This window comes from Callorhinchus milii, unplaced genomic scaffold (assembly GCF_018977255.1).
Source record: "Callorhinchus milii isolate IMCB2004 unplaced genomic scaffold, IMCB_Cmil_1.0 Scaffold8, whole genome shotgun sequence".
NCBI lineage: Eukaryota > Metazoa > Chordata > Chondrichthyes > Chimaeriformes > Callorhinchidae > Callorhinchus > Callorhinchus milii.
This window is the reverse complement of record NW_024704749.1, coordinates 20,640,798-20,712,886: the sequence shown is the minus strand read 5'-3', so window position 1 is coordinate 20,712,886 and position 72,089 is coordinate 20,640,798. Positions and strand designations below refer to the sequence as shown.

Here is a 72,089-nt window from a genome sequence, read left to right as displayed (position 1 = left end):
GCGCGAGATAAAAATGGAAGTTGTTGTCGTTGCTCATAGCTCAGCTCTCTTAATGCCTTGCTGTCCTCGCTTTTCTCCGTCTCTAAAGTTGGGAGTCAGTGTTTTCACTATCCTCTCCTCTCCTCTGCCTCCGACGCTGTGGAATCAGCCTCGCTGCTCTCCTCTGAGCTGCCTCTTTGATAAGATGAAACAACTGCATGCTTTACTCTGGAAGCAAGCGTCAATATAGTTTGTGCAACAATACAACTAACACGCCATTCATTGTCAACCATGTTGCACGCAAGCCATTTCCTCAGGTTTTATACATTGTGGAATTGTCTGTGTGATGCAATGCAGTCTCACACCCTGACGTCTCAACAGTAAACAACACACAGCACAATTTCTTTTGTCTTAATAATAATAATAATAATAATAATAACAATAATCCTGGCATTTGATACAGCGCCTCGTCACGTCTTCTAGAGGTCTCAAAGCGCTTCACAGAATATACTGCAAAGTGAATTGACTGTATATTTTGTGGATGAAACGCGGCAGCCAATTGCGCACAGCAGTGACCACAAACAGTCGTGGGTTGAAGTGACCAATTTATTGTTTTTTTTGTAGTTCTGTTCGGGTAACCATGTTGTGTTAACAACTACCAGAGCTACACACGGTACAGTCCAGCAATGGAGTTCAACAAATGGCTAGAAATTTAGATTCTTCCTCTTTGGATCATTTTAAATTTGTACGTCTTCACCTAAATTCTACTGCAATTATTTATTTATTGTTTAAAAAAGATACCTATAAACCTTGTACTTTCCCCACTGCTGTTTGTTCAAGAGCAAAAAAATAATAATGCTGGAACTAGGACCCAGCTGAGTAATTAACGTCAATAGTTGGCGAGCGAGAGGCCTTCACAGTGGCAGGAGGGGAGCCTTTCATCACGAAAACTATTTATCTGGTCCTTTTTCTAAAAGAAATACAACCACAAGTAACGTAGTATTTTTCCACTGCTGCAAAGCTAAGTTTTATGTTCGTTTGACAGAACATTACAAATGAAATGTAGCTTGAACTATATCCCAGCAGCCCCTTTAAAAAAAACCACCACCACAACAACAACTTGCATTTATATAGCGCCCTTCAAGTGGGGTTGCGTGCCGGTTTGCTCGAAAACAAAGTCTTTAAAAACAAATCTCAGTTCAATAGTGGTGTAATAATAATAATAATAATCCTTGATTATAGCTAGTGCCTTATCACGTTGTTGAGATGTCTTAAAGTGCTTCACAGGATACACTGTAAAGTGCAGTAACTGTGTATTTCGTTGGGCGAAACGCAGTAGCCAGTGTGCACTCAGCAATGTCCCACAAACAGCCGTGGAGCGAGTGACCAATTTTATTTGGGGGATTGTTGGCCAGGACACCGGGTGAGAGCGAAACTCCCTTACCTTTTTGAGAACTTTCACCTGAAAAGGCAGACGGGAGCTCAGTATAACGTCTCATCCGAATGACAGAAACCTCCAACAATGCAACAGCCCGCAGCGCTGCATTGGAGAGTCACCTTGGACTGTGTGATTCCAGGTCTCGACGTGGGGACTTGAACCCACAACCTTCCGGCTCAGAGGCGAAAGCTGCCCCAGGCTGACACGCGAGGAGCTAGACTAGAGAGTGAGGGAGGTCTGGGGTGGGGGTGTGGGGGCGGTGTGGGGGGGTGTTGGACAGAGCAGCGATGACGACATATGAGCCAGGGTTCCTGATCCAGGACCCCATTATTGGAAGTGTGTTTGTGTTGGGTGTCGCGTTGATGCGACAAGACTGGGTTTGGCTCCTCTATCCTGCCTCGACCCCCACTGTTACAGGAGGATAGAGGGGGAAGGGGAAAGCGATAGAAATAACTGAGTGCGATTGCAATGCTGCTGACTAGTTTCCTGTTTATGCTGGCGCAGAGGAAGTCAAGCGAATACCTTGTTTTCAAGAGTATGAAACCTGGCCTGTTCCCTTGATAAAAGCAAAGTGTAGAATAGGATTTGCCCAGCGACCGACCGATGAGTGTCCAAGCCTGGAACTCCACTGGTCCTGGCACAACTGCTGTTGATTTGCTGATCAGACTGAACGCTAATCCTAACCTAAATCAGAACTCCTCACTGCAAGCCCAGGGCTGGAACACAATAGGTAGTTGGTTTTCCTTCCTATCTTGTCTTTAGAATATCGTGCCAACCTTCTCTGTCGGGTAGGTCTTCTACCAGGGCAATGTTGAAGTGTGTGGGGTGTGGGGAGAGTGGTGGAGGGTGGGTGGGGGAGGGAAAGGAATTCATTGGTACATTCAGATTGGTAAGATATTCGCATCCAAACTCCTCTACCTCCCCACACTTGGGCCTTCCGCGTGTCCGTAGGACTCTCCGCTCCATCATCGGCGGCCGTGCCTTCAGCCACGATGGCCTGAAGCTCTGGGGCTCCCTGCTCAATCCCTCTGCTTTGTCCTTCTCTTTAACTGTCTTCAGATCGCATCTGAAGTCTCAACAACAACAACAGAAACAACTTGCATTTATATAGCGCCCTTCACTCTGGGTAGAGCGTCCCAGAGACTCTTTGACCCTACCTATGGTCACCTCTCCCCAGCTCGGCGTCAAATTACAACCGTTGTAGAGCGCTCCGAGACCCAGCCCTAAGTGAAGAGCGCTGGATGAATGCTTGATCTGTAGCTCAGTGGTTACCTAGCAGTAAAGACGTTGTTAGTCGATTGGCAGATCACTTTTCCGGGGGTAATAATCCCTTCAAAAAAATAATAATTAATTGGTCACTTGAATCCACGACTGTTTGTGGGGACGCCGCTGTGCGCAATTGGCTGCCGTGTTTCTCCCGCAAAATATACAGTCAATTCGCACCGAGATTATTATTTTCGTTGTTGTTGTTGTCGTGATAGTTGAGGCGAAGAGATATAAAGACAAGGGCTCGTGAGGGAGGGAGGGCAGGAGGGAGGGAAGGCAGGAGGGAGGGAGGGCGGCTTCAATTGTTGTTGTAAACTGTTTTCATCCCTTGAAAACCACAAGCCACGTATGCACATTTCGCCCACAACACACCAAGGATTGACATCAGCCTGTTGTTGAACTGAGCAAAGCCACACAACTCACAAGAGAGTGAGAGTCTTCACTTTAACCTCTTCTGCTATAGACAAAGCAGCACTACAGCCTTTTGTAACCTTTTGTATTTCTGACAGAAGAAAATTCTTTCTTCCCCACACAAGGGTGGGTTCAGATAAAGAAGAAACTGATCTGGTTTCTTCCAGAAACATCCTCCCTTCCCCTCCGATCACAGCAGAACCTCAGCAGAGGTGTTTTTCCTCATTTCATAGTATAATAATCCTTACACTTGATACAACGCCTTATCCCAGCCAGTTATGCATCCACGTTGGCACCGTCCCTTTGATATCATGGGCTTCTATTTTGCTTACAAGTCTCGTATTCCTTCCTAATAGTCTGCAACTATATTCCAACTTTCACTGAAAAGCCATCAGAAACCCCAGAACTGCGTAGATGCCCCAATGACCTAAGACCAGGAAGGGTTGGGGAAGGATTGGTATAATTGGTGTAGCCAAGTACATGAAAGTGCTGTAAATGTTTGATGGATGGGAGGCTCTGAATCTCCACCTATTACATTAAATTGAGTTACACGACTTTTTTATAATCTGATTTATTTCCAGTGGACAAATAAAAAATACTCCTGGACCTTCCATTCCATTGTGGAGTCCTGTAGCTCAGTGGTTAGAGCACTCGCCTTGCAAGTGAGAGACCTGGGTTCGATTCCCGTCAGGGTGAAACCTTGGGCGAGTTTCCTTACTCCACACACCTGACAATAAACCCCTCAAGAAATTTTTAAGAAAAAATAATCATTTGGTCGCTCAATCCACGACTGTTTGTGGGGACACTGCTGTACGCAATTGGCTGCCGCATTTCGCCCACAAATGTACAGTCAATTTATTTTACAGTATATTCTGTGAAGTGCTTTGAGACGTCTATAATAATAATAATATTATATATTGGGACGGCCTCCCAACATGAAAGGCGCTATACAAATGTAATCTTGTTGTATTATTATTATCACATCGTCGAGACGTCTCAAAGCGCTTCACAGAATATAATGTAAAGTGAATTGACTGTGTATTTTTGTGGGTGAAACACGGCAGCCAATTGCTATTTTTAAACAATAGTCTATTATACGACATTAAAACACCACATGCCCACACCCGATTGGAAATAAAAGGAAACATGTTGTTATGCGGGCAAACGAGCAATGAGACCAGGGTTCATTTAAAATACTTGCAGGTAAATTTAGATACGAAGCATTAGACCACGGGAAGTGAAGTGACTGTACTTTGTAGGCAAATGTTATCATTACCACTGTACAGAAACAGAAATAGAAGAAGGTCTGCAGCTTGTGGAAGTAAGAGTTGGGGAGGCCAACAAGCAGGACATTGGCCTATGAGGGTTTCGGTGGTCTGAGGGGTTGAGGCATTGGTGGAGCCGGGCGATGTTGCGGAGGTGGGGGAAGGCAGAGCGGGTCATGGCACGGATGTGGGGGGAAGAAAGGACAGTTGAGGGTCGAACAAGTGATTGAAACTTCAGTCGAAAACCCTTTGGGGTGCGGACAATATTTTGGGGGAGAGAGAGAGAGAGAAATCGTTGACGAGTTGGTTGGTTTTCTTGCAGGTTAACATCTGTGGGTCAAATCCCGAGACCGTTCGCAACCATGTCCATGAACGTGACGGGCATTTCCCAGGGGCCGGTCTGCGATCTGAGGGCCGGAGTCCTGGAGAAGGTCGTCCTCCCTTGTCTGTACACCGTCATCATCTTTGTGGGGGTCCCGGCCAACTTCTTGGCCACCTGGAAGTTCATGCAACAGTCCCACCGTCGACACGGTGTCCTCATCTACCTGATGAACCTGTCCATGGCTGACCTGATCAGCTGTCTGGCTCTGCCCTTCCGGGCGGCCCTGCTCCTCTGGGGGGACGGGTGGAACGAACGTTCGGTGGTCTGCACCACTTTCATGATCATCGTCAACTTCAGCTTCTACTACACGGTCAGCTGCAGCACCGTCTTCCTGGCGTTCACCAGCGTCAGTCGCTACGCCATGATCGTCAAGCCCAACAACCGCCGGCTCAACCGCTTCTATGAGACGGGCTTCGCCAAGTGGGGTTGCGGCCTGACCTGGGCGCTCACCGTCCTCCCCGTCCTCTCCCTCAACCTCAACTACTTCATCAGCGAGATGGCCAACACTCTGCCCGAGGAGCAGGAGGGGGACAGGGTATGCTACAGCATGCGGCTGCAGTACGGCAAGAGGGTGTCGGCCATGGGTTTCGCCACAGTGGCCGTCCTCTTCCTCCTGCTCTTAGCCGCCTTCGCCTTCTCCTACGCCTCCATTGCGCTGCACCTGTGCACCATCAGGAGGCGCTCCCTCAGCCAGCGCAACCGTGTGATTCACGTGCGGGCGCAGATGATCATCATCGCCGCCATGACGGGCTTCGTGGTGTGCCACCTGCCCTACCACGTCTACCAGCTGGTGACCAGCCTGCGGAGACTCAGTGACATCCACTGCCAATGGCTGCTGGACACCCATCACGTCAAGCTCATCACCCTGTGGTTCGTCTCGCTCAGCAGCTGCCTGAACCCCATTCTGTATTACCTCCTCTCCAAGTCCTTCGTGGAGGGCAGGAGGTGATTGGGATTGCGCGATGGAGAGAATGAGGAAGGAGGAGGAGGAGGAGGAGGAGGAAGAGAAAGAGAAGAGGAGAAGGAGAGATGGTTGGATGGTTGGCAGTGGAGGAGGGAATGGGGAAGTCACAAAACACACAGTCAACACACTTTACAGTCTATTCTGTGAAGCGCTTTCAGACGTCTCAACGACGTGGTATCAAATGCACGGATTATTATTATTATTAAGACTTTGAGGGGGAGGGGAGCAGGGCAGAGGGGAGGAGAGGAGACTCTCACTCCTTCCTTGTGGTTTTATGATTGATTGCTTGACACTTAAGACGTTAAAGATCATGTGAAGGGATTGCCGTTCGCCTACGCAAAGGGCTACATCCCACACAGATGTTTCCGTAGCCATCTGGTGTGACAGCATGGTGTCCAATTTACATCCTCCCCCTTCCTCTCCTCCCCCACCTCTGACGCACGCCTTTACATTTGAAAGTAAACGTAAATCGGCCGATCATCAGTTAGCAGACTCTCCTGTTTGCTCTCGGACACCCTCCCACCGCTCTCGACTCCAACCCACAGCTCGGGTGCAAACCCCTAACTGTCCAGCTCCTCGGGAAAGGCGCCGTGTAACTACAAGCTATTGTTGTTCTCCGCCACCCAGGTGTCTCAGCAGCAGGTTCGTGCTATGGGAACAAACCAGTTCTCCACCGTCTCGAAATCGCTCACGGCCCCCCACGGTGGGGGTGGGGGAAGAGCGGGGAAGGCAAGGGAGTGGGGTTAAATGGGAGAGATCTTGTGCGTGCATACGTACGATGGGTCGAATGGCCTCCTGCTCTGTGAAAATTGCATGATTCCAAATCTTTTCTGTCCCTCGACAACAACACCGACAACCTGCATTTACATAGCACCCGCCACGCAGAGTGGCACCTCGGAGCGCGAGCTGTGGGGTGGGGTGGGGGCTGCGGGGGGTGGTGGGGAGGTGACGGTAAGCACGGTTAAAAGGGAAGAAACCTGCTCCGATCTTAGGAGAAAATAAAACTCCTCGCTGACCACAAGCCAAGTCGGTTGGCGTCGAAACATTTACTGTAGAAGTATCTGCCCTTTGCACAAATGTAACCGGGCAATGAATGCCATGAAATGCAGTGAAAGAGCAGCCGGGCAGTTAACACAGAGGAGGGCATAAAATATAACCCACAAAGGCATCAAAAGTAGTCGGCTGCGGAGGCAGCTCAAGGACTCTGTGGGGGTGGGAGGGGGTGGGGGGAGAGATTAATATTTTATGCTGTGAGTTTGCTGAATTTTGTATTGGGAGTCCTGGAGCTCAGCGGTCAGAGCACTCACCTCACAAGAGAGACCCGGGTTCCATTCCCGGCAAAGCAAAATGCTGAGCAAGTTTCCTTACTCCACGCGCCTCTGCAGCAAGTAAGAACCCGGTTGTGAGTTGATTGGCGGATCATTTTTCCGGGGTTTAATAATTCCTTAAAAAAAATTAATAATAATAATCATTTGGTCACTCAATCCACGATTGTTTGTGGGACACTGCTGTGTGCAATTGGTTGCTGCGTCTCGCCCACAAAATATACAATGCAGACAATTTGCTTCACAGTATATCCTGGCATTTTTCTGTGACGCACTTTGAGACGTCTCGAAGACGTGATAAAGCGCTATATAAAATGCAAGGATTATTAAGGATTATTTTAGACTGTAGATTGCTGAATCTTCAATGCAGGGAGTTCACTGTGACTGAGTCTGAGGGACAAGGCAGTGAGCAATCTACTGGATCAAACGCCAGGATTATTACTGTACTGATTCGGCGGATTGTAGGGAGTTAGCAGTTATGCTTCAGAAGAAGAAACATCCCCCCATTGGACGGTTAACCTCTCTCGCAAACGCGGATCGAACGAAAGCGCTTTGTATTTCCAGCAGTTTCTCTCGCGGGGTGATAGAGGACCTGTGTGCGTGCTCGGATCCCCTCTGTAAACTAACGCGGTGCCATGTTGTGAGTTGTATTCCACGGAGAAAGAATCGCCTGCAGAATTCCCAACTGCGTGTTGTAAATAAACTTTGCTTCAATGACCAGGATGTCTTGCCATTAGTCTCGCTTTGTTAAACGTGCAATCCCAATAAGTCCTGGGTCTTTTGCGAGGAGGGTTAGACAAGAGAGGTTCATGTCCCTGATCTCACCATTCCAGCCTACCAACAACAACAACAACTTGCATTCACACCGCGCCCTTCGTACGGGATAGCATTCCAGAGCGCCAGAGCACCATCCCGAGCCGGCGGGGGGGGAGGGAGGGGGAAGGTGACCTTAGGCCCGGTCGATTGAAGTGGAAGGTCTTCGGGTGCAATCTGAAGATGGGGAAGGAAGGGGGCAAGGCGGAGGGATAGAGGAAGAGTGTTCGGGGCGCAGTGGCTGAAAGCGCGGCCACCGATGGTGGAATGAAGGGTACGAGGGACACGCAGGAGGCCGGAGCCAGTCGAGCAGCGGCAGCGGATAGTTGGTTGGGGATTGAGCTGCTTGGAAAAAGTGGGGAGCCAGGGCATGAAGGCATTTGGGAACGAGTGCGAGGTTCTTAAAATCAATCCGTTCCGTGATAGGGAGCCAGTGGAGCTTGGCTAGGACTGGTGTGATGGGATTACTGAGTTTAGTCCGGGTGAGTATGCGGGTGATGGAGTTTTGGATCAGCTGGATCCTGTGTATTGCGGAGCTTGGGAGACCGGCTAAGAGGTCAAATTGGGAGGAGCAGACAGAACATCGGTGGACCTGGAGTCACAGCTGGAGGAGGAGAACTGGTGTGATGGAGGTACTGAGGTTAGTGCGGGTGAGTGGAGTTTTGGATCAGATGGATTATCCACCTCGCCAATGAATACACTCACACTGTCTAAGATGACGTTCCATCACATTGCTGCGTGGAGTGAGTGAGGTGGGGGAGAGGAGAGCTGAGTTGACTGAGGAAACCCACGGTGAGACATTAAACCGAGCTCCCGTGTTTATTGGCTGCTGTGCTCACCTACAAAATACAGTCACTGCACCGTACGGTAAAACCCAGTGAAGCGCTTTGAGATGGACCTCACGACGTATCACGTGGAAGGATTTATTACTATTTTCTTTCACTGGGTTAAATCTTTTTAAACAACGCAGTGTGTTGACGAGCAGCCGAGTTTGTTGGCTGGTGAGCGACTTATTATTGCTCAGAATCTACAATCGACTCAGCTTGTAATCGCATGTGATGTGATCGCATTGATAAGCGCTCCGGGACCCTATCCTGCGTGGAGGGCGCAGTATAAATGCAAGTTGCCGTCGTCGTTGATCAAATGTGCACGTGTTGCATTTCTCATCCAAAACACGCAGTCACCACACTTATAAATATTATAATAATAATCCTTGGGTTTGATATAGGGCCTCATCACGTCGTTGAAGCACTTCCCAGGATATGCTGTAAAGTGAATTGACTGTATATTTTGAACCCACGAACAATGCTGTTTTCACGTCACAGTAAACGCTGTGAAAGGCTTTGAGACGCTCTCCCGATGTGAAAGGCACCTACATCAAAGGCAAGGAATATTATTATTAATAATGCTATACGGAGGGGGGAGAAAATCATAATGGATTCAGTTTAGTCACAAGGAAGAAGTGGCACACAAGATGGGACGAGTTATATCTTTCTCTGAGTCAAAGAATTGATCTGATAGTGGAGGAAGATAGATAAAAAATTTTAACAGTGGCAGTGAAAGTTATCTCTCATTCAAAGCCTCTGCTGACATTCCAATCTCAGACACTTACTCAGTGCTATATACGCGCATTTTGCCAACAAAATAGAAGGTCAATTGCTTGGTCTTTTCTGTGACGCACTTTGAGACGTCTCAAAGACGTGGTGAGGCGTTATATCAAATGCAAGGATTATTATTATTATTACTACCATGTCCGTCCCACCCCGTTTAGCGTCAAACTTCCTTCTGAATCAGAATGTTGTGCGTTCAAACCCCTCCACCCCATATTGGGTCTTTGAAAGCCAATAGCCAAGGCTGACACTGACAAGCTGAGTGGTTGGAGGTGCTGTCCTTTGACCGAGATGTTAATCAGCTGGTCCCATCGGCCCCTGTTCAGGTGGGTGTTAAAGACCCTGTGGGATCGGGCTATAGCAAAGCTGGAAAAAAAAGACCGGATATTTAGGCAAAAAAAAACAACTTGCAGAAAATATTCTTTGTGCAACAGAGAGCAGAGGATAGAGGCAACAGTGCAGTCAATTTAACATTGGCCACTGTTTGCCCCATACTCCTTGATACCTTTACCTTTTTTTTAGGCAAGGTTTTCAAGGGATATGGGGCAAAGGCGGGTAATCGGAGGTGAGGTACAGATCAGCCATGATCTAATAGAATGTGGGAACAGGCTCGAGGGGATGAATGGCCTCCTCCTATTCCTATGTTCTAATGTTCTAATAATCTTTGCATTTGATACAGCGCCTTAACACGTCTTCGAGACGTCTCAAAGCCCTTCACAGAATATATCGCAAAGTGAGTTGACTGTATGGCTTGTGGGTGAAACATGGCAGCCAATTGCACACAAGAGTGTCCCACAAACAGTCGCGGATTAAGTGACCAAATTATTTTTGAAGAGGTTAGTAGCCCCGGAATTGTGATCCACCAATCGACTAACAACCGGGTTCCAACTTACTGCTCGGTAAACTCGTGGGGTAAGCGTACTTGCCCACTGTTTTGCTCTGCCAAAGGAACTGAGCCCAGGTCCACTCGCTTGCAAGGCGAGCGCTCTAATCAATACGCTACAGGGACTCCATATTCCTACGTCAAAGATACTCTCGCTGTTCGGGTTGCTGAAGTGTTGCAAAGTTGTGTACGCAGTCAAACAACCGATAGCAAAGCAATAGTTTCAGACAGGAATAGACCATTGAGTCGTCCGCTTGACAAAAGGTTTAGCAATAGGAATAACCTCAAACCCCTTTCACTTCTGAGAAGAGATAATTCAAACCGTTTTGTACTTCCTCATTCTAATGGCTCTGAGGGTGGCCTCTTTTGCAGTAAAATAAATTCTTGGGCACTTCCTATTGCCTTTTGATGCTCTTGCTTAGTAGTTGTGATGTTTCATTGTTGGAACATAGATCAAGGGATATGGGGCAAGGGATATATCAAGGGATATATCAAGGGATATGGGGCAAGGGATATATCAAGGGATATATCAAGGGATATGGGGCAAGGACGGGTAATTGGACAATTAACAGCGTAGATTCACTCGGTTAGTTCCCGGGATGTGGGGACTGACCTATGAGGAGAGGCTGAATAAACTGGGGCTGTATTCTCTAGAGTACAGAAGAATTAGGGGAGACCTTATTGAAACTTATAAGATTCTTAAAGAGCTGATAAAGTAGACACTGAGGGTCTGTTTCCCCGGTAGGGAATCTATAACCAGGGGTCACAGTCTGAAAATTAAGGGTCAGCCTTTTAGAACAGAGTTGAGGAAACATTTCTTCACTCAGAGGGTAGTGAACTTATGGAATTCACTGCCCCAGAAGGCTGTAGATGCTCAGTCCTTGAACATTTTCAAGGCTGAGACTGATAGATTCTTGAAAAATAGAGGGATTAGGGGATATGGGGATAGAGCAGGTAATCAGAGTTAGGTGAGAAGATCAGCCATGATCTTATTGAATGGCGGAGCAGGCACGAAGGGCCGAATGGCCTACTCCTGCTCCTAATTCTTATGTTCTTATGCCTTGATACCCTGACCTAACAAATATCTATCCACCTCAGTCTTGAAATGAATGGATCCAACATGACAGAAGGGTGCTTTGGGTCAACCAATGTTGCAAATCCTTCACAAATTCAAAACATTCCATCAACTTGTGTCATAACATGGAGAGGCGGCAACGGAGGTAAACAGGATGTTACTGCTTTATTGCCAAATCAGCTGACTTTAGATCTCCAAACTTCACACGCACGCTATAAGAATGCTCATTATTGGGGGATCAGTCCAACACATGAGGAAACCCATCACCATTGCCTCAAGAGTATCCAAACCCATCTGCAAATTCCATGCATCCCACCTTCACGTGGAGATTCCGGAGATAGAAACCATCGCACACACAACACATGCAAAATGGCACACACACACACGCACACACACACACACACACACAGATTCCACGCCCCCCACCCACTTCACGCGCACACACACACACACACGCACATGTAAAAGGTTGTTATCTGAGAGTTAGAGAAAGCTTTGAAAGTAAAAACTTAATTGTTGCTGTCACATTTAAGACGAGATGTGAACATTTGAAATCCTAACCTCGATAAACTAAATAACTGAACTCCCATTATTTTTTAAAACTAATGAGTTTGCTAAAAACATATCTTTAATCAATATACTACACATACTGAATACCGTTCACAACTTGTACACACACTTTACATGGCACATCTTGTATTTATGTTGTCACTTTGTGTTTAGACCTGATAACTTCACCTGTGGGCTGCAGACATAGTCAGAGATTTTCAGAAGATTCGAAGTAGCAAAAAATCATCTTGTGGTTAAGCTGTCTCTCACCCCAACCCCCAAGACAATCTCTTATAGTCAAGCAAACCCACAGAGATAGAGAGAGAGTGGGGGGGAAGCGGAGGGAGAGAGAGATAGACACATGCACACACATACAAAGAAAGACTCACAGGAAGAGAAAAACACACGCACGCATTCAAATAAACGGACTATTCTTTCTTTGATTCTTATCGCACAGAATGTCTGCAACACGTTATAGGGCCCACGTTAAAGGCAGTTATTGCTATTAAAATCCTCCCCACCCCCCCTCTGCACGAGCTCAGTAAAATGATGATGGAGGACGCGACGACAACAAATTACATTTGTATAGCGCCTTTCACGTCAGGAGGACGTCCCAAGGCACCTAGACAAGTATAAGGTAGCGAGCGATAGGAGTTTCTTCATGCAGAGGGAGGGAGAATGTGGAACTCACTGCCAGAAGCTTCGGCTGATGCAGACGGCATCAATGCGTTCAAGAGTCACTTTTGGTGTCTACGTGAGAGAAGGGGGTGGAAGCTCTTGAGAAGCACAATGGGCCGAGTGTCCGGACTCCATGCCGTATCACTCCACGTCACTCTCGATGTAATTGGAAGAGGGCTCATAAATCCAACGTCTAATCTGAAAACTGTCAAAAAAGTCCCCTGCATGAACGAACATTTTGCAACACGAGTGATTTCAACACAGGCTGGTTTGCGGGCTGGCTCCAGTGTACCAATCCTCTCCGGGTTAACACCTTGGCACTTCAGTAAGTGCAAGATCTTTGGTCAGACCTTCATTCCTCTCGTCAATAAACATCCTGTCATCCTACCCCTGATCAGCCTGATAAAGCACCCATCACTGCTGGGGTTGGGGTCAACTTTTGCTACAATTAACCCCTATTTAATTGCTGTTCGTGAAGTCAATTGGTGTTAAACAAAGTCAATGTTTGTCAAAGCTGCCGACAATACATTAATAACCATCGATTGCACTTGACGTATTTTATCTACAACCTTGTGATTGAGTGCTACCAACCGAGCCAAGAGGCTCATCAAGTCATCAAGTAGACTTTGTGTGAGTTACAGACGCGCATTGTCAGTTATACAGCTGTCATACCAGATGAGTGCTCATTCAGGGTCGAAGAGGAGGGTCAATTTGGCCTCAAGTTAAAAAAAAATGGTCACTCACTCCATGGCTGTTCGTGGGACGCTGCTGTGTGCAATTGGCTGCTGCATTTCACCCACAAAATTCACAGTCCAATCCACTTTACAGCGTATCCAGTGAAGAGTTTTGAGACGCCTCAAGGATATGAAGAGGCACTAAATCAAATGCAAAGATTACTATTATTTTTAATAGCAATAATTTCCACTCTTAGAAACCGAAGCCACAGCTATTAGTTTTTATCATTTTTATCATCAGCATCAGACATTGCTTGCATAGACAAAACCTGCACATATCTTTGAATCATAGAACCTTACAGACGCAGAAGGAGGTCATTCAGCCCCATCGTGCCTGGGTCGGCTCTTTGAAAGAGCCACCCAATTAGTTCCTCTCCCCTGCTCTTTCCCCATACGTAGCCTTGCAAACGTCTCCCTTTGAAAAAGGAATTGGATGCATACTTGATATCCAATTCCCCTTTGAAAATTATTTTTCAATCTGCTTCCGCCACCCGTGCGGGCTCGGTCTTCCAGACCGTGACAATTCACTGCGTTAAAAAAAAACCCACCTTCGTCCCCTCTCTGATTCTTTTACCAAACATCTCGTAAACAATGCTCATTTTGCCGACTGTAAGGCCAAGCGAGCAGCCACAAAAATAGAGAAGATGAGACAAGATGACAAATTGCATGCAAAATGGGTTTCTTGGAAAAGTATAAAAAAAAACAGAGTCTGGTTTCAGAATAAGTGTGTTTGATGTTCTGCGGTCACCAGAGTCTTTGTCCAGTGGTGACAAGTAGGAGAAAGACAATGTAGAAGCTTTTTGTCATAGAGACGAGGATTTTTGTTCAGTGCAGAACTAATTTTTGACCGTCACACTGTTGTCACGTAAACCAGAGCCACTGACCCACCTTTTTTTTGCTTGAAAGATTTTAATAATATCATATAATAATAATCCTTGCATTTGATAAAGGGCTTTATCGCATCGTCGAGACGTCTCAAAGCGCTTCACAAAAGCTCGTCTCTTGGAAGGCAGCTGATGGTAAGCGTCACTGCAATCTATTCGCTGTGTCCCACCTATCGTTCCGCCTCGATTGGATATCAAGCCTGTATATAATGATCAGCAGAGACAATATCACACAGAGCCAGATGGCTATCGCTGTGACCGGGGACTGTAGCAGCTATTTCAACCCCATTTTGTGATCCCTCAGTGTGTTTTGCATACGTAAACTGGTGCAAACCTCGACCCCCTTGTGATTCGTTGCTAACGATTTATCTGAAGCTCGAAGGAGGCTGTTTAACCCAAAAGTGCAGCTGGTTCCTCCACCGAGGCCATCCACTCTCATCCCAAGTCTCCGCTCTTTCCTCCGCAATAATAATAATAATTCTTGCACTTGGTGCACCATTTGTTGGTTAATAGAGTTACACTTTGTGACGAGACCTGTCCTGCTTGATCCTCGGGCATTAATTCTTCTGCTACACCAAACCCTGCCACTGCGTAAAGCAAGGGAGCGCCTCCCTGTGGACCTCACTGTGTACTGCCCCTATTATCCTCAAATCATTTGTGCATTTAATACAGCGTCTGTAATGAATGTCGGGATCATCGCGCGGGTTTGTTCAGTAAAGCGGACATGTATTTGTGGACAAACACAGCAGCCACTTTCTGCATCGTATCAATAAAATACTTGCATTACATACAGCGTCTTATCACGTCGTCGAAATGCCTCAACGGAATGACCGTAAAGTGAAGTGACCGTGTGTTTTGGGAGGCGAATGCGGCAGCCAACACGCACACAGCGACGTCCGGCGTGAAGTGAATGGTCAATTTGTTCTCAAGGATGGTTGGCCGGGATACAGGGAGAAACCCCCTTTAATTTTGCGAATCATGCCGCGGAATCTTTAACATTCCTGTTTGATATCACATCTGAAGGGCAGACGACTGTATACTGATAGGGGATTGGTAGCTATTGTACTTTACACAGCGAGTGTGCTTCAACCACGAAAGGTGATCATTGTGTGAATTGGATTGTGGTTGTGGGCACCAGGAAGCATTTCTTTACCCAGAGACGAATTGATGGCTGGAACCAGGTTGAGGACCAGGACTTGTTTGCATAGAATAACAGCAGGAGATGGCACGGAAACAGGCCATTTGGTCCCAACTAGTCTGTGTCTTTATACTCCACACGAGCTCACCTCCGATTCATTTCAGTCTTGGTGCATTGGGCAGAAGTTCCACATGTCATTCAATGAAGCTTTCTGCCCAATAAACCAAGGTTTTTTGGGGGTTAGCCGGGTGTCAAACACACGTGGAAACTCATCATCTTGCTTAAGAGTTTCCAAGCGCTTATCTTAAAGAGCATCACATTGGCAGAATGTGACTAGTGATCAATGCTTGGGCCTCAGCTATTTCCAATTTACATCAATGATCTAGACGAGGACATTGAATGTAACGTATCTAAATTCGCGGATGACTCAAAACTCGGTGGGAGAGTAAGCTCTGAGGATGATGCAAAAAGATTGCAACGGGATATAGATAGGCTCGGGGAGTGGGTGAGTAGGTGGCAGATGGAATTTAATGTGGGGAAGTGTGAAGTTATTCACCTAGGTAGAAAAAATAGAAAAACAGATTATTTTCTAGAAGGGGAGAGATTAGATAGTGTTAGTGTTCAGAGGGATTTGGGTGTCCTTGTACACCGGTCTCAAAAAGTTAGTTTGCAGGTGCAGCAGCAACTAAGAAGGCGAACGGCATGTTAGCGTTCATTGCAAAAGGTTTAGAGTACAAGAGTGGGGAAGTCTTGCTGCAACTGTATAGGGCCCTGGTGAGACCGCACCGAGAGTATTGTGTGCAGTTTTGGTCTCCTTATTTAGAAAAGGACATACTTGCCTTAGAGGGGATGCAGTGTAGGTTCACTCGGTTAGTTCCCGGGATGTGGGGACTGACCTATGAGGAGAGGCTGAATAAACTGGGGCTGTATTCTCAAGAGTACAGAAGAATTAGGGGAGATCTTATTGAAACATATAAGATTCTTAAAGAGCTGATAAAGTAGACACTGAGGGTCTGTTTCCCCGGTAGGGAATCTATAACCAGGGTCACAGTCTGAAAATTAAGGGTCAGCCTTTTAGAACAGAGTTGAGGAAACATTTCTTCACTCAGAGGGTAGTGAACATCTTCAAGGCTGAGACTGATAAGATTTTTTTTAAATAGAGGGATTAGGGGATATGGGGATAGAGCAGGTAATTAGAGTTAGGTCTGAAGACCAGCCATGATCTTATCAAATGGCGGGACAGGCTCGAGGGGCCGAATGGCCTATTCCTGCTCCTAATTCTTATCTTCTTATATTCTTAACCAAACTGAGATTTCCATGTATCCCACCTACACATGGATATCCCACAGATAGATTGTTGAAATGGAATGCACTCTCTCTCTCTTTGGAGGGATGCATCCTGCTTACCTAATTCGAAAAAGTAATGGGCACAGGTTGGCAAGAGCCAAGGCTTGGGGACCCCAGACTGTGTGTTGGGGTAACTGCTGGAGTCTAACCAGCTAAAACCCATAGCTCGTCATTGAGAGCACTGTCTGGCAAGCTTTCCCACAGCTCGAATCATGCACCAAGGAATCAAGCATTTTCATTCAACCAACACAAATAAAATGCCTTGGCTCCTTGTTTCAACGAGTAACCTTCAAAACGTCACCAATATTTAACCCCCTCCCCTTAATCCTCCCCTCACACCACGATCACCTCCCTCCCACAGCCCCCACCCCCAATTCCACACTCATTATTCTAACGAGCTCTGTTGAGAGAAAAAATAAAAATGTCAAAAGACCCGCATCTTAAAAAAAAAATCCAATTAATATTCCATAAATATTTGACATTTAATCTAAAGAGGACAGTAAATTGGGACAATACACCTGATTTAACGCTCACAATAGGTGCTTAATATTTTCTGCAGATTTGCAGCTCCCTGATCACACAATTCCAATTAAAATTCCATAAATACTCCACATTTCATTTAACTGGAGGACAACATGGAAGGGCAATCATTGCAATTTTCATTCAGCTAGTCAGAAATTATTAATCATGTTTTTGAGGAGAATTTTCCGATTTCCACGCCTCAAATGCGCAGAATTCTGGCGTTATCACTGACAAAAAAAAACCATCCTCGTGAAGCAAAAATAATTTCTCTCCACCCACATTTGGCAGAGAATTTTGACATTTCAAATTAAAATGCCTAAGAAAAGTCTGATAAGATAAATAATCAGCGTCTATCTGTTCTGTCGATCAGCCAGATGTTTGACGCATTCGGATACCCATCAAGTGCTTTCCACCTACCAAGGAGAATTTCAGGCAGGCAATAAAATGCGAATTCTTTGGAACTCAAGGCCATTGCTTTGAACTGATCTCCCACGCTCAAGTCACATAGATCAGAAGTTACTGCATATGAGGTCATTCACTCAACTTGCACACAGCAATGTACCACGAACCGTCATGAAGTGAATGAACTATTTTATCGGGAGGTAGAAGGAGTTGTTAGATCTCTCTGCCCTCCCATCTCTAAGCTCTCCTTGAACTCTCTGCTGCTTTTGAGTTATCTTGTTACAGTGGAAGTTGAATGAGACACTGAGGTTCCACACTGTGAGATGGAGTGATGTCCGTACTGTGGTATTGTGCCAGGCGAGGGGGAGCGGTTGCCTATGTTGGCTGGCAGGGGAGGGAGGACAGGAAGCTTGGTGTCCAAAGGTAGTGTGGAGTTGGGGTCAAGGGGGCAAAGACCTCTGTGACCCATTAACACCACACCAACCCTCGTGCTCCCTCCACTCGGCGGGCACTGACCTCCTTCATGTTTCCTGCTCTGCATGTCTCACCATCAGCGGTCAGACCTTCAGTCTTTCCTCCCCCACCCTCTGGAACTCCATCCCTCCAAACCGTTGGAATGTCCAGTGCCTTGGGACGTCCTCCCCCGCGTGAAAGGCGCTATATAAAAGCAATTTAAGAATTGTTACTACAAGGGATCAGGTAGTGGGATGAGGGGAGGGATCACTATCTTCAGATCAAACAACAGTAGCACAGTAGTGATTCCAATAAGGACATCTTAATAGGGAAAGGCAAACCTTCAATTTTACAATGCGATACCTTACATAATACTTGATTATAACAGATCAGTAGTATTCACAGTGCACCCCAAACAAAAGCAGAGGGTGGGGGGTGGAGACACTGTAGTAATGATACCAATTTGGGACATTAAACCCACTTTACATCCGCTGGAAGCCCGGTGGTTACAGTGTAGAACAAAAAGAAAGATAGGAGATGCTGTAAAAACTGTTAAGCCTTTATTACACAAAAACAGATTTGGGAACGTAATAAAAATAAGGCAACGGCCATCCAGGGTGGACGACAGAATTCTGCTATCTGTTAAAACAAAGAGCTTTGTTGCAATAAGACATATCTTTGACATATCAATACTGAAAATGCACCTGTTTTAGAGCTTATTTGAATACCTATAGCTGTCCACCATTCTCACAGATCAGATACTGATACTAGTGTTTTTTTAAATATATTTGAAAACACAATAGATACTACACATAGGTAACGCTTGAACTGATAAGTGTCCTTTTAAGATTTTTTCCCTCCCGCACGAAGCAATAAAATGATCATAAAACACTTAATTTGTTACTGGCCTTATTTTAAAAAAAACGTATACGGCCTGGGAGCCTAACAATAATGGAATACTGGACCGAAATGAGTTTCAATTCATAATATATACAGCGTACTGAATTGTGCAAGGGTGAACAAATAACTGTTTGTTACATTCTGACACCAGAATGTGTGATATTATTCCTATATATTCCTACATCTGTGATGTCTTGTAACGTGGGTCCACATTGCCTCCCACCCCCAAAATCACGCATCCTTTAAACACAAGTTACGCCCTAGACCTCAGCTCTGCAGCCCAACAATTGCACTGCTACACAACACTATCTTTTATTCTGTTTCTTTTAAAAAAAAGTTTAAAAAAATACTCTGTATATATTATAAAAGAAATGATCGGAGGAGGAGTTGCAAAGCTGCGAGTCTGGGGATTATGTTATGAAATGTATTACCTTAAAAAAAACTCAGTAAAGAAACCGCTTTATAAACGCATATTTTATCATCTGTTACTCTATGTGTCGGGGTTGCTATACCTATTCCTAGTTGGTACTTCATATTATTGACTGAAATTTAAATAACGCCTACTTAAAATAACAAGAATATACAGTTTACTTTGTTTTTTTTACAATAAACTCAAGATTATATACAATGTCAAACAAACTTTTCGAAAGTGCAGGAGATGTGGCATATTTTACCAAGTGACACAAAAGCGATGTCGAAAGACATCTCTCTCCCTCTCGAGCCCACGTTTCAGGTGCTCAGGTTTATTGCAATGCACCGAATCTTTTGACATTTTCAACTGTCCGACGTTACAGTACACAATGCATCGCTTTTTTCTTCAATGAATAAAAACAGGAGAGGGTGTGTGAAGGAGCAAAACAGAATAAATCCAATAAGAGTTGATTGATTGGAGGGGAGGTGGGAGAAAAAAGTAAGTCAAGAAAATTATTGTCTCTGGTACACCCACACACGCACATACATACATACATACATACATACACACACAATAGACCAGCAACAATTTGCAGATTGATCACCCAGAGGGTTTCTTAACGGCAAGGCCTCCCTGTTACTGCAACTCCTATTTCTCTCTTATTTTCAGGTCTCTGATTATACAATTGGCCCATCCTGAGGGCAACCATTCCACGTGGGACAAAGCCTTTGTAAATTTCCACTGGAATCTCCCTCGGAGCCATCTTCCCATTACACAGTCGGCTCCACAACTGCTTGTTGTTTAAGTGGCCCGCTTTATTAATCCCACTTTCCTTGCGGTTAGTTATTCTAAGGAAGGAATGCTTTGTTCCAAGCAGCTCACATCTTATGTGGAGAGACCTGAAAACAAAGGAGAAAGTAGACCATTCCACCATATGGCAACAATGCCAAATCTCCTGAGACCTTGCTGGGAAAGGTGAAATATAATTATGCTTTGCAGGCCATTGCTACAAAAAAAGAGGGGAAGGAAGTTCGTAGCTGCTCAGTAAAATGCCTCCAAAATTAGTCGACTTACACTCAAGTGTGACTAGCCGAGAGTGTGGAGAATGTCTGTTAACCAAAAGTACACAACTGAAAACAGAACCAGTGACAAGGTACCCAAGCTTTTCCCTATTAAACTGTTCCAAAATCTTAAAGGGACAAGTTTCCTGCACTCGGGAGGAAAACAGGTACGGTGATAATTTTTAGTTATGTGCTAGTAAATTTCTTTAATCTCAACTCAAAGCGCCCCCCAATCCATTAACCATAACCTCACCCATTTGTCCCATGCCCAGCATCCTTTTGTACTTCCAGTCTTTATCTCATTGGCTCTTTCTTAATTGCCTTTTACTTCTTAATGGGAAATCCTATAGGTGTGTTCAGATGACCCCCAATCAATGTGGCAGTTACTACATTCTCAGTGTATAATCTAACCCCATCCACCCCCCAACGATATTAATTCAACTAAAAATATTTTGGGTTTTCCACCCTTGAAACGCAGAGTCATACAAAGGCTTAGCTGAGGTTTATGTTAAAGGGGGAAATTAAGCGGCTTGTTCACTTTTCTGAAAGCTGATCTACGTTTTACACTGCATTCTTTTAAACATTTTTTACTGAGGTAATTCGATCACAAAAACAGAAATCGAGGGGAAATTATACGCTATTATGCTGCAACTCAAAGCTACAGGAAGCATACCAGAAGTTAAGAGGAATAAATAGGTACAAATTAACCTGGGGGCATTTAAAATCTATGCATTTACAGTTCGTCTAATAAAACATTCGATAATTTAAAAAAAAACATTTCCAAACGTATACATTCGGTTCAAAGGCAACTGTGCCTCCTGATGTCGTACGTTAAAGGTTACATCGAGGCGCTAATCATAAAATGTAAGACTTGTTATCTGGAAAAAAAATCAATTGGGGCCAATTACTCTCGCGCTCACTGAAATGGGGGCGCGGTGGAGGGTGAAAAGAGAAAGGACGGGGTGAATAATGATCCTTGCATTTGATATACCTTCGAAACTTCCCAAATCGCTTCACAGAATGTACTGCAAAGTGGAGTGACTGCATTTTCTGGGCGTTGGTGGAAAAGCGCAGTCTGTGGGAGTTATGAGCTACAAGGCTGGGCCAAGCAGTGCTAATTCTCAGCACTGTCGCTTAATGTTGTGCCCTATCCAGTTGGATTGATATTACTCATCATCTGTTTTCAAATCAAAGTGCCGCAAAGCAACTGCATTTCAAAGAGGGCAGAATATCTTGTTAACACTGTTCTTGTTTGCAGTGGCCTTGGCAAGCTCACTAGCCCATCTCTATGAGAGCAAATGGAGGAGACCCAAAATACAGGAAAGATGCTGTTGCCTGACATAATCTTTAAGCTTTCTCAATATTGAAAATCCCTTTGACAGGTTGACAAAAATCAGCGGAAAGTCAAGAGAGACGGCAGAGGCAAATGCAGAGAATGAGGTCGGTTGCGTGAAGATTAACTGGAAGCAATTCGTCTCAGAAATGGGTTGACAGACTCGAAAATTTTTGGTAAAGGATGAACTCTTTGTAAGATGTGGGAAAATGCTCTCTAGGACCAATTCCAATTACCCCATTGAAATGAAACGGGACTCCGATTTCATCAGTCATCCTCATTCCCTCCCCGTTTAATTACAAAAATGTCTGTGCGATCTGTAAAACCCCTATGTACATTATAAAAGGTGGGCAATTGATCTTAAAGTGAGACAATGAGAAAAAGAAATGAGAGCAAGATTTCAGTCGAGGCACAGAGTAAACCTGGGAGGGATATTGTATCCATTGGTTAAATAAGTCCAAAAAGTCTTAAAATTGTGACACAGTTGGGTTGATGAAATAGCTGTCAATGCCAGAGATACAAGGCAAGGTTAACTAGTGTACATACCCTCTCCCATATTTTAGTGAAGTATCTTGGGCTGAAGGGTTTGGGGAAATGTTCACTTCAGATACTGTTCAACGGAGGAACCTAGACAATCTAGCACAATTCTTCTTGGGTAAAACTGATAAGAGTGGATGATGGCCCTGGAGGGATGTCAGGAGAATCCTAGTCTTGTTAATGTTCACTGAGATAGTGGTAGTAACATTGGAGGAAAATGGGTTCCCGTCAATGAGAATGTGCATGTCCTTGCCATCTAAGGACCGCAGCCTCTGTGTCGGTGTGTGCACGTGCGTAAGTGAGAGAGTGAGTGAATGAAAAGATAAAAGAGCGAGAGAGGAGTATTGCTTGCTCCGATGGGCAGCCAACATCTTTCAGTAAAGCAACAGAATTCCTTTTTGCATTCGGCTAAAATGACACTTGCGGGGCATTGCTTAGTCTAGGTTACTGATCTTTGTGAGGCTGATAGAACAATCTTTCAAGACATTGCTGGGGCAGGCAGACTGAACTGGGATTTGTGCGTGCATATAAGGAGGAACTAAGGGAAGGGAGAAAGAGCCCAAGTTCCTTTTTTTTTGGTTCGTTTTTGATTTGAATTTTTTTGAGGTCAGTTTAATTTTGCTATGGCATTAATCACACTATGGTTTTTCTTGGATGGTTGAAGGTTTTTTTTAAGTATATGGCTTTATTAATACAAATTGAAATAGAAAAGGTCATACTTTTCAACATCATGCTGTTCCTCACATCTAGAAACAAACTGCTTCTCTGCTGTCTTCTTATTCAATACATTTAGAGGATATCTGAAAGTCAGACTGCAATCCAGGCTGTACAGCCAAATATTTAATTTAAGAACTCAACTAATTCGGCACAATTCTAATTGAGCTCTGCTAATTTAGAGGTTGAATTGTAGAATCCAGGGACTTTCCAAAGAGAGCGTGACATTTGGTGATAGATGACAGTCAGATAACCACTTTTCAAATATCTTGCACCGTAGACAATAGGTCAATTAATTTTGACAAATAATATACAACAGTACCGTCTCCATACATTTTTCTTTGATTTTAGACATTTGACTACATTGAGAAAGGGCATCAATATAAAGCTTCGAGAGCAATGGACCAATTACGGGACTTTGAAAGACTCCAACTTAGACCGGTAATGAATTGGACATTTGCTTTTCTAATCACACTGGCTGTTGCCCTTTAACTACCTGGCCTGGAACTCTTTGCTGCCTTCGTATTTGAGGTGACGTACCAACTAGGTACAGGCAAAGAACAACAACAGCTTGTACTTAGACAGCCCCCTTCCACGCCTGTAGGGTGTGGAGGGAGAGGGTGCGCGAAGTTAGTTGGCAACAATGTGTTCCAGAGCTTTGGCAAGGAAGGGCAGGTTTGAGATAGGGCGAGAGTGGCCGAAGTTGGAGGGATCGAGAGTAGGTTTTTTTAAGGAGGGGGCTGATGACCGCGGTTTTGAGGGCGAGTGGGACTGATCCTGAGGAGAAAGACTGGCTAATAGTGTCTGCTAGCAGTGGATAGAAGGGGGGGGGGAGCTGAGTGATTAGCAGTTGGGTGGGGAGGGGGTCGAGGCAGCAGGGTGTGGGTTTCACTATGGTGATGGTGGATGAGAGGGAGGAAGGAGAGATGGGGGCAAATGAACGTAGGATGGGGGCCGTGTTAGGGCAGGGTGGGTGAGGGAGACGGAATGGGGGTGGTGGTAGGTGACACGGGGCAGAGGGTTGAAGCTGCCAGATGGATGTTATCAATTTTAGAGGTAAGGAAGTCCATGACCTCTTCGCACTTGACGTTAAGATGTGATGATTGAAGGGGCGCACGGAGGAGGTGGTGGGTGGTGGAGAATAGGATCTTGAAGTTATTGTTGGCCTCCAGTATGACGTTTGAGTAGTGCGCAGTTTTTGCTTGCGACAGGGAGCGGTGGTAGGTGTGAAGATGCTCGAGCCACAGTTGGGTTTGGGATTTCTGTGCTTCACCCACAACCACTTGAGACATTTGCCATGGTTACAGTGGTAACCTTGGCAGATGTCTCGAATGGTTGTGGGTGAAGCACAGAAATTGGAACGACTGGTCTGACATACCGATGAGGAAATCCTATTTCCCACAGGCTGATGCATGCTCGAGCTATGACACTGATCAGAGTGTTTCAGTTACCCAAATTGAATGAACAGTGTTGAAGTCCTCTCCTTCCATGTCCACCGTACTGCCCATTGGCATTTGGGCCTTCAGCTCGTGGCTGAACATCTCTCTCCTTCTCACCTCTAGCTCTTAGCTGGTCCTACTCACATTCATGGGCTTCTATTCACAGCCTGCCAGCTGAAGTCAAAATATATTTATATAACAGAACAACATTGGCAATGTGGCCCTTGACATCAGTTAGTAACCCATATTTGGACCTTACGAGATACCTCTGCAAGGAGGTCACTTGAGTTAATTGAGGACTTGCGAATCCCAGCTTTCTTGTCCTTGTGTACCCAGAAATTGGTCGAGGGAGCTCACAATGCCTTAACAAAGGAGTATAGAATATTCTAACCACAGCAATAAGAAACAAAGTGATCACGTTTTAAGAAAAAGCAAATGTAGTAAAACAATCGACTTCACCAACATGGTTAAGTTCTGCTTTAAAGCACCAATGTGTCAGGCTGACAGAGAACAGCTATTGCAAGTTTGATCTCAAAAACATTAGTTTGTTCATCACCTCTTGGGTCAGTTGGCTGTTTTGCCTTCCTGAACATGTCTCATTGAAAGTGATCACACAGTCACTCCTTGCACCAACAGCTGGCACAGCCAGTAGCCAAAAGGCCAGTTTGGCCAGCAACGGATGCTTCTGAGTGGCCCCTGACCAGTAAAGGAATAAATCTGAGGTTACACTGGGCACAGGTTCTTTTAAATACTCAAACACTTCACTTTTCCCGAGCCTTTCGTCCTGCACTGCATGCTTGCTTGGTGACATTTTAGAGTTTTCACTAATCCCACAGAGTTTCTTTCGTGTGGGCTCAAAGTCGATCTCCTCTACACAGGACTGGCCAACATCCGAAATCATTTCGCAAACTCTGTTGATGACTTCCTCTTGTTGGTAGTGAGGCACGGACCTCAAATGCTTCAGGTGCGGGTCCAGAACCATGGCTACCTTGTGAGCAGCCTCCACCTTGAAGTTTTCCTTTAATGCCTCGAGGAAAAGGTGGCAGAGTTTACTTACGCTGCCGGCATCGTTGGCTTTGGAAGTGAAGAGTTTTTCTAATTTGACGTACGTTGGTAGTACAAGCTGTAACGTTGGTTTGTTCTCACAGCTCAGTTCAATCACAGCTTCCTTCACTGGAGCCAAAATGGCTGTAAGGTTGCTCAACAAACCTTTGTTGCAATTTTGCAAGCGTTTTAGTTCCTTCCTCCCGCTAATCAATTCTCGGATCTGATCGTACTTCTCGTGGACAAGGAGGAGAGAGTCTGCAACAGAATTCCAGCAAGGTGGGGCCCGTTGCTCTTGAAGGTTGAACAACTCTTGGGTGAGGTTAGACTGTTCCAGGGAGCTCATCAACTGCATGCAATTACTCACAAGTTCCGAGACTTCTGGCATATTTTGTGCTTGCAGTGTCCTCTCATTAAGCACGCTCTTCACTGTCGAGTTCAATGCACAAGCCGAGCAGCGTAGACACATTCCAGCTTTCAGCAGCGCCGCGGAGCTGACTTTACTATCTGTGACATAAATCGTTCGCATCTCTGACATGACAAACTCAGAAAGAACATTCAGCACCCACTGGTGAACCTGCTCACCGGTCTCTTTGCCGTCCACTTCTTTAATGCCCAGGACATATCTTTTCATTTGCAGTCCTTCCACCTGATGTGCTGTTAGAACGTAGTACGCGTCAGAGCCAACGTTATGGCAGTGACAGGTGACGCCTATTCCCCAACACGCGTTGCTGCCTAGTGCGCACGTGACTTTTACCTTCACCTGGTTGTACATTCTGGGCAGATGCTTCAGAGCGAGAGTGTGCATATCCCCAAGGACCTCACTTACAGGAAAGGAACCGTAACGTGCACCGATGTCCACAAGTATCTGTGCAAGTTTGATGAAGTCTTTCCCGTTCATCACAGTCAGTGCTTTCAGATCAGCACACATCACTCGCAGCAACTTTTCAGCAATGTGCTGTCGTTCTTTTTCAGGGACTGAACTGTTCACTGCAAAGGAAAATAAGCAGGTATGTAAAGCACTGCGATTGATACCTGTAAAGACAATTTGAATGCAAAGAAAAATGGACCTTTTAAACATTACACTGGTGCAATCTTATCTTTGGCGATGAAAATAAATCTCGCAAACCTCATTACATTTCTAACTCTACTCTCCAAACGATATTAGTTGAAGACCTTATAATTCACCAGGATTTACTAAACATAGTCAGTTTGCCGCAGTTCTTAAAAAGAAACCGGCTTCTGTAACGAGAATGAATTTAGCTAAAATAATTTTTTTTTAAAGAAACATCAACAAAAATGCCTTGATGCTACAAACAGACACCAGCTGTGGGGAAAACCATTGAAAATATACACAATGTCCAGCAGATATGCACTTAGAAAAGTAAACTGGTTAAAAGAAGTCAGCACTGATCAGGAAAGAGTGGGCATGTTTAACCAACATATTGCTCATGGAATAAGGAGGCGTTGGCTAGAATATTGGCTTAAAAACAAGGGATAGTTCTAATTAAAACTGTCAAATTGGAAAGAGAGTGGGGTACCTCAGATTAATACTTTGTATGCCAATGCAGCATCACAAGTTTCTAGGTTGCAAAGCGCGATTCCTGGTTGGCACCTGGAAGTATTTCTGAGCTCAGAGGGTAACTAACAATTGGAACGAGTTACCAGGAAGGATGCTTGAGGCCAGGACGCTGGGAGTCATTTTAAAAAGGACAGTTTGATGCTGTAGGGGTTGGACAGTAAGACAGGTATTAAGGATGAGTTGGTTTAAAAGTTGCTTCATCCAAACCTCTCTTGTGATCTTCAATCTTACTCTGACATTATAAAAATATTGTAAATTTTGTATATTTTGCCCACAAAATACACAGTCAATTCACTTTACAGTATATCCTGTGAAGAGCTTTGAGACGTCTCGAAGACGTGATAAGGCGTTATATCAAATGCAAGGATTATTATTATTCTCTTCTAGGACCACTCTAATCGATCCGCAAGCGGAACTCAAAGCTAAAGGCCTTTAGTAGGCAGTAGTACGTACCGTCGTTTGTACAGTTCCTCTGAAGATGTGAATTTTTCTTCTCTGGAGTGGGTGAGGCAGGAGTGGCAGGAGCAGCAGCTACAGAGGGAGGGGGAGGAGGGGGCGGAGGAGGAGGGAGGGGAGGAGGAGGTGGGGGAGGGGGCGGGGCAGCCACAGCTGCAGCAGCTGTTGTAGTAGTAGTTGTAGTAACTGTAGTGGTACGAGCAGCCTTTGGCTGTCTGGTGACTAAACTGTTCTCATCAGCTATAGTGGGGAAGAAAGGTTACAAGTGCACAATATATTAAGGAAAATAAATAGCCAATTACGCTTTATTACCAGTTTATCTGTGTTTAAAACGTGCAATTAGGATGTCATCTTCTGCTCATTTTGTAAGCACCCAAGTCATTAACTGATACCGGTAGGCTTTCAAATTAAACATATAAAATGATTTTCTGCTCCACAAAATCGTTTGCAAAAGAAGGTACTATCACAAATGAGATATGGAGGTTGCTCATGTTTCCTATAAATTGTTAAGAGAAATGGCAAATGTATTTTAAGTATGGATAAACTCTGGTGTTGTTCAGTGCTTTGACACTAATGGTGTGTTTTACGCAATTAAGTAGCTGTAAAACAATGGTTCATTGCAACTGAGTTTTATTGAACGAAACACAAAATAATTACTTGCGTGTGGAAAAGATAAAAGACATATCTTCAAATATCAGGCACTGTGTGGCAGTCTCTCTACAGTCCATCAGGTCTTTATACCTCAGGCTGTAGCTCCTTTTTAACATTTTGGTTCTGATAAAAGATTGTGCCCGCTTCACCCTGCTTTAAGGGTTTATGGATTTTGTAAAGGTTTTTGCTTTACGAAAATACACACTAAATGATGCAACATTGGGCAACAAATTTTAAAAGTCTCAAAATATAGCCACAAAAAAGCGACTCAAATGAAAATATTCCCCCGATATACACCCAAAGGAACTCATCATCTGTGGTAAAAAAACAAAACAATTTAAAACCCAGCCGAGATTGTCAGGAGAAAAATGGCACTTACCTGTGTGGGAATGCATGTGCTCTATTAGATTGTTGTAAAACTGGAACTGAATCCCACATGCCCCACAAGTATATTGCTCTTGTAGGGGGGAAAGAAAAAAATAAAAATCAGAGCTTTACAATTTCGACTCCTAAGATAGAAAACAAAGCCAGGGTGGGCTGGTCAATACAGCCGACACGAGGGTTGTTTTCCCAAATAGAAGTCAGTCTCGACTGATATTTTCACATTGTATTCCCCTAGAGGGCGAACTTTATCAGTCTCAACTAGATTGTCCAGGAAATGCCTCTTCAAACCCTGCTCCACACATTAACTCACTTATGCCACTTAGAATCTTGTTTAAAGAGGAGCAGGGGCGACATCTACCTATCTTCCTAACCCTAACCCCAATTTTTTTTAAATTAACATCAACCTGATCATAATTCAGTTCAAACTATAAGTTCACCCAAAAAATTCTGTTTAAACTGGTGAAAGCCTGGCACCAAGTCATGTACTTGCCACTGTAACAGTAAATAAATGGCAAACTTAAACTTGTTTCTCCCCCCATCCCACAATTTAATTTTTAAAAAAATCCCCAAGTTGTTCCTATTATGCAGTACCCATTTTCCAGCCAAGGGATCTGTCCATCGTCAATATCCCCTCTAATCAGGACATGTGGAATATGGCTTATGGCTCCTCAGCCAGAGATCTGCACCCCACATACCCCACGCCCGCAATTCTATAGGAGAAATGCCATATAATTTTTTTTTACCTCTTTCTTTGCTATTGCGTGCTTGCTGTCTTAAACAGACACAGTGTTTGTATTCATTCCCGCAGATCTGACAATTGTAGCCATCTGAAAATGAACAACAAATACCACCTTATATGCAATTTTCATACCTCGCGTGAAGCAAAATTCATCTCGCAAACAAATACATTTTTAACATGGTCATTTCCATCCTTTTCAGATCAGATTTATTTTGAACGACTTGAGAACAAATCATGTAAACATCTACTACCTCGACATCTTCTATGAGCAGACAAATGAAAATATGTGCACAAACATTTCCCTGCGTTGATCGGACTTACTTTTCACAGGTGCAGAACCAGACTTCTGTCCACTGGCACTTCCTGTAAAACACAACTTCAAGATAATATGTATTTATGCAAGAAGGTCATTTACAATGTCTTATGCTGCCAGAGCCTAAGAATAGCATTAAAGTGTGTAAAAAGAGCACTGTAAAATACAAGATGTTCTGTGCTCTGAAATGTGAGTGCATTTTCCAAGAAAAATAATGAAAAGTGATACTGTGCCATTCTGTAACAAAAAATGCTTGTAGAAAATACTGAAAAGAGCCAAATGTAACAGTGCAACAAAAGTACAAGAAGCATTTTTGTTTGTTTTAACAAAACCAGTGTTTCACTTCAAGACTCGTAGCCAAATCTAATTTTATGGTTTTAATGTGTTTGATGACATAATGTTGAGATTTAAAACTAAATGGAGAATCTGTGACCTTCTTGCCTATGTAGTTTCAATCTTTTAAATAATGATGTGCTTTACAAATTATATATTTATTGATTTTATAATGTACATTGACTATCAAGGTTGTATCACTAGTTCCCTTACAAATATACACAATCGCTATACTTTACAGATAACTCTGCCAAGTCCTTTGGCATGTTTTGAAGACAGCGACTGGGGTAATTTTAAGGGTTCAATATAAGTTTCTTCCACTTCAAACACTGCGCACCTCTAAAAGAAAGTGTTACACGGTACGTACCAATGGAATTCTGGGAGTTGCTGTTGCTTTCTTCAGGTGTATTCAGTATTTTAGCTTCGTTTCTTTTGATGACAAGACTCTCTGCGTCTGCAGTTGAGAAATGTTATCAGACAATTCTTGTTTTAGAAACGTGCAAACAACAACAACAACTTGGATTTATATAGCGCTCTCCATGCTGGACGGTGCCCCAGAGTGCTTCACAGTAACGGATCCCGGGGCCGAGCCGGGGGAGGGAGCGGAAGGTGACCAAAGGCGCGGTCGAAAAGAAAGGTCTTCAGCCGAGACCTGAAAATAGGAAGAGAGGGCGTGAGGTGAAGGGAGTGAGGAAGGGAGTTCCAGAGCCTCGGGGCGTAGTGGCTGAAGGCACGGCCGCCGAGGGTGGAGCGGAGGACTCGGGGAACGAGGAGGAGGCCAGACCAGGTGGACCAAAGGCAACGGGCACTGTTGTGAGGAGAGAGGTCAGAGAGGTCGGGGGGTGCAGAGTGGAGGAATTTGAAGACAAGGGTGAGGATCTTGAAGTTGATCCCCTCTGGGACAGGCAGCCAGTGCAGTCTGGCAAGGACTGGGGTGATCGGGACCGGAGTTTGGTGTGAGTAAGAATGCGGGCGGCAGAGTTTTGTATGACCTGGGTTTTATGAATGGTAGAGGAGGGCATTTGAATAGTCCAGCCGAGAGGTGACAAAGGCATGGACCATGGACAAGTGTATGACTTGTCAACGTTCAGCCGAAGGAAATTCACGCTCATCCAGCTCCTGAGGTCTGACAGGCAGGCTGACAGAACATCAGGAGACTGGGGGTCGCAAAGTGAGGTGGAAAAATAGAGTTTGTGTCGTCCGCATACATGTGGAAGTGGAAGGCTAAGGAGGGGGAGAGGCGGAGTGATTGGGGGATGGAATTCCAGAATGGCTGAAGACTCTGCCACCAATGGTGGGGTGGGGGACGTGGAGCAGATCGGAGTATATCTGAATATGGCAGCTTTACGTATTGACTCTTACTACGACACTCACAAATGTACAACATGCATTGCTTTCTGCAATCCTAGAACAGTCATCAGATTAAACAGACTCCATGTAACGGACACTTTTCTGCACATTTCTGCAGGCTTAAACAACACTCACAGTTATATAGCGCCCCTCACTCAAGGTAGCTTGAGGGTCAAACAGAACATCTTAGGCGTTTTTGCGTACATCAATTTGTTTTACATACAAAAATACATTTGTATAGTGCTTTTCATGTCGGGAAGACGTCCCATGTTATCTATACTATACAATTTATAGCTAAGGATGAAGGCCTTATTTTGGTTTGAAACACTAATAACCATACATACCGGATGATACATGCAAAGCCACATGTTCCTGGTAAGGAGTGTAATACTTGTACCGTTTGCCACAGTATTCACAAGAGTAACTACCGGTTTCTGGAATGGTAAAAGAAAATCGTGAAAACTGATATTGCTCTCTGTTCTTGGCAGTTAGAAAGTTCTTAAATGGCCTTATATTTGAAGTGCAATAGGATGAATCGGGAGTGAAAATCTGAATTACTATTATTTCCAAAAGTATAATTCACGTCTGCTTGCAACCGTAAATCTTTGCGAGACCCAATAAATTATTCAAATGGATTTTTGTTTAACTTGTTTAATATGAGCTGTCAGCTTGGTAGCCACTTGGGTTTCAGTGTTATTTCCAGGCTCGGACACATATTTTTGAAGATTCAATTCCATAACACACGACTGTTTTGACACATTAGGGTTAGGGTTAAAGATTTTACTGTAATATGTCAGCCATGCCCCTGCTGCCACCTCAATGTGCAGCAGTAGAAGGGAACGAACAGACAGCTAAAGCACAGTTAAGTCATTTCACCAAGTATTTAGGATTATTAAATATCTTCTAAAAAATTGAATAAAAACATGGGCATTCTAACCCTTAGACTGTCAAAATAACCAAAGAAATTCCAAATGTGTATCCACCACAGATATTTCATACTGTGAAGACATTAATAACGTTGGTAAATCTTGGTAGAAATGCTGATAGCTGCATTGTAACTTTTTTTCATTCCATTACACACTATTGAGATCTACATTCTTATTTATTAATGTTAATGCAATGTTTCAAAATCGTACTTGATCCTGAATAGCGGACAGCCTCTTCTGGCTGCTCAGTTTTCACTTCTGATGGCGTTTCAACTGCATTATCATAAGGATCTGCAATTCAGAAACAAACACAAGCATATTATTGTACTGAAGAAACAGGTTTGTGGAGCAGATACAATAGCCTAATTCTTCTTCACTACTGTATTAAGACATTGACGTTATATACACTACGAAGATTTTATTATATATTCCTACTCCCTCTGGCTTGTTGTTAGACTCCGTCATTGTGAAGCGCTCCGGGACACTACCCCGCATGAAGAGCGCTACATAAATGCAAGTTGTTGTTGTTATTTGTACACGTCTGTGTTCATAGAAATTTTAATTAACATCATTAATCTTATCATTAATTAACGCTATTAGTAAAGGTCTGAAAAAAAATCTATTTTGACATGCACTAAATGACTAAAGACACTGATCAAAACAAGAAACTCAGTAGTACTTCATTCTAACAGAAACGTTCAAAGATAAAGAGACATCACTGACGGACCTGTTATACGACCCTTTGGTATGTATATCAGGCTTCTCTTTTGGTGTATGCAAATAGAGAAATTGTGCTGAACCACCGTCTCACATCATCTTGTTTGTTATAAACATCTTGTAAACAGCTTACTGCGCAAAGTGTGCAGGTGCGGTTGGTGTATGTATGCAGAGTAGCTTGATGTCACGAGTACTAACCCACAAGCCATGTTATAACATGGCCTGAATCTATCTATCCTTAATAAATACAGAATTGATTAGATTGAAGAATAGATTAATTCTTCATTCCTGTGAAATATTTTACTCAGCCTTAAAAAAAATTCCTGAAACACATGTCAATTTCTGATATAAAAGGGAAAGAGCAGGAAAATTGTTCTATTGGGGAGCTAACTCAGCAATAGGTACAATATTCTATGCTGAAGTAATTGTGGTTTAACGTTAGTAGAAATTATGCTCACCAGGAATGCCTGAGAAAAGTTTTAAACAATGCTTAGTTGAGTTACAAGTAGGGCTTGGTAAGTACGGTAATGCTGTGCCAATTCTTAAAAACAGAATCGCTAACAGCTGGTCAACAGCTAAGTCAGCAATAAGTAGACTTTTTAAAATCTATAAGCCACTTTTTTCTGTTTACTGTGAAAATATCTGGGGGTTTTGGGCACAAATACAAATTCTCTTTCAATAAATTTTGAATGGCTGCTTTCATTTTGCCATAACAAACAACTAATGCATCTTCTTTCAACTTGGCAAAAACACCCACAAAATACTTTTGGATACATACCATCTACTGCGTGCAAATCCCGGTGTTCTTGGAAACAGCTATAATATTTGTATTTCTTGCCACAGATATCGCACATGTACCTAAAATTCTCTGAAAGCAGAAAAAAAGCACAGATGTACAAGTATAAACTATTTTGGAATCCTCCCCTTCAATCCCTCCATCTCGCATCCTTTCCTGCTTTCAAAACCTTTCTAAAAATCTACCACTAACTTAGCCTTCGGTCACCTCCCTCCAATTCTCTCATCCTGCTCAGGTTCCTCTGTCTGTAAAGTGTACTTTGAGATGTTGCCCTACATGAAAGGTGCTTTATAAGTGCTTCCTTTTTATTCCTTTATTTAACATTTTCTTTTCCCGTGTGCTCCAGGAACGGATAATGCTATCTCTTTTCAACTGTGTCTCAGTGCAAGCTGCTAGTGCCCAAACAATGGCCTGCCACTTTCACATTAATAACAAATGTTAAGCTACAAAAATGGGTGCTTACTTGATAAGGCCGGTGAGGAGCTCTCACCAGATACAGACGTAGTTTCATTTTCTGTGGGAAGGACAAAGGATTAAGGATTTACCGTATATATTTTGTTCAATTCACTCTCGATGCCACAAACAGCAGCAATGTGACTGCTTGTTCCATGAAACTATTTCACAAATCTCACAAAATACAAGACAAATATTATTCAAAACACTGAATATCCTGTTCACATATTGTAACACAAAACTTTCACAACAAAGACAGAGAATAAAAACACTGCAATTGCAGCATTGCGTTTCAGTACTATCTGGCTGCTGGAATTTAGAGATAGAGTAGTAAAGCAGTTAACCCTTTGAGTACCATGGGAGCAGTTTTGTTGCAACAACAGTTTTATTCAGAAAATGACTGTAAATGAAGAAATGCTGTGAGTTTCCGTACCTCCTAAATTCTAGTCTGTAACATCCAGCATTTGAAGCACACAGATTTTTTTTTTTGAAGGTTTGGATGACAGAACGTGCATGATGGGATAGTTGCAAACAAAATTCATTACTCAAAGGGTTAAACCAATTGATGCAATTTTTGTTTGAAACAAATCAACATTTACCTAGGTGTGCTCTCACATGTGCTCGGAAGCAGCTGTAATACTTGTACTTCTTCCCACAGGCACCACATATATAGGCCCCTGAAACAAAGAAGGAGTCAGACTATTTACAGTGGCTATTCAGATGCAGTTGTCACTCACAGTTGTCTAGTTACACGATTGAAAAGTTTTTTCATCAGAGGCCACTCATTTCTGAACATACCTTAAATTTTTTCACATAAACCACATACATTAGTCCCATTCACTGCAATGTTGGACACAATCCCCCCTTTTCTGGCTGAAGTGGAATGTTGGTTTAGTTGCACCACGGTGTTGCTTAAGAGAAAACTACCAGTAATTTGCAACATGGCTGCCTGGATAATGAAGCTATATCCAAATTGAATACTATTCAAACTTGCATCTCTTTGAAAGCAATTCTTTTGTGGTTCATGAGGAACAGCTGGGAATGGGGAGAATTGTTTTTCGGTCCTCTTCCGTCCCTTCCATCATGCTTTGTTTTGGATATAAACAGCCTGCTTGATGAACTCCTATCCAAATAGGGTTACGAGTCCTTTTTAATTTTTGGTTGCTATATATAACAATTGGATGAAAGTGCAGCACATTTAAACAAAGCTACAGCACAAAAACTGGCCTTGGCTCCATCAGCCAAAGTGTTGTCAGAGAGAAAACAAAACAAGGAATGGTCGGGAATGAATTGAATCCTGTCAGCTGATCTCCTCCCCTCCTTAACCAGCACCAGTGCAATTTGGGTCACCAAAATACAAAAGGCACCTGGGAGCTATCTAGCAAACGCGGCAGGCCAAATGCAAAATTCCTGCACAATTCATTAGGTTTTCGTTCCTTATAAAATGTGCCCTTACCACAGTATTGTGCATTGTTTATGCTTCCCTCTATAAAAGAGAAAGCACGTCAACTATCTGAAATATGATTTTTCTGTGGATCCAAAATACACTGCATTGCTGTGAAGGTAATAAAGCCATGTTTAGATCAGTAACTTGGGTTTGTTGAATGATTGGAACAAACGTTCACTTCAGAAGCTAATCAATTATCTTTCCACAGTTGAAAACTATTTAACTTTTAGGAATACAGCAGCATTTCTGCACCCAAATTAAAAGCCCAGAATGAGATTTTTTTTATGTACAGGAAATGTTATTTTGGTTCTCAGTTTCCTTCTACTGATGCTTTTGGTTATTGAGCAGCAAAAATTCTACAGAGATTTTGTACACGTTAGTAGGATTGTTTTTAGGCAGGCTGTGTTTAGAACGCTGCAAAGGGCATTCAGTACTCAGAGGGTTAACCATGGGTGGTCACAGTGTGACACAGTTTGAGTTCTTCTAAAAAATCTTGGCACCAATAAACCTCTTCAGATGAAACCAATTGTTTCACTTGGCTCTAACAAAAACTCAAGTCTTGCACTCGATCCATCTTCTATCGAAAAGACCCCGTAAAACTGTCACCCAGCGTTGATTATGATTGCCTTACAAACCATCGTGGATGTGATTTCTTATTTAAGACTTCTTGAAAGAGTTGAGATTTAATTTTCACCTCCAGAAAAATATACTGTTTAGAAGCTTTCACCTAGTAAAATCCACATTTCAACTGTAAACTGGAGATTGGTATATTAGCATGGGTATACCTTATATTTTCCTCATAGTATTGGACTCTAGAAATACACCAAAACTGGATTTCCCAATAGCACAGCCGTATATGAACTTGAAGCAGATTAACTGAACATGTGGATAGCTGGCTTTCTACTCTATAGAACAGGGAAGTAAGATAACTTCTGCTGTGTACTGCAAGCACCAATATTTCACCTCTTTCAACTTGATAAAACAGTGACTAGAACTCACTTGGTGAAGTCTGTTGCTGTGTTTTCCACTCCATATTTTCCTCTTTTACATTTACTTGGTTAGAGTTGCCAGGAGGAATCTCATTATCTGCAGAGACTAATAAAAGAGATCGGTGACAAACAATGGAATATGGTTATGGGGCACAATTGCCATTGGTGGCTTTAAAGTAAGGAAACAAATACAATATTCAGCTCATCACTTTGCTTTGTACACATGTTGTTGTTGAGTGAGAACAAAATCAGGCTGCTCATTAAATAACCGGTCGCCACCTTGAAAATGTCACCCAGTCTCGGCTGGTCAGAACTGTTTTGTCCTAAATTTCAACCAACTGGTCCGCCTAGCTTTTTAAAAAAAACTACAGAAAACCGACCTCCAAATTAAGGCTGAAGTTTCCACAATTATTTCATCACCTGCTCACGTCTGCCCGCTCACATCTGCATTATAGCTGCATTAACGGGCTATTATCTTCAGCGCTTTGATCTAGAAGCGGCTGAACTGTCTTGGGGCCAGCTTTGAGATACAATACCCACTTCAATTTCCTTGCTTTTCAAAACTGTTACATGCACTGCAATTACTGTTACATACACAACATTCCCATATCCATAGCGATTCATTAATACAAATTTTAATCTCAGACACAGCAACAGGAAAATCTATTTAATGGAATTGGCCTTGCATTTCTGTCAAAGTGGCCACCTCCCCCTCCCCCATTTCAGATAGCTTCTGTGGATAGGATTAATGTATTTATTAAACACAAAAGGGAATAGCCCAAAGCTACATGGAAAGAATGAAGGAAAAAGGCACAGGGAACAAGATTAAATAATGGAAAGAGCAACTGGAAAAACTGAAACAAGTAGTTGGAGGGGAGGCGGAAAAAAACTGTGACAAAGGAATGCGATTTTTCTATTTGACTCTTTACATATTGGAACATTTTAACGTTGGTTAAATACAGAGAGAATCATATAAGCTAACCATATAATCATCAAATGAATGCCTCTTTGCTGCACACAGAAAAATTAACTACTTGAGCAGACCCTGGTTTGTGTAAGACTGAATTTATAGCTCAAACATTATGGTTCTCTGTCAATTAACTGCACAATTCCATGCATTCACTGACAAATCACCTGGAAGACATCTGCCATCATTTTGCAAGATGCACATTTGATTGCAATTTTAAAGCAGCTTGATTGTACTTTATAGAGGCTTATACTCTATATTAAAAGTGGTCACTTAATCCACGACTGTTTGCGGGACACTGCTGTGCGCAATTGGCTGCTGGGTTTCACCCGCAAAACAGTCAATTCACTTTACTGTATATTCTGTGAAGCGCTTTGAGACGTCTAGAAGACATGATATGATGCTATATCAAATGCAAGAATTATTGTTATACGTCAGATAATTCCACTCATTTTCAGAAATCAAAAGATTATCTGATTACCAAAATCTGTTATTGAGGCCTTATGAGCATTCCTTGTGCAATATCCTACAAAGCCAGATCTATGAAAATAAACAGTTTCTTTGGGTTCATATCTATAAACATCTATGCTGTAGTATGCATTGAAAATAAATATGAACAGGAAGTTTCCAATTATCCACCAAGTGAATTGTGGTCCTCTCCTAAATTCTTTTCAAGAATAAGATGCTTCATTGCTTTCAGTAAGCACCACAGACAGAATGATAGGCACACTTAAGTAACAATAATTGAAAAGTAGTAGAGATGAAACGAAAAANCAATTGTTGTTAATAAATCTTTAAACCTGTGAGTATGATTTGATGGCTCTTAAGGTGTCTACAACAGCTCCCTGATTCTGCCTGGCATCTCGTGGATCCTAAGAGTTGAAGACTGGACTAACAAAAAACTGCCTCCCCTGAATGAAGCTAATCTATTCAGTATTTGAATATCAATATTTACCATTGCTTTGATTGTTGGCTTCATCCTGTGTGCAATGTCGCTGAACCCCATCCTCTCCAATCACAACACAGATTTCCGCGACCTCAAGTGCATTATTGCTAGTGTTATTATTGCTCTCGTGGTCTTTGGATCCGTCTTGCCAGAGCATAGCATCCACTTCGTTCTCATCATCCCTTCTTTCTGTCTTTACTTCTGTTTCAAAAGAATTCATTGTGAAGCTCTTTACCTTTGGTGAGAGGCAGGTCAACGCAAGATGACGATCTTTTGTACTCTTTGTTCAATTTCTGTTTGGAAAGGAAAAAGCAAAGTATTTTATTGATCCTTCGATTTGACAAATTTTACACGTTAGAAAGCAGCATCACATATGATTGAAACAAGGCTTAAATGCTTTTTATTGTGCATCGATTAGCTGCATTGATATCAGTATCTTAAAAATGAGATTACTCCACATTCATTTTAAGGGCAAAAAAAAGTTGTCGTGGAACTCGATTTGGTTTGGATATTCTTAAGCACAATGATGAGTTTTTGCATGTGTCAAGACATGCGGCTGAACCCCCACCCCCCCACCAAAAAAAAGTTGACATTTCAAAATTGCATAACCAAAGATAACTTTTCTTCAGAGTTTCACAGTTGGAAACCCGATGCTCTGCAAATGGTATTGCTGAAACGCGTCAATAATCCAACATGCTTACCAGCAAAATTTCTCGGGAGGAATTTACTCCAGCAATAAAGTGCTAGATTACAACACTGCAGTTTTTCTTTCTCACACTTTTCAGCGGAGACCTAATGCTGGGTGTATTGTGCTAGCTGCTTGCTGCACAATACGGTCTCTCAAGTGGCTGCCAAGTCTTCCCCAGGATTTTGGTCTGGGCATTACAGCACTTTTTTTCTGCCACCTAAACAATGATGATAGGGACTAGGAGCTACACCTGAGAATTAGGGTTTGTTCCCAGCCCTTACTTTCCCCACAGGATATGTGCACCTAAAGATAGAAAAGGATGTTTAGAAAACACCAAAGCAAAAGCTTCCATAGTTTACAGAGATATGGGAGATCAAAATATTGTGGTTCTGAAAAAATACCAAACAATACTTTCTATATATAAAAAAAAATCACTGTTCTCGCCCAACATTTATTAGGTTCCCTCTCGCCAACTTTGTTCACATCCACCATTCCAAAACAAGGCCTATCATAAGTGGCTAATTGAGACTGAGATCACATAAAAAGAGAATTGGAGTCCGAAAGGTCATAGGGAAAGCGCAGGGAATTGAAATTAAAAGTACTTAGCTTCTAGTACTGGCTGAGGCTCGGTAGGCCAAATGCCTCATCGCTATGTTGTAATTTCTGACTCTAATCTCCCAAAGTAGGGTGCTCTATTTATTCACTACTCTGCGTAAAGCTATCAATTCCTGCACAGGCTGGTTACTTCCCTCATTCGTACAACTTGCAGTCAGCAAAAAATTTCAAAAAAAATCAATCTCTGAGTCAAGGTCATGAGTAAGATCATCATTTGAGTAGGAATCCCAGGAGAAATGTAGCATTTATACAAGTAAAAATGTAAAAACTATGCCCTGCTCCATGCCAGATAGCACAACCTTAATACCTTGCAGTAATGAAAGGCCAATTCATAAATCTATTAATTCCCCCGGTTCATGTACCCACAGAGGTACAAAATATCTATTATCCCTTTTTAAATTGAGTCATTCGCTCAGGACCCATTTGCCTTGTGATTGAGATGGATGAACCTACCTGCCTACCTACTTTGAGAAAAGTAGTCAAATATAAATATTATCAAGACCACAACATATCCTCATCAATACGTTACTTAGCCTCAAAAATCACGAAACAAATTGCAGCATTGAAACATTATGTTTGTTTCTCTGAGTCAAGTGGTTCAGGTTCATAATGTTTACAAGTAAAAATGCACAAACAAAACTGAAATATCTGATGCAGGTATTGACTGATCCAGTACGAAGAGGGATTCTAAAAGGAAATACAGTGGTGCCCAGACAATTGCTTGTCAAATCCAAAATCAATTATAAGGATGAGAACTTGAGGGTGATGGGTTATTGAGCCCCTGACTACAGTCTAATCAGAGGAGAGAGTGAGAATTCATTCCTATAAACTAAAGTGCTCACTGTCTTTTCACTTTTGGAAAAATCACCATCCTGATCAAGGTCAGCAATAGTTGAGACAATTAATTTAAAAAAAGCCTCATGGGGAGACTGTCATACGGAAAATTTCTGTAGCTGAATTGCAGTTGCCCATAAATTAATTTTAACCAATGCTACTGATTAACTTGGTACAAATCACCAATTAACAGATTTCACGTTTGGGTAAGTGGTGAGCTTTGAAATTGGTTTTCTGACAGCCCAGGCTCAACCAATACCAAAGGGAAAAGACTGAGAAAAGAAATAGAAGTCTCAAACCTTATTAATAATTTATATTTCAGATTTCTTGGGGAAACAAAACAGAACTCAAACTTAGTTTATGTTCCCCAAGATGGGCATCCAGGAGGAGAGATGTCCCTAACATTGTTTTCACCTGGAAACAACACCTTGAGGTGCTTTGTATAGGGGAGTTATGAAGCACACAAGGCCAATAAACTTGAGAACCTAGTTTGAGGAAGTATAACTCATAGGTAACCACTGAATCATGCTCATCTCTGAATCAGAAGGTTGTGGGTTCAAGCCCCGTCAGGACATTGAGCTCACACTTCAATGCAATACTGGAGAAGCATTGCATTGTAAAAGTGTTGTCCTTCATTAAACCACGATCCTGTCTGTGTCTATTCAGGTGGATGTTGTAGCACTATTTGAAAGGAGAAGGGAGGTTTTCTCAGTGTCCTGGCCAACCATCCTCTGGATAAAACTGATCATTGAGGTTCTCCCAGTGTCCTGGACAATAATCCTCCTGGTCATTGCTGTGTACAAATTGACTGCCCATTAGCCTACAAAACTGCAAAAAANTCTTGAAGCGCTTTACCCAATTTCAACAATATGACAAAGTACTACATCAAATTCAAGGATTGTATTATTATTACTGGCTGAACCTAGTATTGCAAGTCTGTGCTTGAAGGTTTAGTTCAGCGGTGGCCAACCTTTATGGTCAGCCAACAAAGAACATTTTCTTGATTGAATATTTCTTGGAAGTAATGCAATAATCTACCCCCAAACTGTCATAAATATACCCAAATGTTAACTAATTCACAGCTAGGTGCATCAGGCTGTATCTTGTAAACGGTTAAAACCCAGTTCTACAGAGACAGGCCAAGCACTCTTGGTTAAATCCTGCTTAAAACTTTGGTCATGAAGAAAATAATATAATTGGTACATTGTTGAATTCATCACTGATATAAATAGTCGTGTACTCAAGGAGGTAATGGTCAATGTGAATTTCTGTTAAGTGGATAACTGAAAATCCCAAAGAACATTTTGTAGCCTTGCCAACAGTCATTAATTCCTGTAAATATTTGTCAAATTTACTGTAGCTACAAGATTTCCTGCTTGATTTCTGTAAACTAATTTATGAACTTGAAATAAATCTAATAGTTTGGAAGAGTTAGACCTTTCTTTCCTTACAATAAAAACATTGATGCAATAGAAAAATTCATATCAAAGATTTTATTCAACATACAAAAATTGAGGGCATAAAATAAAGGCTTTGCAAAATATCTATTAGATACACTATTCTGCATTCTTCAGAAATACTATGGTGGTAGTTCGAATGTATGGATCAGCAATACAGATAATCGCCCATAACGTTTAAGAATTGCACTTCTCTCAGATGCCTTGCATTGTTCCTCTTCATATGCTACATTCCTATTGACATCTTATTTTCCCTTTCAAAACTTGTTGCCATAGACTCTTCGATGGCCTTCAGAAGTCTGTAATCAAAACAAGAGAATATATAAAAAAGGTAACTTCATAGTGTACCAGGACAAGTCACTAGTAAATTTCACAGTACTCCTTCAACTTAGACTGCCTTACCAATCGGAACTTTGCTTCAGTTGTTTTGGCGGGCGGGCCTTCTGCCACTCTGCCCCACCCTCTAGAAGTCCAAGTCCACAGTCCCTCCCCTCACCACCTTCAAAACCCATTTCAAGACCTTTTCGACTGTGCTTTCGATCTCCCTGCTTCCCCCCTGCCCTCCACCCGCCCCGACCCCCAGCTCGGGTCGAAACTCTGTCTGTCCAGTGCCTTGGGATGTCCTCCCGATGTGAAAGGCGCTATACATATGTAATTTTGTTGGTGTTGACAGAGCAAGTGAAACATGAACCCTGCACTAAAAGATCTGTTGCATCTTGAAAACAGAAGTGGGGTGCTTGCAACAGCTGAAACCCAGGAGGTCAACTGGAACCTTAGCTGTCTTACTGATGATAAATCCAGTCTTGCCAAGATGAGGAAGACTAGAAAATAACTTGATTAAGTTCATCATGCTATCCAGAAAGGCCTCACCACTTAAGCTGTTACACCAAACCGTTCTTCCATGATCATATAGTTTCAAATTATGGAGCTTTCATTAAAATGTGTATAATTGTTATAACTTTAGCACCAGGTGAAGACTCAGTGAGTTTTAAAAGGCCACTATGATTTCTAATGGGAAGACGTGTGAAAATTGGTTTGAAATAAGAAACAGCAGATTGATTTGCAGATCAAAATAACTATTGCCACACTGCCTTCATCTCTGAAATGCAAGTCTTCTTTGCTCAGCTGGAAAGAAGCTACATGAAATAAGCGAGATGATTCAACCCAGTGGATGTAGAACCACAACCTACAACTGGGCATAAACCCTTCAGAAAGGCAATAAAACATTACGATAGGAATTGGGACCATCCCTCTGGTGAAGACACTGCTATAAGATTGTGGCTAAGGCATACTGCTAGGTGATGGGTGTCTAATCCAGCTCCATATTTATTGTGCTAGATCAAAGTAGCCCAGTGCTCGATGACCATCATCCTGGGTCTAATCCAGTTCCACAGAAATTAGTACCATGTTTATTTAATACATTATAGTGATGTTTATATAATGTGATTCATGACTCAGTAGACTTTAGGTCTCAGTTCAAAGCTTTATGGCTCGCGGATGTGTTTTGTAAATAGTCACTACTGACTGGTTTTAATTTAAAACAATCACAAAAATTATAGAAGAATTATGGAGAAACACAGAGTGGTTGGAATGTGGAATTATCTGACACAAACAATTGATGAGGCAGAATAGGTTATTTAAAAAAGGAATTAGGTATTGATGCTTGAAAATAGTAATATGAAACGGTATGGGAAGCAAGCAAGAGTGTAATTAGATCATGTGGCTCTCATGTAGGAAAAACACCAGCGCAGTCTTGATAGACCAAATGATTGACTTCTACACTGTAATATTCAATGATCAGTATCTTTAGGGCCTGTGATTTAACCATTACTTACAGACAATTTGTTTTTGAACAAACGGTTCATTACTTCTCTCAATGCTTTTTTGGATTGGTAGATAAAACCTTACTTCATTTGATCATTGATGCCCAATGATATTTCTCACTGAGGAATTAACAATTTAGTGAACGTTCTGAAGTAGTAATCTACAATTCACAAAAAATAAGGTTTAATGGTTTTAAAAATTAGCAGCATTAAAAATCTGATCCAGTCTGATTTACTTCCATTACAGTATTCCATCTGTAAAACCAGCTTCCCTAATTATCTAGTTAAGAATTTCATCCAACATACAAAAATTTCATCCAATTCTTATAGTCATCCACTCTTTTCCAAAATGTCACAATTTATTTTGGGGAGTGAGCTAGGGATATCAGCTCAGTTCACAAAACCACAGAAATTTGTAGAGCTTAAATCTTGTATCTGAACTGCTCCAAATAATCAATTCCCCCATTGAATATTAAACTAAAATTGTAAGTGATGTTGCACAGACAGCTGTGACTATGCTCAACCTCGTTCATCCAGATAAATCTAAGATGAACTCGTCCTTTGTGTAACCCTGTCAGTCTCACTCAGCAATTGTGCTTCAGTTTTGAATTAATAGAAATAAATGGCATTCTCTAGGTGAGGAAGAAAGGTTATTGTAAAAAAACTGCAGAAATTTAGAAATGTAAGGTTTTTCCAGCTACCACGGCTAAATCTTGCAGGTCCGAGCTGTCCAGTGCAAAAACTAAGTCATGAATACTGGGATTTTTTTTGTTTGATCCCTCACCCACTTTGCTGATCAAACTGCCCCTAACTCTGCAATAGACAGCAAAACAAAATTCTACAACCAGTTTGGGTACTCACTCCCAATCACAATGTTTAAAGTGGATAGGGGTTGCTGTTGGTTGAGGACACAATCTGGTTCAATTTTACTACTTCCAAGTAACCTGCTAACTTTCATCTAAGACACGGGTGGGTAAAATACGGCCCGCAGGCTGTATCTGGCCTGCCAAATGATTCTATCCAGCCCGTCATTGTGTCTAGCAACAGAAAAAATTATAGTTTGTTCAGTCCCAGAAAGGATCAGTTTTAAATGCATCCCTTACATTTCCTACTTTTGTCGCAGATTCGATTTTTAATTGCTAAAGTCATTAGTTTTTTCTCCACAAATTTCACATTTGAATCAGACCGGGAACATCAGCCAATCACACTGCTTAAGTATTGCATCAGGCTGATGTCAGAAATGTACGGATCGGCAAATTTTGAAACAACCGCGGCAATACATTTCACTGAAGAGGACATTCATTCGAAATGAGTTTATCAAAAAAGCGAAAAGTGGACGCTGAAGGCCAAATATTCAACAAAGAATGGACTTCTAAATATTTTTGTACCAAAGCTGTGTACTTAGTTTGCAAAGAAAGTGTGGCAGTGCTCAAAGACTACAACTTGAATCACCATTTTGAGAGCAAACATGCTTGCAAATATAAGAACATTTCTGCCAAAGAAAATGGAAAGAAAGCTGATGAGATGGTTGTTCGAATGCAAAAAGAGCAAAGCATTTTCACAAAACAATTTGCGTCCCAGGATGAGGTTACAAGAGTGAGTTACGTGATTGCACACAAAATCGCCAAGAACAGCAAACCATTCTCTGAAGGAGAATTTATAAAGGAATGTATGATTGACTCCGCCTCGATTTTATGTCCAGACATGAAAACCCAGTTTGAGAACATTAGCTTGTCAAGGCGAAATATTGTGAGATGTGTCGAGGATATCTCTGAGAACCTGTATCTGCAGTTAAAAAATAAAGTAAGCAATTTTACATGTTTTTCACTGGCACTCGATGGGAGTTGTGATGTCAAAGACACAGCCCAGTTGATAATTTTTATTTGAGGTATCACCAAACATTTTGAGCTCACAGAAGAATTGGCATCAATGCAGTCAATGAAAGATAGGACAACTAGCAAAGACTTTTTGGAGGCAGTAAATAAGTGTATCTTAAAATTAGGAGTGGAGTGGAAACAATTGGTGAATGTGACCACCAATGGAAGCCCAAATCTGACAGGCAAAAATGTTGGGTTACTGAAAATAATTCAAGATCAAGTCAAAGAAACAAATCCAGAACAGAATATTGTTTTTCTACACTGCATTATCCACCAAGAGGTCCTCTGTAAAAGTATTCTAAAACTAAGCAATGTTTTGGACACAGTTACGCAAGTGTTCAACTACATTCGAGCAAAAGGATTAAACCACAGGCAATTTGTAACTCTGCTTGAGGAATTGGAATCCAAGCACACAGATGTTCTGTATCACACAAATGTAAGATGGCTTAGTTTAGTAAAGGTCTTGAAAAGAGTGTGGGAACTGAGAGCAGAGATTGATTTATTTTTGGACATGAAACAAAAAGATTCAGATTTCCCATAGCTGAATGATGCAAATTGGCTCTCTGATTTCGCATTTGCCGTTGATATCATGGGCCACATGAATGAACTGAATTCAAAACTCCAATGGAAGGGGGCCTTTGTGCACAATTTGTATTGCAGTGTCAAGTCATTTATGACAAAATTATTTATTTTAGATAGGAAACAGGCAGTTCGCCCACTTTCCAACTTTGCAGCAGATTACTGTTCGCGATCAAAGCCTTACAAAGTGTACTTCGTCACTACTTGACTTACATGCCAAATTTTCTCGCTGATTCCAGGATTTCAATTTGATCAAAAATGACCTGTCTTTGGTCTCTTCACCTTTCTCATTTGATGTTGACAAAGCTCCATTTGACCTCCAACTCGAGCTTATTGACCTGACCTGCAATGTGATCCATTGCTTGCAGAGCAATTCAAATCAGTGCCGCTTCCCAGTTTTTACACCTCTCTTAATGAATATACCTTTCCAAAAATAAAGGCTTATGCCTGGAGGATGCTTGTGCTGTTTGAATCAACATACATATGCAAGGAGACATTTTCTGTGATGAAATTCAATAAATCAAAACATAGATCTGCGATGACTGATGACCACCTTGCAGCAATACTCCGCATTGCAACAACGGAGGCGATGCCTGACTTCAATTGTCTGGTTAACGCACATCAGCGCTTTCATTCTTCCCATTGAATGAGCTTCTCACATTCTCATCAATATGTGAATAAATATTGAATAAATGTCTGCTCAATGAGTTGTTTTTATTTAACTTAATTTTAATGAATGTCAATTATATAGACTTTATTTTATGCATGTACAAGTGTACGACTTGATTTTGAGCTATTATTAAGCATTTACATCTATATTAAGTGTGTGGCCCGCGAAGCTTACCAAAACTTGTGAAGTGGCCAAACCAGCCAAAATAATTGCCCACCTCTGATCTAAGATCAGATGAAGAATGGCGAATTGGGTGAGGTAACGGAAGCCTTCTTGTGTACCATACTCCAGCAAATACCAACATCGTTACTTTTTACAATTATGATATGATGTGGAGGTATACAGTCGTTCTGCTCTATCTCCCAACTATATAAAAAGTATTAAAATGGGTTCTAAGAGGCAATTAGATAAATGGATTCCTAATACCTAAAGCATATGTAATAAAACCAAAGATTTTGTCAGGTTTGTTTCCATTTTCAAGAGGAAAGGCTTCTTCTTACTAAAGAGAAAATGCTGGAGATTTTACTTTCCAGGAACTAGAACCACATTTAGTTAAATTTTCTGCATTTATATTAATAGGGCTCTTGGGTCTGTGGACTGTCTATTTATAATTCAAAGGCACATTCCACAATAGCCAAAACAGAACAAAAAAGCTATGCATGCAGAATTATTTTTAAGGGTATAATGTTGGCAAAAAGATGGTAACAGGGAATAGAATGTATTTTGAATGGTGAGAGAAACTCCCTTCTCTTTTGAAAAGTGTCATGGATCTTTAAAATCTATCCAAACAGATAGGATACTCTTTCAGGGTATATCGAGTCTGAAAGGTCAATGTAGCTGACAATGTAGCTCTCCCACATACTGCACTGAAGTGTTATCTTCGTGAGCTCAAGCTCAGACATGAGCTTGAACCCACAAACTCTTAACCCAGAGGTAGGTGTGTACGTGCTTGAAGAGAGAAAGATGTACAGGAGTCACACAAAGTTACTTAAACCTGATTTGTCCAGGAACACCAATTTCTTACCAATAAATGGTACAGTACCTATTTAACTTTATATGAACTGAATTTGACAAGTAGATTACAAATGCATAAAGCAAAGAAGATAAACGTGCACAATGCAGAGTTGTAAAAATCATTACACATTAACTTCAAAAAGGTGGCAAATGTAGCAAAAAAGTACACAATCAATTATTTCTCATCACACTGGAGCTCAAATATTTTGTGCAAAAGATAGAATTTAAAAACATGACCCTCACAAGATTTAACTGCATTTGCTGTCAAGATAAACGATACTTTTCCCCAGTCAACCATTGCGCACAGTGCTTTAGACGCTATAAAAAGACAATTAAATATGTGAAGTATTATTGAAAACATTTGTCTCAACTGGCAACATTGTTGAAGATAATAAAATGAAGGTCAACTCAAATATAGCTGTAAACTAATTGTATTCTATTTGCAGTTTTCCCATTCCATTACTTTACAATTCTTCTCTAAGATTTGCAGACTGTCTACATTTCAGCCTAATTCTATATTTCCCCCTGTCCTACACCGACGAGCATTTATAATGTAGTAGATTCCATGAACATCAGTTAACCTCTAGGTGACTGAATTGTGAGGTGGCCAAGGTACTAAATAACAACAAAATTACATTAGTACAGTGCCTTTCATGTCGGGAGGACGTCCCAAGGTGCTGGACAGTCAATGTTTTGGACCCAAGCTGGGAGTCAGGATTGGGGGGGGGGGGGGTGGGTGGAGGGCAGGGGGGGAGCAGGGTAATCAAAAGCATGGTCGAAGAGGAGGGTCTTGAGGTGGGTCTTGAAAGAGGCAAGGTAGGGGGCGAGGCAGATGGACTGCAAGATGGAGTTCCAGAGGGTGGGGGCAGAATGGCAGAAGGCCCGCCCGTCAATGGTGAGGTGGTGGACATGAAGCAGGCCGGAGCCAGCTGAGCTGAAGGAAATGTTGAGATGCTATTTCAACATGGTTTGCAGAACTCAATGCCATGTTCATCAGTGTTGTTTGACAATGCTTCAGTCTCTAATTCCCTGCTTTAGATTTTCAATCAATTCTAAAAGTGACGAGGGACTGCTCATGTATCAAAGTGGAAAGTACTAATTTAAGACTAAAATATTAGCTACAGGTAAATCCGAGGTATAAAATCTGTAAGTTCCTGCAAGTTGGCATTAGAAAAGGTAAAAAAAGATTTTACTTGTAACAATATGTATTTGTGCAAAACTTTCTTTGCCTGAAACATAGTAACACGATATACTGTACATCAATCAATATTTTTTTCCATTATTTGAAATTCAATTTATAATATAATAATCCTTGCATTTGGTATATATTGCCTACAAAATATACAGTCAATTCACCTTACAGTATATTCTGTGAAGCGCTTTGAAATGTTGAAGACGTGATAAGGTGCTATAATCAAATGAAAGGATTATTATCTTTGAGAATTTTTGTTTCTCCCCCCCACTTAGTGGATCATTTGTTTCAGAAAATAATAATAATAATCTTGCATTTGATATAGCGCTTTTCACGTCTTATCGACGTCTCAAAGCGCTTCACAGAAGACTGTAAAGTGAATTGACTGTATATTTGTGGGCGAAACACGGCAGCCAATTGCACACAGCAGTGTCCCACAAACAGCCATGGATTGAAAATGACCAATTTATTAGTGTTGTGTTTTGGAGGGATTATTATTAGGCTCTGTGTGGAGTAAGAAAACTTGCCCAAGGTTTCGCCCTGCCTGGAATTGAACCCAGGTGTCTCGCTTGTAAAGCGAGTGCTCTAACCACTGTACTACAGGACCAAAAACATGAATTGATATACTGATGTAAAGTAAACTTAATACTTTTATACTGGGGAGTATCTTTACCTGCAAGACCATCGGGAAGACGTAGAATTTTTACAAGCCACCATACACATCTATTTTGCCTTTATTTTATTAATATTTTTAACTGGGAATCAGAGAGGGTTCAACTGATAAAATGCAAACAATTAATATTTTCAATGTTCTTTCTCTCTCATTTTAAAACTTTTTTTTAAACAAGTCAAGGATAAAATGTTTAGAGCTTTGACTGTTAGCTTTACTAGCAACAATTGCAATAAAGGCCAGAAACTTCCATAAAAGACCTCAGGAATCAGAAGAACTGCTGTCTTGCATAAATCCTATTAGCTCTTAATGAAACATTGGTAGAAGCCATACAAACAGCATGAATAGTACCAGGAAATCCTGGTGTTGCTATGCAGTTCTTCACAACTATGGCCACACACAAATTTCTATTGCATTCTATCCTTAATCAAACCGTGCGGAAAACGAATGATGAGAAGACAATCACAACTGACCACTTGAAAAAGAAATAACCATTCTCAGCACCTGGATTTTGGTCACAAACAATTCAGTTTTTCCCACAAGCAAGTCACTGAGAACAGGCTAGTTTGGTTGTAATACTACATATTTACTTTCAATATATGGGGATAAGGCTGTGAATAATGCATGCCGCAAACATTAAAATGAAGGTAATTTGCCGTAGTAGATATATAGATGCCATAGATAGCCTCTATGCTAGCTATATAAAATATATCTAATACTGATTATGGAAAGCTTTATATTTTATCAACATATCTCAACGTTGGGAACTAGACATGGTTCTGAAATTCTAGTTCACCAGAACAGAAAAAAGCTTCAATCATTTTCTCTGATTCCCCGACAATTCAATTTTGAATCTTTGTATGTAATATGGCTATGTGATTCCAATACACTTCTTTTTCTCATGCAAAAAATTTCCTTCCAATAGGCAGCAGGAAATTGAATTTCTGAGCTCAGGGCAATTCAAACTAATAAATAGGGGTTGGCTTTGCTTTTATAGCTGTAACAGCTCAAAGCATTATAAAAAACAGGAACAAATTGCTAGGAAAAATACAGTTTTAAAGCTCAGGGTTACAACAAGTTAATTTCATATTGTGCTACTATCAGAGAGATATTACATTTTCAAATAATATTAATATCTCAGAAGTCTAATTTCTCAATTGGTCAAAGAAAGGTATTGTATGTTGCCAATTTTAAATATATTGGGAAATTATCTATTCAATATAGTGCATAAAGCCTTTAAGCTGCTGAGCCTTCAATATGTCTGTTAAGTTTTACTTTGTGTTACACTGTTTGTAATTAAAACCCATTATGTGTTAATCAACAGACACTGCATTTGAAATTAAGCTTATAAAACATTGTTCAGTAAAGCAATCAATAATAATTTACAATGCCATCCTGAAGTAGAATAACTATTAATTTGGATAACTAAAATGGTTACCTAAACTATAATCACCATTCATTTTGAAATCTTGTACATTTTGAAATCATTTTGAAGTCCTCACACATGGTTTATTCCAGAAATGTCACACAAAAATGAAAAACATTTTTGAAAAATGCAACATTTCCCAAAACAAATGAAATTCCTTATGGATTTGGAAATGGTTTTATTATTTGTTATTTGTTCATAAGGTTTTAAGTATAGAATCAGCTCTAACATTCCAATGTTATATAAAGTAAAATAAATGGGCAATTGAAACCTTTTGACCTCCAATGACTTTATAGACATAAGTTCCGTAAAAGTACACAAAACAAAAATAAGATGTTTGACAAAATGGATAAAACTTCATACAACATTATCTCTTCAATCAAGCTTTCTCTCATTGTTTTTTTTCATTTGATCTTCTGAATCAAATGCTAAGTGGAAAATATTAAAATAATGACACTAGGTATGTTACAACTCTTAAAAAAAATCCTTTAGAATCTTGGATTTCATGATGTATGCACAATTCTGCACAAACAAAATGCACTGGGTTGATCGTATCTTCAGCAAATGCCATCCAAATGGATATTTTCCAGTACAAAATGTGCTAATGCTTTTCCTTAATATTTTCCTTAAATCAATAGGCTAAATCTTCTCCAGCTTATTTCACTATGGAACAAACTACTCAAACAGAGGTCCCAGTCTGCCTCCTTAGGTACATGTTAAGGATCCCACGCACTATTCAAAAAGAAAAAGGAGTTTCTCCCAATGACCTGGCCAACAAGTCCCCCAATAAAAATTGATCATTCACTTCATAGCTGTTTCTGGAACATTGCTTTGCGCAAAACTGGCTGCTATGATTCACCCACAAAATACAGTGAATTCGCTTATAGTATATCCTATAAAGTGCTTTGAGACATTTCGGCGAAGTATTAAGACACAATATCAAATGCAAGGATTGTTAATAAACATCTTGCACGATTAAGCTTTATTTGAAACACCCAATTCCGACGATTTAAAACAGAACAGGTCCTTTGTAGACAACCTATGAAAATTTTTGAGAAGATCTGCATACAGACTAGCGTTAATGTACACTTATAAATGTTAATGGGACTTGTGAATTCTGAGCAAGTGTTTAAGGCTTCAACATTTTTGGATACCATAAACCCACAGAGTGAATGGTACAGGGCACACTTCACAACCATATTTTTAAATAGGCATTTCATTCATAATTTTAGAAAACCCTCTGTTATTCTACATCAGTTTTAAGCCAAACTACTGTCAATAATGCTCAACTTACAATATTACTAATTCAAAAATGTGTAACTTTTTTGCAAACGAAGAAAAATTTACACAGTATTTCTGAATTTTTTCCTTCATTTCATGGAGGAAATTAAGAAGCTGGAGTTGAAGCTGCTGGATGCTCAGAGCTACTTACAGAAAAAACAGATCTATTACTTTCAACTGTAACATGTTTACCTTGGACGACTATAAATGTCAGCTAATTTAGGGACCTAGTGACAAGTCCTTTATCCATACCTGACTTGATTTCAGCTGCATGAACTACAGTAATACATCAAATTAACACAGTCTAACCCTGCATTTCAAACAGCCTTCAGTATATTTTGCAGTCCCTGAAAGAATGATATCGAGGAAAGAGGCAGAAGAAACTTTGGGGGTGGGGGGGGGAAAGATGAACTAGGATAATTTTGAGAGAGAGATGGTACAGGGTGAGGTGCTCAAATGAGCGGAAACAGGAATAGGGGGATTGATCACTGTAGGTTTGGAGAGAGGAGGGCTACCCCACACCATGACAGTTGGGGCGGGGGGGGTGGAAGATGTATCGGGGTGGGGGGGAGGCTTCAATGAAGGGGCGGGGTTATCGGAGGCAGCCAGGTTTCTATGAGCCCTAGGATGTCAATATGCTCATTGTGGATGGGGAGGGTTTTGTTTTGGGAGGGAGCAGACGTTTTGGAGATCGATGCGAATAATGGTACTGATGGGAGATAGTGGAGGGGCTGAGGGGGGTTGCAGATTGCGGGGGGAAAATGACCGGGAGGTTTGAGGGAGAGGTAAAGTTGGGAAGGGTGCGGATGTGGATGAAGGAATGGGGGGTTTGCTGGAGCAGAGAGAGGCAGTGGAAGAGTCCAAGAGAGAGAAGGTAAGGAGGGTGATGGAAGAGGACAGAGGTTGAGTTGAGGAGGGTGGGGAGTAGAAATGGGGGCATTTTGAGGGTGGCCAATGGCCACGACCCCCCACTCCCCCCCCCGAACCAGACGTAACTCACTGCCCCCGTCAGCCTGGAATTGACTTTCACATTCGGTTATCGTAGCACTCGCAGGTCCTGCTCTCGTCTGCGTAAATCCTGTAAAGTGCTTTGGGACATCCTCCCAACATAAAGGGCGTCTGTACTGTACCTCCTTCCCCTCTGCACTGAATTCTCATTCTCTCTAAATTCTTGTTGTATGGGCCTCACAACAACAACTTGCATTTAAATAGCTCTTTTCACAGAGTAACATCCCGGAGCACTTGACTGCGGCAGAGTCTGACCCTCACTCCGCTCCCAGCTTGCTCTGGTGGACTCTCTGCTAACATCATCTTTTTGAACAGTCACGTTTTTTCCTAAGGTTTTTTTGTTGATTCATCTTCGATAATATTTGCTTGTCCAGTGCTTATAGAAACTTCATGCATACAATGTTGTATTCTTGAAACTTACTATCTCCATCAAATATGTTCCTTTCTTTTGTTTGAAGATTTAACATTGGAGAATTTACTGCTTTTTATATGATAACAGTTTAGTATGCTGTGATTTATGGATGAAATACACCATGGCTGACCAATTATTTTAGTACTGCCCGTTCAGTACAGCTAAATAATATTCAAATTTCTATCAACTTTGAAGCACCAAATGTCGAGTTAATCTGACATTAAAGTAACTGAACTTGGTACATTAGAGAGGCTCTACTCAAATTACTAAATCAGATAAAGTTATCATTTGCTTCCAAAGCTGATCTGAGCAACAATTATTGGGTACTGCTGTCACTTCCAACAGAATAAAAGGTTCTCAACTAGCAAGGTCCTCCTTTACCATCATATCAAAGCACAAGTTCAAAAGCACAAACTATCAAAGCAAAATAAACTGGCATATCTACTACAAATGTAGAAAAAAAATGTTGAATACCGTTTCTCTTAATACGGATTTTCTGGACTTTTAATCCTCTGAACATGTGATTGAAGGAAAAAAATTGGCGAGTCACCTAACAAAGAGCAAAGAGAACCAATGACACATGCTGTGGTTATGCTAGGATTCTCTAGACCCATAACATGCTCAGATGTCTTGTCACTTTGTTTACAGGTACAAAATATACAAATGCTCTATGACAAAAGCAGAAAGATGTAGTTTAATACCTCCCATCCAAAATAAATGTATAGTCCGCTCTAAGCAATGATTTCATTTTAAATGGGAGACTTAATTTAAATGTTTAAAATAGTTATTTTGTGCTTCTTTAGACCATCTCAAATATTGAACAATCAATTGTTGTGCAATATTGCAATGACAAATGTTCCAACACAGCTTCTTGGGAAACAACATCATAAATGCTCTTCTTTTATACTGCTTATCATCATTTTAAAAACATTGCACTTAACCCCAACCTTGAAAATGTGGTAGCAAGCAAACGCAAACAGTGCGCAAATTATACTTAAAACAGAAAATCAGCTTTTCACAATTGCATTACAGTATTAGGCTATTTACTAAAAGTGTGCAATTTCAACACGGGGCTTTAAAATTAACATTTCTTGCCACCTCATTTCCTGAATCACAAATTACATCATCCTGCAAAAANTATCAACTGCCAGCTTTATATCATGAGGTGGTTTTGTCACATCTAATATAGTAACAGACTTGGAAGTCAGTTGTAAGTTTGACAATGATGTAACGTTGTCAGATTTCAAAGATGCAATCTCCCAATGGTTCAAAAATATTACAACTAAAATTATGAAGGCAGGCACTGACACACTGAATGTGCAATCAATCAGCCTAGCTTATACTGCAGTGGTCATTTTTGTGTGCTAAGATTACACAGTCCTTGTAACTAGGGCACAATTTTTATACCAAGAATAATATTTCCTATTTTTAACCAGTCTTGGATACAAGAACCATACCAAAATTGGTTTGGTAGGCGAGCCAAAATTACAATTTTAAATTAAAAATTCTGTTATAAGGCACACCAAATCAAAAAGCTATAAATTACCTGTCAAAATGAACCAACTATTCTCTGAACATGTATCACACCATAACATACACATGTTCAAATAATTTGCATTAATATAGCACCTTTCACATCAAAAGGATGTCTCAAAGCCTTTAACTGTAGAATTATTTATTTTATAAAGGTCATGAATTCATGCTTCCAATAATATTAAACAAAGCTGAAGGACAAATGGGGGTAGTTATAATTGTTGAGAAATATTTATCAAGAGCTTAAAAAAGTACTGGGTGTGGATTCTGGAAAAAATATTCTAAGTAACTCATACTGGGACAGTTAAAAAAAGCACAGGTACCACTCTGGTATCTTGTCCAACTAAACATTATTTGACTTTTAATCTAGACAATAAGTGCAACAAGTTATTCAATCACAGTAACATAGCTAAGATTGATCTGGTGCTCATTCAACATACATACAAAACACCATCAGCGAACCATCAGAGCAAGAACTGTGTTTTTTTTTCTCTCTACAGCACAAAGGTGAAACTCCTTCCACTGCCCCTGCTAAATTCAACAAACTCAGCATCAAACATAGCATCTTCTTGGTTTATTGGCCCAGTGCCACAACAGGAGTGCATGTATCAAACACTTTACAGGAGAGGAGCTCCAGCAGTTTTAGGAATCATATAATCTATGCTACTGATTTTTTAAATTTTCTTTTTTTAAAATTTTCTTTTTGAAGGACTGCGCCAATTTGAAACAGAAACATTTCTCAACTACATGCGGTCTACAATTTTTGCAAAATCAAGAGACTGAACAGTCATGTAAACATAATCTCTTTCTTTCAACAATCTGAAAACATTCTGCTCCTTGTGCTTTTCCTGAAACTGATCTTTAAAGAAAGACAGTTGCTTGTGTAAAACATTTAAGAAATGCACATAACCTACACTGCACTATTGTGTTGCAAATTCTATGGTCTAATGGTGGCTACAACTCAAGTGTATCATTCAAGCTTAATAATTTTTCAGGCAAGTTTTTTTTAAAAAAAAAGGGTGGCAATCTATCTGAAAACCTGCTCTAAACATACTGATCAAAGCACACAAGGCTTTTCATTAACAAGTAAAACAATTTGCTAAAACCTGAATTATTTAATGAATTTCTACTCCAGCAGAACTCTTGGTATTTTGACAAATAATAATTATAATCTTTTCATTTGATATTGTGGCTATGACATTAAAAGATCTGAAACATTTCACAATTAATTGCTATCAAGCAAAGTGACCGTCTATTTTGTAGGTAAAATCAGTAGTTAATCTACACAAACAGCCCAATTTTATCTGGAAGATTATTGGTTAGGACACCAGGAGAAACCTCCTTTACTTTTCAAATAGTTCCAGAATTTGTATTATCTATCTAAACAGGCACTTCTGACAATGCACAGTCTCTGGCACTGCACTGGAGTACCGAATACACTCCAGGTAGTAAATTTAACTAAACACAAATTAACACATGTATGCTCCCAATAAACAGTGAGTCCCCGCTTTAACACTGTGTTCAGCAAACCTTTTTGTATTTTCTAATGCAGCAAAAAGTGATTTTAAGTTAACCTACCCCTTGACCTAGAAAACAGTGCCTGGACAAGTGAATTCAACTGAGGAGCTCAGAGCGGTTTTCTAAAAATACACCAAAACTTGGCGTTAAAATGTTAAAGCAAAAATGCTGATTCCATTTGTGTTGTTAAATGCTGGACACTAGTCAGCAACTTTGATTTATGACAGACATTGATCATTTGGTCTTCTGGCTAAATGAATACAAGTAATAGGAAACTTAAGAATGCTACTGCTGCAAAATTTGCTCACAAATTGAACAACTATATGTAAAACTAATAGCACTTTTAAGAGTCTGAAATATTTCTAGTAGAATTTTTGACAAAGGAACATCTCCTCCTTGAATGTTGTTCTGAGGAATTGACATTTCTCCATATTTGTATTATATGTGGTACCTTAATAGATGATAAAAAATACTTCTTCAAATCCATCTGGCTCCAGAATTCTACAAGCAGCTTCAAACTATCTACCACTCCCTGCCTAGTATAGATTTGGGGGGGAAGGGGGGGTTGCCACGACAACAAATTGAACCACCACCACAGGTATACACACCTTTCGTACAGGTGTGAGTACAAAACTCCAAGAGAAACTGGGAATTAAGACCACTGAGAATATTTAAAAGATGTCTGGATAGACCGAAGGGTGTACTCTAATCCAGGCCAGGCTCTCCCCCACCAGGCTCCGTGACCCTATCACCCCCAACCTCGGCCTGACTCCACATCCCCCAGAGGATGGAGTTCAAAATCCTCATCCTAACCTTCAAGGCCTTGCTCCTTCCTACCTCTGTGACCTGCTACCCATATACCAAATGCAAGGATTATTATTTTTAAAAGACTGTTCACAATGGCACTTAATTCGACCAATTCCTTCAACGTAAACATCAGTACATTAAACTACTAACATCATTTAATTACCAAATTCCTGCTGAAAAGTGTTTTTGCTTTCTTTTAAAGTTGCCATACCAGCTGAATTACTCTCAGGGGTGAATTGCTGACCGTTTTATTATTGTGGAAGATATTTTTATTTGCTGTTAAAAAACAATTCTAACACTTCAACGCTAAAAAAAATTAACTCATCTCACTAACCCGTTTCTAAAAAAAAATCTACCTTTACTACTGTGACCTCAAACCATTATGTACAGTAAACGGATTCATCTACCAGCATTTTTTCTGCTCCTCCATCTCCCAACCCCCAACAAAATGTCATTGGAGCTTAAAAAGCATGTAACCAGGACATTTCGGCAATGTTACAGGGCAGTACAGTACCTCCATGACAGTCCAGCACAAACAAAACAAGCAACGGGGAGGGAGGACCTCGTGTGGCCTTTAGGATTCCTTCGAAACTTAGGTCAGAGGGATAATAAAATTAACGTTGAGCATGGGGAGGAGGAGGAGAAAGGGAAAAATCCAACAGGGGGTAGATACTTCGCGCACCATTTAACCCGAAGGTACATAAAAGTTTATTTCCTAAAGAGTGCGAATTACCACCGGTTATGATCCACGCACGGTTAAGTGAGTGCAGGGACTAAAAATAATGGGGGGGGGGGAAGGAAGGAGGATTACTGCGATCCTCACACCGTTATATCCTTAATGCAACGCGTGCACTCAACTCGGCTTTTTTCTCTCTCTCTCTCTCTCTCACTCTTCCTTAATTTTTTTTTGTTGCGACCAATAAAACGCTGCAAATGGCTGGGAAACAACTATTACCTCATCTGCATGCAGTTGGTGCGGTTCGGTGTGGCTTTGGACTGAACTCTGCGCTGCTGGTTCGCAATCTCCCGGGAAGAAGAAGAAGATGATGATGATGATGGTGGTGGTGGTGGTGGTTGGCGGCGACTTATGCAGGTGGTGAAGTTGCACCGGGCTGCAGGTTGGCCCCCCGCCTGACGGCTGTTAACGCGGCGTGGGGCACTTGCCCCCCCCCCCGAGCCAAGCAGCAACGAGAGGCGCGCAGTCCAGTCCGGCCGGGAACTGAAAGGCTGCTGGCCGTTCCCTCATCCTACAGTACCTGCAACTGCCATCTCGGAATCCGGGGCAGCCTCCCGTCTGGGGAGACACGGCTGAACGCGGAGGAGATGGATGAATGTAGATGGGAGAGGAAGAATGAGGAGGGGGTACGGGAAGCAGCGGCGGCGGCGGCCGAGTCGGGAGACCGCACCGGGGCGCCCGGCCCCTCCCCTCCCCGCGCAACCCGGCCACCACCTCCAACTTGCTCCGCCAGCTGAGGGAGGGAGGAAGGTCCGAAGGCGGGCGGGCGTGCAAAGAGACTGGGCGGGATGCAAGAAAAAAAGAAAGCGCAGCGGAAACCGCGGGCTCGTCGCTCCTTGAAAAAGCTCCTTCGTTGGCAGCGCCCGACCATTGACAAAATGGCCGCCGCGACTGGCGCCCGTGAAAAAACTACAAGCCGCCACCGCTGGCGCGCGCAGGTCACGTGCCCGTGCCCGGCCAATCGGGGCGCGGGCCGGCACCGCGTGCCGCCCGCCATCTTCCGGCCGCGCCAACCGTCGCCTTTTTCGAACCCTTTTCAGAGCGCGAGGCGCGCGCTGTGGCGGTTGGCCGCAGTCCGGTCAGACAGGTGTCACGTCCACGGTTGGTCTCTGAAGAGGGCCGTGCGGTTCAAGACACCAACACTCCCTCTGCACCCGACTTAAAGGGCAGCTCTTCCCTCCTTTACACGACGCCGCGTCTCGCCGACAAAATGTACGGTCGCTTTGCAGTATATTCTTTGAGACAGACGTCTCGAAGACGTGATCAGGTGCTATATCAAATGCAAGGATTATTGTTTTGAGTAGTAGTAGTATCTTTAACATCCGCCTGAACGGGACGCTTTCGAGCACCTCACCCTCTCCCACCCCTCCTTCCTCTCGCTCAAAATCCTCCTCCTCTGCCGACCCCCTAAAACCTCTCCCACCTTCATCTCCGATATTTCGACACTTCTTACATCTCTCTGCCTCTGCTCTGATCGCCTCATCATCCTGGGCGACTTCAACCTGCACTTCACCCCCTCCTGCTCCATCTCCTCGGACTGCTCCTCCCTGCTCTCCTCGCTCAACCTCTCCCTCCACGTCAACTCCCCCACTCACAGTCACGGCCACCCGCTCGACTTGGTGATCACCCGGGGCCTCAGTGTCTCGGATGTCACCATCACCGACAAGGCCGTGTCCGACCACCACTTCATCTCCTTCACCACCTCCACCCCCCCTCCCCACCTCCACCAGACCCACCACCATCTTCTACCGCCCCTTGAAGAAGTTACCCCCACAATCCCTAACCGCTGCCTTGGAGTCCTCTGAACTCCTCTCCCTCTGGCCTTCAACCCTCATTGACCCCTCTTCTCCTCTCACCCTCCTCTACAACACCCTCTCCTCAACATTTGACACTCTTGCCCCCATCACCTCCCGTACTGTCTCCTACTCCCGCTCCTCCCCCTGGTTCACCACCCACATCCGCTCACTGAAGAGCCAGGTGTGGGCCGCTGAACGCACCTGCGTCAAATCTGGCCTAACGGTCCACCGACAAATCTGGCTGGACCTCCTCAAAATCTACCGCTCCACTCTAGCCTCGGCCAAGTCGTCCTTCTACTCCAGGATAATCCTGGAGGCGAAGAACAACCCCAGGCTACTGTTTTCTACCACATCCCGACTCCTCCGCCACCCCGCGCAGGTCATCTGCTCCAACCTTCACTGCGAGGAGATGCTGGATTTCCTTGAATCCAAAGTCATGGGAATTCGCTCTGCGGTCACTTCCCCTCCAACATCCACCCAACCCCACCCCTCCCACACTCCGACTCCTACCTATCCTCCCCTACACACTTTCGTACCCGTTTCTCCACCCTCTGTCACCAAACTCATCCTATCCCTGAAACCCACCACCTGCTCCCTTGACCCCATCCCCACTCCACTCCTTATCTCCCAGCTCCACCTCCTTGCCCCACATATCACAGACATCATCAACCTGTCCCTCTCCTCTGGCTCTGTTCCCATTCCCTTAAAAACTGCCACCATTACTCCCACCTTGAAAAAACCCTCCCTTGATGCGTCGCAGCTATCAAGCTACCGGCCATCTCCAACCTCCCCTTCCTGTCCAAGGTCCTGGAACGAGTTGTCGCCTCCCAGCTGCGCTCTTTCCTCTCCACCCACTCATTATTTGAACCCCTTCAGTCGGGTTTCCGTGCTGCCCATAGCACAGAAACCGCCCTGGTCAAAGTCACCAATGACATCCTGACCATCTGTGACCAGGGCTCCCTCTGCCTCCTCGTCGAATTCAAGATCCTCACCCTCACCTACAAGGCCATTCATGGCCTTGCTCACTCCTACCTCTCCGACCTACTATCCCCCCACCTACCCGCCCGTACCCTCTGTTCCTCTGGCTCCGGTCTGCTCCACATCCCCCGCCCCAACCACCCTACTATCGGTGGCCGGGCCTTCAGTCTCTCAGCCCCTAGGCTCTGGAACTTGATCCCCCAGTGCCTTCGCCGCTTCCTCCCTTTCCTCCTTCAAGGCCGGTCTCAAGACCTTTCTCTTTGACCGAGCCTTCAGCTCTCCTCTCGACACTCTACCCCCTCCTCGCTCCCTCCCTTCCCTCCCCCTGACCATTTCCCCCCAATGCTCGGGTCCTGACCCAACTGTACAGCGCCTTGGGACGTCCTCCCGACGTGAAAGGCGCTCAATAAATGGAATCTTGTTGTTGTCCTCCTCGACCTATCGGCAGCATTCGATACGGTCGACCATGCTATCCTCCTCCACCGCTTGTCCTCCCACCTCAACCTTCAAGGCCCTGTCCTTGAGTCGTTTAGGTCGTACCTCTCCCACCGTCTTCACTTTGTTTCCACAAATGGCTTTTCCTCCAGCCCCTGCACTGTCCCGTGTGGTGTCCCTCAGGGCTCTGTCCTCGGTCCCCTCCTCTTCACCCTCTATATGCTCCCCCTTTGGTGACATCATCCGCAGACATGGGGTTAACTTCCACATGTATGCGGATGACACCCAACTCTACCTTTCCTCCTCTACCCTCAACTCCACGACCCCCGATGTCCTGACAGCTGTCTGTCCGACATCGAGTCCTGGACGAGAGACAACTTTCTTCAGCTCAATGTGCGTAAAACTGAGGCCCTCCTGATTGGCTCACGTCAGTGCCTCCGCACCTCAGGCGCCAACACCATCAGCATCCAAGGCTGCACTCTCCAACTCTCAAAGTCATCAGGAACCTCGGGGTTCTGTTCGACCCTGAGCTGTCCTTTCTCCCTCATATCCGCGCCACAACTGGCACCGCCTTCCATCACCTCCGGAATATCGCCAGACTACGGCACTACCTCATCCCTCACGCTGTTGAAACTCTGGTCCACGCCTTTATCACCTCAAAGCTGGACTATGGGAACTCTCTCCTTGCCGGCCTTCCCGTCACCTCCCTCCACACTGCAGGTCATTCAGAACTCTGCAGCTCGTGTACTGTCCCGCACCAGGCTTCGCGACCACATCACTCCCACCCTCGCTCGCCTCCACTGGCTCCCCATCCCCCAGAGGATCGAATTCAAGATCCTCATCCTCACCTACAAGGCCATTCACGGCCTCGCTCCCTCCTACCTCTCCGACCTACTATCCCCCTACCTACCTGTCCTCTGTTCCTCTGGCTCCGGTCTGCTCCACATCCCCCGCCCCAACCGCCCTACCATCGGTGGCCGGGCCTTCAGTCTCTCAGCCCCGAGGCTCTGGAACTCTATCCCCCAGTGCCTTCGCCTTGCCTCCTCCCTTTCCTCCTTCAAGGCCGGTCTCAAGACCTTTCTCTTTGACCGTGCCTTCAGCTCCCCTTTTGACTCTCTACCCCCTCCTCGCTCCCTCCCTTCCCTCACCCTGACCATTTCCCCCCCTGCTCGGCTCCTGACCCAACTGTACAGTGCCTTGGGACGTCCTCCCGCCATGAAATGCGCTCTATAAATGGAATCTTGTTGTTGTTGTTGACGCAGACGGGACATCAGTTTTATCATCTCATTCAGGAGATCGCATCGCTCGACCACTTCCAAGCGCTAACTTTGCAAGAGAAAGCCCTCAATGGGTGGACCGGTCCGATCAGATCTTCTCCCAGTGGTAAGAAGTTACCCGCGGTTGCAGCTTCAAGCCAAGGTGATCGTGTAACTATGTTTGTAATATTTAGCCATTTTCCATAGAGCAGTGATCAGGATCAGAAGTAAGGCCAGCACAAGTCATTTCCCTTGGTGAAAATATTGGGAAATTCATACTTCGGGAAATATTCCTATATTAGGTGATTTTTTTTTCATCAATTATTCTTCGTTTCACCACGTTCCTGGCCGACAATCCCCTGGTTAAAATTGGTCATGGACCGCCTAGCGAATTGTGGGGCACTGTGCACACAAATTGGCTGCCTAGTTTGCCCACAGTTTTCTACACTTTACAATAAATACAGTGAAGAGCTTGGAGACTTTCTCATGTGAAAAGCACTGTTAAAGACTATGATTATTATTTTTGAATCCAAACTATCATTTAAATATGAAACTATTCTTTTTTAAACATGACTTGTTTATCTCAGAGGGGGGGGGAAATGGAATAGCAATAAAATAATCCTTGCATTTGATGTAGCACCTAATCACATTGGAAAGTCTCAAAACATTTCACATGATTTATTGTAGTCTAATAATTGTATTTGTAAGCAATACAGTATCTATACTCTGGATGCTCTTGATGGGTTAAGAGGCCAGCTAGAGAGCTTCTAACCACTGTTCCTGGCTGAGATCATAAAATGGGAGAAGAAAGCGAGAAAATTGGCAAAACTAAAAAAAATTGTTGAAATGCATTGCTGGCTTTGAACTCCCTGCCAAGCATCAGATTGTCCAGTACATACTCAACACTTATAAATCCTGATGCACTCGAGGCCAACACATTTTATTAATCTCTTCTATAGTTGTGCAACAAACAACAAGAGTTTTTTGGGGAAAAAAGACACAAAAAACTACTTCAGAATAAATGACGATCATTCAGAAATTGAATTCTGTCATCACAAGATTGGTTCTGATGAAAAAGGACCATTTGCTCTCATCCTTCCAGAATAACCACCTTACTATCTTCCGATCATAGCATCAAGCTGTTTTTTATAAACTTGCTCAACTTGACTCTGACGTATCATTGCTGAATAACTCCAGGTGGAGTTTTGGATTAATTGAATTTTGTGTGTGGTGGAGCTGGTAAGATCAGCAAGGAGGGCTTTCTGAACTATTGAATAGGCTCTCTCCTCCAAGCAGGCAGTAACAGGTTGGTGGCGGTGGTTAATTTGCTCTACAAAGCAATAAGCTTCACATCTATCAATCGAATTATGACGTTTAGATGAATGAGAACTCTGCAGTGACTGCCAGTGTTTGGGGCCAAAAGTGCAGACACTGCTAATGGGACAGAGTGGGAATGAAGCCAAGTGGGTGAAGAATCTTCTGCAGACTGATCTCTCAAATGCCTCCTGAGAGCTGGAAAAGAGCAGTAATGCAAGTTGCCATTTGGCCTCAACATTCCCTGGAAAGTATCATCTGTGCACCTTTGATCCTTTTCCTGTGTTATCAGTTTTATCACTATAAATCATTCCATGCCAAAATGAGCAATACAATCACTTAACACATTCTAACCTTTCTGCAGCAAAAGGCTTGTATTGTATTATTCTTCCACAAAATAGCATGAGGCCAAACACGTTGCTTTTAACTCTGGCTGTATATAAGAGCTGAGCCCTCCCCTGTTCTCTTCTAAGGTCTTAAATTTCTCATTGTCGTAAAATAAGGCATTTTATAGAAGCTTGTCCCTCAAATATAATTTGGCCATTCACTTCATGGCTGTTTGTGGGATATTGCTGAGTGCAAATTGGCTGCCATGTTTGGCTACAAAATAGAGTCACTACGTTTTACAGTGAATCCTGTGAAGTGGTTTGAGATTTTTTGATCTGAAAGATGCTGTATCAAATGCAATTTTATAATAACAAAATCTTTGCGTTGTGACTTCACTTGGCCCGAAGACCATCCTTCAAATAAAATGTGGAACACTGGCTTTTAACTTTAAAAATAAAATTTTAAATTTTTTCCAAGATTTTGCATGGTATTAAATGACAATGATCTTGAGGTAAAAACATAATGGATTTTGTGGCCTCTGATGCGGATTGGGGGAAGGTGAAGGTACCAAAGAGCAATCATGAACGGGTCCTGGCTGATTTTATTGCTCCTCCCTAACCCAAGGACACAGGACAATTGCAGTGCCCCTCTGTTAATCGAAGAAGTCTTGTGTCCTGACAGATCAGCTAACTCAATTCAGTGTTCACGTCTAGATCTGCAGTGGATTTTCTCCCGCCAATAATGTTCAGCATCTGCTAAATATTAGAACATGTGAAAAGAATAAAAGTTATAGGATTAACAGTGACCTCGATAACAAAGTAGAATCTGGAAATTTATCCTTCTCACTCTCAACCCAGTGCTAATTAAACTTTAGCAAATCAAAAGGTGTTGGTAGACAGGTGCACTTGCAAGCAATTTGATGTAAGAACAACAAAGTGACTGTAAGGATGATCAAAGTGGAAGATCTTTAGGCAGAATTTGAAAGTGGGGAAGGAGGGAGGGAACTGGGCAGAGGGATTGAGGAAGAGAATTCCAGCGTTTCGGAGCATAGTGGCTGAAGGCACGGCCACTGATGGTGGAGCGGAGGGGAAGAGGTACAAACACGAGGCTGGAGCCAGCTGAGCGGAAGCAACGGGTGATCGAGTGGGGGATAAGCAAATTGGATAGGTAGGGAGGTGCGAAGGCATGAAGGGAATTGAATGGGAGAGGATCTTGAAATCGATCAGTTTGGCATTTGGGAGCCAGTGGAGCCTGGCAAGGACTGGGGGTACGGAGTTTTGTGGGTGAGTATTTGGGCGGAGTTTTGGATTAATTGAATTTTGTGTATGATCGAGCTGGAGAAACCAGCGAGGAGGGCATTGGAATAGTCCAGCCCGGAAGTAATGAAGGCGTGGACAAGGGTTTCGACTGCGTTGGTTGTGAGGTACGGACGGAGGCTAGCAATGTGATAGAGGTGGAAAAAAGCGGTCCTGGTCAGGGAACGGATGTGGGGTAGAGAGAAAAGTAAATGTACATTTCTTTTTGCCCAAACAAAAAAATCTATTATTTTTAAAGTGAAATCTAACTAATATTTTGTAAAAGGAATTAGAGGGCGGAAGGCCTGGTATTTGTACAATTTGTTCAGGTTGAGAGAAACTGTAGTTTTCGCTTGATAATCTCCAACAGCAAACCAATGCACACCTGGGGTCCCCCAACCTTAACTCTTGTTAAACTACACCAAAGCACTCTCTCCAGTAATAGATACCCGGCTGAGCAAAAACATTTTTGCTGAACACAGTTATAAAACAAAACTCTTAAGGCTTTTAATTCAATAATGTTCAGGCAATTTTCTGAAATTTCAAGCATCAGAATAAAAGGTTTGAAAGTTGTATTCCAGCCAAGGCAGAAAAGTAGCAATCTGATATGACATTAAAAATATCCACAAGAGCATGATACGCTGACAGAATGCATGAAGCTCATGATTAACATGGAAGGCTTGTCAACCTTGTAACAAAACTGGGCAAGTAAGGCTCGAGGACATCTATATTCCATCAATCTACAGCTAAATGCTTAAACCCTCATAATCTGGAAGTAAGGAGTTTATTCTCTGACTTGGTTTTGCAAACAGCATAAATCTGATATATTCACATAGGATAATGCCTTGGAGCGCTTCACAAAGACAGGGTCAGAAGCCGAGCTAGGGAGAAGCAAGAGGTAACCTTTGGCGCAGCTGAAGAGGTGATTTTTTAGCATGGTTTTAAAGATGGATAGAGACAAGGGGTAGATGGAGGTAGTTCCAAAATTAAGGGCATAGATAAGGGCATCATCTGTATCTAAGCCAAGAACCAGTGGTTGTCAGCTGCCACTTTCACAGATCTTTGGGCTGACTGCACTCAGGGATCTCAAGGCTCTTAAGGCTGAATGCGATGTACGTTTGATCTTTTCTGTATACATCAAGAATACATCAAGTATTTAATCCCATCACTTTGTGCGTTTAATGTCACATCTCCATTTTTATGTTGTGTTCAATTACTTCCTCATTGAGTTTAAACCAGAGTGAATTAATTAGCATCAGGAGAAACGGATTTCAAGTTGACCTTTCTCTCGATGGTGGTCATAATTCAACTTTCTTTTCTTCTCTCCTACCCCCTCTTTTCCAAAAAAAAGTACATCTCCTGGTATTTTACATTTTCCACATTTGAAGATGTCAAGTTGTCAATACTTGCAAATTCTGGGCCCAATCGGAATTGAGAACCAATTTCCAATCTGTGCCCAATCAAGATCTGATGGCACAATTTGAAAAGAGAAGGGAGTTTCTGCCAGTGTTCTGATCAACAAATGCCAAGATAAAGTTGGTCATTCACCTCTTATCTGTTTGTGAGATATTGCTGTATGCAAATTGGCTATTGCTTTTGCCTACAAATACACAATCACTGCACTCCATAGTGTAAAAAAAGCTCTTTGTGTTGTTGACGATTTGGCAAGAGTGCTACCAACTGAACAGCCTGACAACCAAATACAGATCAATAAATACTCTTGTGCCATCTATTCCCTCTATTGCACCTTTATCCCACGTCAATAAAGTTTTAACAACTGAATCTTTATCAATGTGATTCAAATGTTTTCCTTCCATGCGTGTGTACACACACCCACATGTATCATAGTTTTCCAGAGCTCCCTCTGCTGCCAGTAACTAGTAATTCCTACTGATAAAATGAAGGGAAATAATGTGCACTGAATGTAGTTCAGTGCCAAATGCAGATGACAAGCTCACAAGAGAAGTTTGAGTGAAGAAGGTCCTTCGATCATCAGTGGGAATTCTGACTGTATTATGTAGACAAACGTGCCAGCCAACTAGCATAGCAATGTCCATCAACCGCCACAAATTGAATGACCTATTTTATCTGGGGATTCTTGGGCAAAACACCAGGAGAGAGAATCTCCCTTCTCTTTCAAGAATTCTGAATATAACCTGTTTTGATTTTGAATCAAAAGATCTGAAGGACCTCTTTGTCTGTAGCGATCGTGTTACAAAATGCCCTTGCGATGCCTCCCAGCATGTGATTGCTCTTGTTGATAACAGCTTCACATTGACTGGATACTTTCCATTTGGGCTCTCCTCTCGTTCTCTAACAATAGTTCAAGATAAAAGTTTATTAACACTTGTCTCGTCAGCAAAAGCAAGTCAGACATGCATAATTTGATTTCGTAAAATATTTGTGCAGGGGGAAAAACAATTCTTTTTTAAATATCAAGCCAGGAAATGGCACAGCAACAAAACTGGTTCACTTCACTGGCTTACAAGAGCAGCCCTTTACAACAAACAATTTATATAGCGCCTTTCACGTTGGGAGGACATTTCAGAATGCCCCACACAGGTTACTGGCAACAGCTCCCAAAGGCCTCAAAGGTGGTGGTGGGGGAGACAAGGCAGAGAGAATCTGGGAATGGAGTTCCAAAGGGCAAGGGCAGAATAGCTCAAAGTTTGGGGTTGGTCAGATATGTAGCAGACCAGTGTTCGCTTAGCAAAAGGAACATCTGGAGCAGTAAGGTTGTAAATCTACACATGGTTAACAAGAACAAATATCCCAGGACCAGACAAGCTTTGGCATTCAGGAGTTACTATTTCTGATGTTACTCTGTATTTCCCCACGGGTCGCTTGTACTACTCCCAGCTCGTTTCCTTTCTTTGATGCGAGGATATTTACTCAAATCGCCAGAGATCAATCATGCAATTCTCCAGCTCACCTGAGTTTCCAATGTGATGTGCAGCTTGTATTATTCGCTAACTTTGCAAATTGTGGAAAATTGGCTTATTAGGTGGCAAAAGCAGGTACATGGAAATAGAATTCCATCAAGCTAAATCCATTGTCTTTCAAAAAGTTCAAGACAAAATCATCTCTGCTCTACAAAGTACTAAGGTAAATTAGGGCACAGAAGTTTGATTTTTGACCAAGACACCAGGAGAACCTCCCTTCTCATTTCAAATAGTGTCATAAGAGTTTCTGATGAAAAAGATCCTTTGGCTATTTGATCTCATCTTCACAAAAATAGGAATCTGACAGTTTTAATCTTGAATGACTTCTAGCATTCTGGCTTTGATACTCTTGTGAATGATGTCAGAAGCATTCTGGAGGAGGAGTAGGTGGAGTGTTATAGGAGTATAGCAATTGATCAGCACTGAGGTGCAGTGAGCTTGCATTCAATCAACTGGTCATAAGAAAAACCCAATGAGATCAAATCCTGTTCTAACAGTAATTATTATAAGGTCAAATAAGAACCCTAGAATTATGAACAGGTCAAAATAAAATACAGAGCGGTTCAGTTAACACCTTGCCCACATGAATTCAATTCTCTGCAAAACAGCAGCTCCCTCATTTGGATCTTTGGTGTAGCTGAGTGATGTTGTGCCTCTATATCGTGTTGGATGCCATTAGTTATCCATTAGAGGGAGCAAGAGTAATGCTTTTGTTGTGTGGCTCTGCGAAATCTGTTGCAAAATTATAGGAGACTGAAAATCAACCGTTAAATGCGATAAGATTAAAGAGAGAGGTCTGCGGGTGCTTTTCAGAAGTTGACACCATTAATGGGCTTTGCTGTGTAAATTATAGCCTGCCAACCATAAATAGGAAACACTCCTGAGTTTGGAAGCAATGACATGAAATGGAAGCGGAACACAACAATAATTATTGTTAAGAATTTGCCTATCTACCGTCCCTGTCGCTCCCTTTTGAGACATCTGAAAAGGCAGGAAACTGTCTATAAAGATGTACCATTATCTAACAGAATTGCAGAATAGGCTCACTGGGCTGAATGCTGGCTCCTGCTCCTGTGTCCCTATGTTGCTAATGACGGTAAGTTTGACAACTAACAGGACATCTTTGACAGGAGAAACTATGGGGAGAGTCAAAGTGCTGTGTACAGTTGATGATACATTCAGCAGGACTGGCAGCTACTTGCATGTGTGGGAAAATCTTTATAAAATGCTCAACAAGTATTCTGAGCTGTTTCATATTTCCTTGCCCAACCATCAGTAGACAAGCTTTCACCCATTCTCTCTACCCTCCACCCTCCCCCGCCACTCTCTCTGAAACTCTGTCCCAGAGATCTTCTCCTTGTCACCTCCCTCCATTTCAACAACAACAACGTGCATCTATATAGCGCCCCTCACACAGGGTAGTGTCTCAGAGCACTTACTTTCAAAGTCTGACTCAAGACTTACCTTTTCAGCCACACTTTTGGACAACTTTCCTCCTCGTCCTCCCCACCTCTGAACCAATCCGGTGTTCTTGCGATAACTGAATTAAAGAATGGGAATACAGTGTAGCCGTTTCTCTAGTTGTGTCACTAGGGGACCTCGGAGATATAGAAACAAGAAGCACAAACAGACCTCACTGAGTTGACATCACAGTGTTGTATCAGGGTTCACAACAACAACAAATTGCATTTGTATAGCGCCTTTACTGTCGGGAGGACATCCCAAGGCAGGGCACTAGGTTCAGAAAGTCTGGCAAGCTTTGTTTAATTTTAATAGTGGCTTTCTGCACTGAATCCTTGGGTGAACAGCAAAAATTGTGCTCACCACAACCCAGAAAATATTATTTAATGATTATAGTGTTTGGGAGCCTCCAATAATTGTAGTGTTAATTTAAGGAACACATTGAAGAATATCCAAAATTTTATCCCATAGTTTTACATCCAATAACAGAACAATTGATGACAGCTCATAGCACTGTTTTCTTAAATTTCACCTCTCCCTCTGCACACATTCTCCATCGTTGATAGAAGAGAACCTCCTCGGATAGTCCACAACCCCCAACGTTTATGTGGAATAGGCGACTTTTAGCTCATTGCATTGCAAGCATTTTGTCAGTTAACATTAGCCTTTTTTTTTAATTAAGCAAGAGTCCACCAATCCCAGTGAGGTATTTTCAATAAATTCCTATCTGAGATTGACTGCACTTTCAATACACCTGTTTGTGCTGCAGTTGGCAATGGAGATCTGCTATGATCGGTTGGAGAAAACACAGAAAACACAAGATTTGTTTGGATAAAGAAGGCGCTAAGACTAATCTGATCTTATCCTTCCAATTTACCCCCCACACACCCCATCCCCAACCATCGTCACAGTGAACCCAAGCATATCCACAATCCGTTTTTTAAATAAATCTTGTGTCCTGGCCTCAACCACCCTTCCTGGCAACCTGTTCCAGTTATTAATTACCTTCCAGGTAAAGAATTGCTTCCTAGTGTCTGTCCTGAAAGCGGTGGGGCGCTGGGTATTTTGCAAGTACAAGATCAAAATGGGCCAAAGGGTCTTTTTTATTTGATCACCTCTTATCACCTCTTGTGATTTGGATACATAGAAGATGGATCAGAGAGTTGTATCCAGGTCAGCAGATAAAAAGTGCTTCATTTTTGTTGCAGCACAGTGAACCATTGCAGACTGCTATTACATTCCATAATTGTTCTTACAACGGTCCATCATTGAATTTTCCTAGTTATTAGCTGTAATAAGAGCAAAGGTTCCACAGCCACGTGGCTCACTTCTCTTAAACAAAAAAGTTGGACTACCCAGCTCTTTGTTGTAATGGATTTTTTTTTCTTTGCTCAATTGGGTATATGACGTGAACCAAAATGAGGGGTGCTATAACAATGCAAGCTTACTAGTTATTGTTGAAGCCATAACGACATTGAGGTTTTTTTAAACAGTGACCTAAAAATGAGTAACACACACTTTACTGTGGCATCCAATTC

General features: G+C 42.4%; 2 protein-coding genes across 2 annotated transcripts in view; one reads left to right on the top strand and one right to left on the bottom strand.

Moving 5' to 3' along the window:
• The window catches only part of LOC103184658 (probable G-protein coupled receptor 82), a 10,666-nt gene extending 4,954 nt beyond the window's left edge, over positions 1–5,712 (top strand). The window contains exon 2 of the mRNA XM_007902795.2: positions 4,682–5,712. Within this exon, the coding sequence (XP_007900986.1) occupies positions 4,722–5,690 (969 nt within the window). The 5' untranslated portion in view covers positions 4,682–4,721 and the 3' untranslated portion in view covers positions 5,691–5,712. The remainder of the gene's footprint in view (positions 1–4,681) is intronic.
• An 18,252-nt stretch (positions 5,713–23,964) lies between these two features.
• LOC103184728 (zinc finger protein 618) lies at positions 23,965–59,476 on the bottom strand. Its single transcript, XM_042337426.1, has 14 exons — positions 58,967–59,476; positions 38,617–38,900; positions 36,705–36,800; positions 34,858–34,935; positions 34,269–34,319; positions 33,788–33,877; positions 32,503–32,583; positions 31,711–31,800; positions 30,384–30,470; positions 29,692–29,733; positions 29,375–29,458; positions 28,493–28,704; positions 27,594–27,687; positions 23,965–26,548 (listed from the first exon to the last, which is right to left on the bottom strand). Exons 2-14 carry the CDS (start codon positions 38,825–38,827, stop codon positions 25,029–25,031), a joined length of 2,736 nt encoding a protein of 911 aa, XP_042193360.1. The 5' UTR covers positions 38,828–38,900; positions 58,967–59,476; the 3' UTR covers positions 23,965–25,028.
• Positions 59,477–72,089: the final 12,613 nt, after the last annotated feature.

Excerpts from the sequence above, each read along its gene's own strand:
- LOC103184728 (XM_042337426.1), bottom strand. The coding sequence starts at position 38,827 with ATGAATTCTTTTGAAACAGAAGTAAAGACAGAAAGAAGGGATGATGAG. Across the intron at positions 34,320-34,857 it reads ACATGTGAGAGCACACCTAG|AAAATGAAACTACGTCTGTA; the intron begins GTAAATGTTGAT and ends TCCTTCCCACAG. Across the intron at positions 30,471-31,710 it reads GGCTTTGCATGTATCATCCG|ACGCAGAGAGTCTTGTCATC; the intron begins GTATGTATGGTT and ends TCTCAACTGCAG.